Source organism: Taurulus bubalis, assembly GCF_910589615.1.
Source record: "Taurulus bubalis genome assembly, chromosome: 7".
In the NCBI taxonomy this organism is placed as follows: Eukaryota; Metazoa; Chordata; class Actinopteri; order Perciformes; family Cottidae; genus Taurulus; species Taurulus bubalis.
In genome coordinates this window covers 29,389,049-29,451,568 of record NC_136595.1, presented here as the reverse complement: position 1 = coordinate 29,451,568, position 62,520 = coordinate 29,389,049, and the positions used below count along the sequence as shown (strand labels likewise).

The following is a 62,520-nucleotide window of genomic DNA, read 5'->3' as shown; positions in this document are numbered from 1 at the left end:
ACACAGACATATTAACGGTGCTGGATCATCAATATTATATATTAATATATATATATATATATATATATATATATTATATATTCTTATCAGTCTCAGAGCCTCAATGAGCTCAGTTTGTCTTTAATAAAATACTTGTTGTTCTTCTGTGTTTCATTATCAAGCACCAAGGAGCAAATCATGTATAACATAATAATATCATACTCTGTAATTACACTTTTATACACACTTTCAGAATCACACACAAAAACACTTCTTCGACCAATCGGGTCGTACACCAACAAACACACATGCCGAGAATCACTATAGCAACCAAACCATTACAATAGCAACAACAACACTCTGGTAATATACAATATACATATATATTACATAGTAATATACATATAAACATAGAACAAAAAGTTTAGAAGTTAGTGTTTGGTAGATTATTTCTCTAATGTAACAAAGCTTCTTGTCATTAAATGTTATACCGTCACAAGACTGGTGACCAGGTGGGGGAGGAGCCACAGCAGTGTTCACCAGACTGGTGACCAGGAGGGGGAGGAGCCACAACAGTGTTCACCAGACTGGTGACCATGAGGAGGAGGAGCCACAGCAGTGTTCACCAGGCTGGTGACCATGAGGGGGAGGAGCCACAGCAGTGTTCACCAGACTGGTGACCGTGAGGAGGAGGAGCCACAGCAGTGTTCACCAGGCTGGTGACCGTGAGGAGGAGGAGCCACAGCAGTGTTCACCAGGCTGGTGACCATGAGGGGGAGGAGCCACAGCAGTGTTCACCAGACTGGTGACCGTGATGAGGAGGAGCTGGTGACCATGAGGAGGAGGAGCTGGTGACAATGAGCCTAAATAAACAGGCTTTCCAACGGTATAAAAGTTATTGACAAGAAGCTTTGTTACAATAGAGAAATAATCTACCACTAATTTCTGAAATTTTTGTTGGAATTTTATTACTATGTAATATACAATTAGTGTCAGAGCGTCTCACTGCGGGGGGGCTTCAAGTATCGCAGGTCTGCAACGCACACCCCCAAAGCATTATGGGAAGAACGTCTTATTTTAAAAAAACATGATGGCGTCACCGACGCGAGCTAAACTAACAGTTTTGTATTGTATAATAGTATTATATAATAGTAATAGTATTATACCATAGTATAGTATTATATAATAGTAATACACTGTCGAGCAACCTCGAGCAGCATCACACTGAGCACAGGGGGCCCTCAGGGCTGTGTGCTCAGTCCACTGCTCTTCATCTTGCTGACTCACTGCTAAACCCCCCACAGCACCAATATTCCCACAATATTATTGACCCACAATATTGGTGGAGTGACCCACTAAAGGAAGGAGGCCAGCCTTCTGACCTCCTTCCTACAGTAAGTGTTTAAACACCTCCATCCAACAGCAACACCTCCACCCAACAGCATCACCTCCACCCAACAGCATCACCTCCACCCAACAGCATCACCTCCAACCAACAGCAACACCTCCACCCAACAGCATCACCTCCAGCCAACAGTAACACCTCCACCCAACAGCATCACCTCCACCCAACAGCAACACCTCCACCCAACAGCATCACCTCCACCCAACAGCATCCTCATTCATGTCGGTTGACTTGTTTTCTGTTTGTAAAGAGTTCTTGGATTCCGTGAAAGGCATTTAACGTTTTTCAATAATTATTCAGTGAGGGCTGACGCTGAGAAACTCTGTTTTAACACTTTAAATATATGTCTTTTATGTTGAGAAAAACTGTCCTGAAATTTGAGCCAGCGAGCATCGAACCTGACCCTCCTGGATGAAAACCTTCATCTCTTACAGCTCCAACCTTCCATCAGCTCATGAAATGCATAGCAACATGGTCCAAGCTGCTGTCCAGGGTCTGTGCTAATAAGGCTTTTGTTTTGAAAAGATAGGAGACTAGTCCTTGAACCTTCGTCCTTGCAAACTCTTATAATAGTTCTCCTGTTCAGTCTGGTTACGAATCTCTCGATCCAACAGAACTAGTGCTGTCTTGCGTCTCATGGCCATCTCCCTGCGCTGAGCGTCTGCTTGCATCGGATCATGGCCGACTGCGGAGCACGGCGAGGCGGATCGGTTGGGCCGGAAGCTGCTGCCGCGGGCGGCAGAGTCTCCTCGGGTCAGGCTATTGAGGTCGTAGGTGTCTCGAGGGTCGCCCCCATTGGATGCCCCTGTCCACTCCCACGGGGCACCGTTACCTGAAAGGGGTGGGGCTTGAAGAGGGGGTTGGGCTTGGACAACAGGATGGTGAGGAGCATGGGCATCCACAGTGATGATACCCGACCCCTCCCGCTGCTGCTCAGAGGGGGGGCGGTAATGCGGAGCGTCTGCGGTTGAGGAGGTGCCAGAACAGGTGGAGGTGGTCTCAGAGGAGGAGGACGGGAGGAGGCCCTGCTGCTTCGACATGGCAATGACCTGCATGAGTCGTGGCTGATTGGTGGCCCCACGGCCCGAGCCCTCTCCACTTGTCTTCTCTCGGATGGCGAGCCACTTGGCCCGGGTCAGGGCACTTTTTGGGGATACTGGTGGGGGTCCAGCTTCAGGAATCTGTGGTGGTCTGGGTGTTGCCACAGCCTTGGCGCCCCCTGGAGGCGGAGTGGGGCTACGACTAGAGGCTATCCTCCCAGACTGCACTGCAGCCTGGTAAATGGGGACTTGAGACCCCCCCTCGTCTGTCCCCACAGAGCCCACCTCAGATCCGTCCTCGCTGGCCTCATGGTCCGTCTCGTCCCGGACGCTCAGACCTCTCATCTCCATCGACTTTTGCTTCCACTCCGTCACCAGCTGCTGCGAACGCATGGGGTCTATGGGAACCTGCACGGCCTTCAGACGCCGCTGCACCGGCTGGACCGGCTGCACCTGCTGCACCGGTTCCTCTGGACCCAGGTTGGCCCCCAGCACCCCATCCACATTCATGCTAGCCCTCGGCAGCGTGTTACTGAAGGTCAGCATGGTCTCCTTCCCCATGGGGCTGCGAGGAGCCAGCAGCTCCACGTCCACGCTGGCCCTCTTCAAGCTACCCATGGAGGCCTTCTCCGTCTGCAGGGGCCCCAGGCCCTCCAACCGGTCCATGGGGGCCGGAGCCGCCGCTATCTCATCGTGACTCTCCGAGGCAGAGGCGGGGCCCTTGTTGTAGACGGACTCGTGTCCTCGCTCAGTCAGCGCTCGCAGAGGGTCCTCCTTCGGCAGCGGGGCAGAGGGGGTCAAAGTGGTGTCATCAGAGGACTTGAAGTTGGCCACGGCGTGAAACGCCTGAAGAAGAGAAACATCTTTAAAGGTTTGAAGACTGAACATCTGTTAATGCTGCCAGCTGAGTGATGTCACACTGATGAGAAAGAAACCTCAAAATAAACTCATCATGAACTCAAGGTTCGCTGCGTAACTTAAAATCCTTGTTATGAAATACACAGGTGTAATACATATATATATTATATTATATATATTAGTGGTTAGTGTAACCTGGTTAATATTTAAACCTGGTTAGTGTTTAAACATGGTTAGTGTTTAAACATGGTTAGTATAACCTGGTTAGTGTTTGAACCTTGTTAGTGCTTAAACATGGTTAGTATAACCTGGTTAGTGTTTAAACCTTGTTAGTGTTTAAACATGGTTAGTGTTTAAACATGGTTAGTGTAACATGGTTAGTGTTTAAACCTGGTTAGTGTTTAAACCTGGTTAGTGTTTAAACATGGTTAGTGTAACCTGGTTAATATTTAAACCTGGTTAGTGTTTAAACATGTTTAGTGTTTAAACATGGTTAGTATAACCTGGTTAGTGTTTGAACCTTGTTAGTGCTTAAACATGGTTAGTATAACCTGGTTAGTGTTTAAACCTTGTTAGTGTTTAAACATGGTTAGTGTTTAAACATGGTTAGTGTAACCTGGTTAGTGTTTAAACCTGGTTAGTGTTTAAACCTTGTTAGTGTTTAAACATGGTTAGTGTTTAAACATGGTTAGTGTAACCTGGTTAATATTTAAACCTGGTTAGTGTTTAAACATGTTTAGTGTTTAAACATGGTTAGTATAACCTGGTTAGTGTTTGAACCTTGTTAGTGCTTAAACATGGTTAGTATAACCTGGTTAGTGTTTAAACCTTGTTAGTGTTTAAACATGGTTAGTGTTTAAACATGGTTAGTGTAACCTGGTTAGTGTTTAAACCTGGTTAGTGTTTAAACCTTGTTAGTGTTTAAACATGGTTAGTATAACCTGGTAAGTGTTTAAACCTTGTTAGTGTTTAAACATGGTTAGTGTTTAAACATGGTTAGTATAACCTGGTAAGTGTTTAAACCTTATTAGTGTAACCTGGTTAGTGTTTAAACCTGGTTAGTGTTTAAACATGGTTAGTATAACCTTGTTAGTGTTTAAACATGGTTAGTGTAACCTGGTTAGTGTTTAAACCTGGTTAGTGTTAAAACCTGGTTAGTATAACCTTGTTAGTGTTTAAACATGGTTAGTGTAACCTGGTTAGTGTTTAAACCTGGTTAGTCTTTAAACCTTGTTAGTGTTTGAACATGGTTAGTATAACCTGGTTAGTGTTTAAACCTTATTAGTGTTTAAACATGGTTAGTATAACCTGGTTAGTGTTTAAACCTTGTTAGTGTTTAAACATGGTTAGTATAACCTGGTTAGTGTTTAAACCTTGTTAGTGTTTAAACATGGTTAGTGTTTAAACATGGTTAGTATAACCTGGTTAGTGTTTAAACCTTGTTAGTGTTTAAACATGGTTAGTATAACCTGGTTAGTGTTTAAACCTTGTTAGTGTAACCTGGTTAGTGTTTAAACCTGGTTAGTGTTTAAACATGGTTAGTATAACCTTGTTAGTGTTTAAACCTTGTTAGTGTAACCTGGTTGGTGTTTGGGGGTTAGGGTTAGGGTTAGGGGGTTAGGGGTTACCAGGTTTAAACACTTTAAACCTGGTTAGTGTTTAAACATGGTTAGTGTAACCTGGTTAGTGTTTAAACCTGGTTAGTGTTAAAACCTGGTTAGTATAACCTTGTTAGTGTTTAAACATGGTTAGTGTAACCTGGTTAGTGTTTAAACCTGGTTAGTCTTTAAACCTTGTTAGTGTTTGAACATGGTTAGTATAACCTGGTTAGTGTTTAAACCTTATTAGTGTTTAAACATGGTTAGTATAACCTGGTTAGTGTTTAAACCTTGTTAGTGTTTAAACATGGTTAGTGTTTAAACATGGTTAGTATAACCTGGTTAGTGTTTGAACCTTGTTAGTGCTTAAACATGGTTAGTATAACCTGGTTAGTGTTTAAACCTTGTTAGTGTTTAAACATGGTTAGTGTTTAAACATGGTTAGTGTAACATGGTTAGTGTTTAAACCTGGTTAGTGTTTAAACCTGGTTAGTGTTTAAACATGGTTAGTGTAACCTGGTTAATATTTAAACCTGGTTAGTGTTTAAACATGTTTAGTGTTTAAACATGGTTAGTATAACCTGGTTAGTGTTTGAACCTTGTTAGTGCTTAAACATGGTTAGTATAACCTGGTTAGTGTTTAAACCTTGTTAGTGTTTAAACATGGTTAGTGTTTAAACATGGTTAGTGTAACCTGGTTAGTGTTTAAACCTGGTTAGTGTTTAAACCTTGTTAGTGTTTAAACATGGTTAGTGTTTAAACATGGTTAGTGTAACCTGGTTAATATTTAAACCTGGTTAGTGTTTAAACATGTTTAGTGTTTAAACATGGTTAGTATAACCTGGTTAGTGTTTGAACCTTGTTAGTGCTTAAACATGGTTAGTATAACCTGGTTAGTGTTTAAACCTTGTTAGTGTTTAAACATGGTTAGTGTTTAAACATGGTTAGTGTAACCTGGTTAGTGTTTAAACCTGGTTAGTGTTTAAACCTTGTTAGTGTTTAAACATGGTTAGTATAACCTGGTAAGTGTTTAAACCTTGTTAGTGTTTAAACATGGTTAGTGTTTAAACATGGTTAGTATAACCTGGTAAGTGTTTAAACCTTATTAGTGTAACCTGGTTAGTGTTTAAACCTGGTTAGTGTTTAAACATGGTTAGTATAACCTTGTTAGTGTTTAAACATGGTTAGTGTAACCTGGTTAGTGTTTAAACCTGGTTAGTGTTAAAACCTGGTTAGTATAACCTTGTTAGTGTTTAAACATGGTTAGTGTAACCTGGTTAGTGTTTAAACCTGGTTAGTCTTTAAACCTTGTTAGTGTTTGAACATGGTTAGTATAACCTGGTTAGTGTTTAAACCTTATTAGTGTTTAAACATGGTTAGTATAACCTGGTTAGTGTTTAAACCTTGTTAGTGTTTAAACATGGTTAGTATAACCTGGTTAGTGTTTAAACCTTGTTAGTGTTTAAACATGGTTAGTGTTTAAACATGGTTAGTATAACCTGGTTAGTGTTTAAACCTTGTTAGTGTTTAAACATGGTTAGTATAACCTGGTTAGTGTTTAAACCTTGTTAGTGTAACCTGGTTAGTGTTTAAACCTGGTTAGTGTTTAAACATGGTTAGTATAACCTTGTTAGTGTTTAAACCTTGTTAGTGTAACCTGGTTGGTGTTTGGGGGTTAGGGTTAGGGTTAGGGGGTTAGGGGTTACCAGGTTTAAACACTTTAAACCTGGTTAGTGTTTAAACATGGTTAGTGTAACCTGGTTAGTGTTTAAACCTGGTTAGTGTTAAAACCTGGTTAGTATAACCTTGTTAGTGTTTAAACATGGTTAGTGTAACCTGGTTAGTGTTTAAACCTGGTTAGTCTTTAAACCTTGTTAGTGTTTGAACATGGTTAGTATAACCTGGTTAGTGTTTAAACCTTATTAGTGTTTAAACATGGTTAGTATAACCTGGTTAGTGTTTAAACCTTGTTAGTGTTTAAACATGGTTAGTGTTTAAACATGGTTAGTATAACCTGGTTAGTGTTTAAACCTTGTTAGTGTTTAAACATGGTTAGTATAACCTGGTTAGTGTTTAAACCTTGTTAGTGTAACCTGGTTAGTGTTTAAACCTGGTTAGTGTTTAAACATGGTTAGTATAACCTTGTTAGTGTTTAAACCTGGTTAGTGTTTAAACATTGTTAGTGTTTAAACATGATTAGTATAACCTTGTTAGTGTTTAAACATGGTTAGTGTAACCTGCTTAGTGTTTGAAGCTTGTTAGTGTTTAAACATGGTTAGTGTAACCTGGTTAGTGTTTAAACCTGGTTCGTGTTTAAACATGGTTAGTATAACCTTGTTAGTGTTTAAACCTTGTTGGTGTAACCTGGTTGGTGTTTGGGGGTTAGGGTTAGGGTTAGGGGGTTAGGGGTTACCAGGTTTAAACACTTTAAACCTGGTTAGTGTTTAAACATGGTTAGTATAACCTTGTTAGTGTTTAAACCTTGTTAGTGTAACCTGCTTGGTGTTTGGGGGTTAGGGTTAGGGTTAGGGGGTTAGGGGTTACCAGGTTTAAACACTTTAAACCTGGTTAGTGTTTAAACATGGTTAGTGTAACCTGGTTAGTGTTTAAACATGGTTAGTGTTTAAATGTGTCGTCTCACCAGGTAAGCAGCGACGAAGGCTCCGATGAGGAACCCCGCGTGCACGTCGATGGGATGGCTGCGGTGCTGTGTGACCTGAGTCAGACCCGCCAGCGCTGCCGCCATGGAGAACCCGAACACCAGAACTGGCTTCAGCAGCTTGGTGCTGTCGGAGATGGTCGAGTTGAAGTACATCTAGACAGTCAGGAGTAAGGAAGTAGGTCATGTAAAGTCATATTAATACATTTATGATATATACAGTGGCTTGCAAAAGTATTCATACCCCTTGAACATTTCCACATTTTGTTACATTATACGCCACAAACATAAATATATTTTATTGGAATTTTATGTGAAAGACCAACACAGTGTCACACAATTGTGAAGTACAAAGAAAATTATGTGTGAAAAATTATTCAGCCCCCTTTTCTCTGAGTGCAACCAATTGCCTTCAGCAGTTGCCTGATGACTGCTGAATGATTGAATGTTGACCGAATGACTAAATAGATTCCACCTGTGTGTCATCTAATCTCAGTACAAATACAGCTGTTCTGTGACGGCCTCAGAGGTTTGTTAAGAGAATACTGGGGAGCAAACAGGACCATGAAGTCCAAGGAACACACCAGACAGGTCAGAGATAAAGTTGTGGAGAAGTTTAAAGCAGGGTTAGGCTATAAAAAGATTTCCCAAGCTTTGAACATGTCACGGAGCACTGTTCAATCCATTATCCGGAAATGGAAAGAGTACGGCACAACTGCAAACCTACCAAGACACGGCCATCCACCTAAACTTACAGGCCGAACAAGGAGAGCACTGACAAGAGATGCAGCCAAGAGGCCCATGTGACTCTGGATGAACTGCAGAGATCCACAGCTCAGGTGGGGAATCTGTCCACAGGACAACTATTGGGTGTGCACTCCACAAATATGGCCTTTATGGAAGAGTGGCAAGAAGAAAGCCATTGTTAAAAGAAAATCATAAGAAGTCCCGTTTGCAGTTTGCCAGAAACCATGTGGGGGACACAGCAAACATGTGGAAGAAGGTGCTCTGGTCAGATGAGACCAAAATTGAACTTTTTGGCCTAAATGCAAAACGTTTTGTGTGGCGGAAACCTAACACTGCACATCACCCTGAACACACCATGCCCACTGTCAGACATGGTGGTGGCAGCATAATGCTCTGGGTGCTTCTCATCAGCAGGGACAGGGAAGTTGGTCAGAGTTGATGGGACGATGGATGGAGCCAAATACAGGGCAATCTTGGAAGAAAACCTGTTGGAGTCTGCAAAAGACTTGAGACTGGGGCGGAGGTTCACCTTCCAGCAGGACAACGACCCTAAACATGAAGCCAGGGCTACACTGGAATGGTTTAAAACAAAACATATTCATGTGTTAGAACGGCCCCAGTCAAAGTTCAGACCTAAATCCCATCGAGAATCTGTGGCAAGATCTGAAAACCGCCGTTTACAAACGCTCTCCATCTAGTCTGACTGACCTTGAGCTGTTTAGCAAAGAAGAATGGGCAAAAATCTCCGTCTCTAGATGTGCAAAGCTGATAGAGACAAACCCCAAAATACTTGCAGCTGTAATTGCAGCAAAAGGCGGTTCCACAAAGTATTGACTCAGGGGGGCTGAATCATTTTGCACACTGCACTTTTCAGTTTTTTATTTGTGAATTTAAAAAAAAAACATGTATAATTTTCTTTGTACTTCACAATTGTGTGACACTTTGTGTTGGTCTTTCACATAAAATTCCAATAAAATATACTTATGTTTGTGGCGTGTAATGTGACAAAATGTGGAAACGTTCAAGGGGTATGAATACTTTTGCAAGCCATATATATATATATATATATATATATATATATATATATATATATATATATATATATATATATATCTTCTCTGTCTTAATCCCCCATCTCTTGACTCGAACTGAGGGCATCGTTGTAAATAAAGTTTTGTTGGTTTGAACAAAGAGGAGTCGCACTCACAGAAACATAAACAGCAGCGAAGGCAGACAGAGTTGCATGCTGGGAAGGGAACGTTTTCCTGTGAGGACAGAAGAAAGAGTTGAATTAAAATCACGTTAATCACTGAACACGACCTGAACAGGTGACTTACCTGGCGGCCATGATGGCGTGCTGGTCGTGACCCGAGCAGATGTCTTTAGTGATGTAAGCGTTTCTGTCACAGGAGACGCCGGCCTGCGTGTAGTTGGGTTTACAGACGGTGAGGAAGAAGGGGGCATGGTAACCTGTCGACAGCTGGATGATGTCAGTGACCAGAGCCGTCGCACACAGACCGAACACATGCACACCTGCAGAGGCACAGACAGGTGTGAGGACTGTGATGTCAGTGTAGCTACAGGTGTAACTACAGGTTAAATACAGGTGTAGCTACAGGTTCAATACAGGTGTAGCTACAGGTGTAACTACAGGTTAAATACAGGTGTAGCTACAGGTGTAACTACAGGTTAAATACAGGTATAGCTACAGGTGTAACTACAGGTTCAATACAGGTGTAGCTACAGGTGTAACTACAGGTTCAATACAGGTGTAGCTACAGGTGTAACTACAGGTTAAATACAGGTGTAACTACAGGTTTAATACAGGTGTAACTACAGGTGCAACTACAGGTGTACCTACAGGTGCAACTACAGGTGTAACTACAGGTTCAATACAGGTGTAGCTACAGGTGTAACTACAGGTTAAATACAGGTGTAGCTACAGGTGTAACTACAGGTTCAATACAGGTGTAGCTACAGGTGTAACTACAGGTTAAATACAGGTGTAGCTACAGGTGTAACTACAGGTTAAATACAGGTGTAACTACAGGTGTAGTCAATGTCGTACCTACGAAGCGCACCGTCCTCCTCAGGAAGGAGTTGAAGTTGCAGCCTCCTGCGTTGATGCTTCCTTCAGGTCGGCGGAGCTTCAGTCTGGACTGCAGGCAGTAGATCAGACCCTCTACCAGCATGATCTGATACACAAATCAAACACACCCTCAGCACTCTCTACCAGCATGACCTGATACACGAATCAAACACACCCTCAGCACCCTCTACCAGCATGACCTAATACACGAATCAAACACACCCTCAGAATTCTCTATCAGCATGACCTGATCCACAAATCAAACACACCCTCAGGGTTTAGGTTCAGGACACTGAGACCTGAGAGCCGCCAAAACACAACAGAACCATAAAAGAGCTGATCTTGCACCTAGATAACTGTGTGTGTGTGTGTGTGTGTGTGTGTTACCGAGGCCGCCGGTCCGGCGAAGGCGAGGCTCAGCAGCATCAGCAGAGGGATCAGTTCGTCTGCTCCGTCCACGTACGGCATGCTGAGCTCTCGGTCGTGGCAGCGGAACCCAACCTGAGCCGGCTGCACCACATCGGTCAGCTCCAGGAAGTACAGAGACACCATAGAAGAGGCCACGATGGGCAACTGAAGGAGGTACAGAGACACCATAGAAGAAGCCTTTAACCCCGCCCCCCAGAACGTCCATATCCATCATTTCCTTCACTCTCAACCAGCAGTGACACATCATCGTCATCATCATCATCATCATCATCATCATCATCATCATCATCATCCTCACCTCCACAAAGTAGAAACATGGCAGCAGAGTCAAACTGTCCTTTGGAGGTTTCTTCTTCATCTTCTCAGAGTTCATCATCATCCTGTAACACACACACACACACACACACACACACACTAAATAGACATCCCTCTTCGATAAGATAATCCTTTATTAGTCCCGCGGTGGGAAAATTGCAGGATTACAGCAACAGTGCACACAAGAGACAGTAAGGAAGAATATAGTAGCAATATTAAATATACAGACGGAATAAAAAAGTATATAAAGTACTTAATATTGCACCAGATGAATGTAATTAAAGTGGCCAAAGTGATAAACATGTTCTAAGTGTTAGTGGTCTGCTGAGAGCTCAGCTTGTTGTGCAGCCTGGCAGCAGCAGGAAGGAAGGACTTTTGGTACCTCTTCCTCAGACACCACGGGCGAATCAGCCGGTGACTGAAGGAGCTGTGCAGCGCTGCCAGAGCGTCCTGCATGGGGTGGGAGGTGTTGTTCATCAGGGCCAGCTGCCATGGCCCTGCTGATGCCCCTCCTCTCTACCTCCTTCTGCTTAATGGATCATGGCTATCTGGATCATGGACCATGCCTACTACTCATTATATGAATAATTTCTGTCATATTCATGTAATGTGCTGTAACTCTGTTAGGTTGTTCATTCTGGTCACATGACATCTATTGCTTCTGTCCATCCGGGGAGAGTGATCCTCCTCTGTTGCTCTCCCTCAGGTTTCTTCCTGAGGGAAAGGATTTTTACTATCTTTATTGGGGGAGTTGTTCCTGATCCGATGTGAGATCCCGGGACAGGATGTAATGTTACAGATTGTAAAGCCCTCTGAAGCAAACTTGTATTTGTGATGTTATATAAATGGCTGTATGATGGCTATATAAAAAAACTGAATTGAATTGAATTGGTGTCTCACTGATGTCTCACTGGTGTCTCACTGGTGTCTCACTGATGTCTCACTGATGTCTCATTGGTGTCTCATTGGTGTCTCATTGGTGTCTCATTGGTGTCTCACTGATGTCTCACTGGTGTCTCACTGGTGTCTCATTGGTGTCTCACTGATGTCTCACTGGTGTCTCACTGGTGTCTCATTGGTGTTTCACTGGTGTCTCATTGGTGTCTCACTGTTGTCTCATTGGTGTCTCACTGGTGTCTCATTGGTGTCTCACTGGTGTCTCATTGGTGTCTCACTGGTGTCTCACTGATGTCTCACTGGTGTCTCACTGATGTCTCATTGGTGTCTCACTGATGTCTCACTAGTGTCTCACTGGTGTCTCATTGGTGTTTCACTGGTGTCTCATTGGTGTCTCACTGTTGTCTCACTGGTGTCTCACTGATGTCTCATTGGTGTCTCACTGATGTCTCACTGGTGTCTCACTGATGTCTCATTGGTGTCTCACTGTTGTCTCACTGATGTCTCACTGATGTCTCATTGGTGTCTCATTGGTGTCTCACTGATGTCTCACCGGTGTTTCACCGGTGTCTCACTGATGTCTCACTGGTGTCTCATTGATCCAGAGCAGGAAGAGAGGCCAGGCCTGACCATCATAAATCTCAATGTTGAAGGACTGTCTGTACGAGCGCCACCAACAGCTCTATGAATCTGACCATGGGAAAATGGACAATGGGAAACCCACCCCTAAACAGCCAGGACCAAAAGCAGACCGAGTGAAGCACTCCCAAACCGTGGGACTGACCGAGCCATTCTCTCCTGAAGTGCTCAATATCAGCATCAACAACCTTAAAACCGACAAAGCTATTGGACTGGATCACATCTTCATTGAAGAGATCCAGCAGTCTGGACCTCTGGTGAGGAAGTGGATCCTCAGCTGATGAATGAGTGCATGCTAACAAAAAACATCCCAAAGATCTGGAGGAAAACCAGGATTATTGCCCTTCATCCGGAAGAGACCAGCATGCAAAGAGCTTCCGCCCAATGTCTCTGCTATGCCGCCTCTACGGCTGTTTGAGCGGGGCATAGCCCTGTTGCTGAACCTACATCATACCTCTACAGCTGTTTGAGGAGGCCATTGCCCTGTTGCTGAACCTACATCATACCTCTACAGCTGTTTGAGGAGGCCATTGACCTGTTGCTGAACCTACACCATACCTCTACAGCTGTTTGAGAGGGGCATTGCCCTGTTGCTGAACCTACACCATACCTCTACAGCTGTTTGAGAGGGGCATTGCCCTGTTGCTGAACCTACACCATACCTCTACAGCTGTTTGAGGAGGCCATTGCCCTGTTGCTGAACCTACACCATACCTCTACAGCTGTTTGAGAGGGGCATTGCCCTGTTGCTAAACCTGCCACCTCTACAAATCCACAACAAGCAAACTTCTGGACCTCATTCAACACATTGAGGACGAATTCCAAAACGGGCCGGTATACGACCCTGTGAACCATCACCTCCTCCTAAAAAAGATCTTGGAAGTTGACCAAAGACCTGAAGGCCTTCACAGACCTCATTGGAGCCCCGCTGAAAGTCAGGCACCTCTTTGTTGTCCTGAATAATAAGCAGACGGAATTGCCGACCTCAAGTTGCTGGTCCCACTACTTAACATAACATCTACACCACGATCAGTCGACGGACCACAACACTGAGCGGTTGATCTCTGCAGACGATCTCTGTGGAACATCTCAAGAGAACCCGTTGGAAGCAGTAGAACCAAACCTCACCAACCTGAGAGGAGCTACTCCTCTATTACCAGCACAACCAGCTACAGGCAACCCTGCAAAGAGTCGGCTCCTTGCACCTCAGGAACCGTGAAGCCATCCGACCACTGAACACCAGATGGTCTGGAGCACCACTCCGCACCGTACCCACCCTGAAGAGCTCACTGAGATCTACTGGTCTGGTCCTGTTCGGGAGAGGTCCTGAACCCCAGCAACACAAGCAACCTCCACCTCCTCGCGGACGTTGCCCGTAGGTGATATTAGAGAAAACTTTGTGGAGTATCTTCATCCTCTTCCTCATCTTCATGTTGACACATTTATAATAATAACCCAATGAATCAAACCATCTTCATCATCTTCTTCATCAGTTGCAGTCACGTGACACACCTGACCAGCTGCCAGTTAACATCCCATCAATCAGTACAGACAGACAGGCAGACAGGCAGAGAGACAACAGACAGACAGACAGGCAGAGAGACAACAGACAGACAGACAGACAGACAGACAGACAGGCAGAGAGAGAGAGAGAGAGAGAGAGAGAGAGACAGACAGACAGGCAGAGAGACAGAGAGAGACAGAGAGACAACAGACAGACAGGTGGACAGACAGGCAGAGAGAGAGAGAGAGAGACAGACAGACAGACAGACAGAGAGAGAGAGAGAGAGAGAGAGAGAGAGAGAGAGAGAGAGAGAGAGAGAGAGACAGACAGACAGGCAGAGAGACAGAGAGAGAGACAGAGAGACAACAGACAGACAGGTGGACAGACAGGCAGAGAGAGAGAGAGAGAGACAGACAGACAGACAGACAGAGAGAGAGAGAGAGAGAGAGAGAGAGAGAGAGACAGACAGACAGGCAGAGAGACAGAGAGAGACAGAGAGACAACAGACAGACAGGTGGACAGACAGGCAGAGAGAGAGAGAGAGAGAGAGACAACAGACAGACAGGTGGACAGACAGAGAGCGAGACAGAGAGACAACAGACAGACAGGTGGTCAGACAGAGACAACAGACAGACAACAGTCAGACAACAGACAGGTAAACGGCCCTGCAGTCAGAGACGTTTTATTGTCTAACGCTCGATGCAGCTTCAGTTAATCTGCTGCTCCGCAGAACACACACACACACACACACACACACACACACGCACGCACGCACGCAAGAACACACACACACACACGAACATGCACAAACACACGCACACGCGTCCACACGCACGCGCTCAGCAGAGCGTAGAAACGGTCTCACCTCACACCATCGATCCGCGGTGGTTCCTCTCGCGTTCCTCCTTCGGCGGCAGAACCGACAGAACCGACCAGCTAACGAGCCGTGACACCGGACACACCTGGTGGTCTGCTTAAGTTCCGGTTCTGGTTCTGATAGTCCCGATTTAGACCCCCGTTCTCCCCGAAACACCGCGGATCCGCTGCGACCGCTTTCTGTTTGCTGCGATCCGCTGCTCTGTGTGTGTGTGTGTGTGTGTGTGTGTGTGTGTGTGTGTGTGTGTGTGTGTGTGTGTGTGCGTGTGCGTGTAGAGAGAGTGTGTGTGCGTGTAGAGTGTGTGTGTGTGTGTGGAGAGTGTGTGCGTGAGTCGATGTGTGTGTATAGAGTGTGTGTGTCTGTGTGTATAGCGAGTGTGTGTGTGTAGAGAGTGTGTGTGTCTATGTGTGTGTAGAGTGTGTATAGAGTGTGTGCGTGTGTCTATGTGTGTGTATAGAGAGTGAGTGCGTGTCTGTGTGTGTAGAGAGAGTGTGTATAGAGTGTGTGTGTGTGTGTGTGTGTATGTGTGTGTATGTGTGTGTATAGTGTGTGTGTCTATGTGTGTGTATAGAGAGTGTGTGTGTGTATAGAGTGTGTGTAGAGAGTGTGTGTGTGTTTGTCTATGTGTGTTTAGAGAGAGTGTGTGTGTGTTGTTTGTGTGTGTGTGTGCGTGTGTGTATATAGTGTGTGCGTGTAGAGTGTGTGTGTGTGTGTGTGTAGCAGGTGATCAGTGCAGGTTCTTTTTTTCTTTTGGTCATGAAGCTGAACTCTCTTCTTGAATGGAACCAGACCCAGAACCAGACCTAGACCTAGAACCAGACCTAGACCCAGACCTAGAACCAGACCTAGACCCAGTCCTAGAACCAGACCTAGAACCAGACCTAGACCCAGACCTAGAACCAGACCTAGAACTAGAACCAGACCCAGACCTAGAACCAGACCTAGACCCAGTCCTAGAACCAGACCTAGACCTAGAACCAGACCTAGACCCAGTCCTAAAACCAGACCTAGACCCAGTCCTAGAACCAGACCTAGACCTAGACCCAGAACCAGACCTAGACCCAGACCTAGAACCAGACCTAGACCCAGACCCAGACCTAGAACCAGACCTAGACCTAGACCCAGAACCAGACCTAGACCTAGAACCAGACCCAGACCTAGAACCAGACCCAGAACCAGACCTAGACCCAGAACCAGACCCAGAACCAGACCTAGACCCAGAACCAGACCTAGACCCAGAACCAGACCTAGAACCAGACCTAGAACCAGAACCAGACCCAGAACCAGACCTAGACCTAGACCCAGAACCAGACCTAGACCCAGAACCAGACCTAGACCTAGAACCAGACCTAGACCCAGACCCAGACCTAGAACCAGACCTAGACCTAGACCCAGAACCAGACCTAGACCTAGAACCAGACCCAGACCTAGAACCAGACCTAGAACCAGACCTAGACCCAGAACTAGACCCAGACCTAGAACCAGACCCAGAACCAGACCTAGACCCAGACCTAGAACCAGACCTAGACCTAGAACCAGAACCAGACCTAGACCCAGACCTAGACCCAGTCACCTGGTTCTAATCCTTTGTAGTTGGTTCCAGGTCCCCTCCCTGAACTCATATTGTAGTCCTTCTGTCCTCATCAGAAACAAGATGGCGAAACAGAGTTTCACCGTTTTAAAGCTGCAGTTAAACTCAAAACATTTATATTATTATTATTATTATATTATAGTATTTATTTGACTTCAATACTATGATACATTTCTTTATTTTGAACTCCACAAAACATCAGGAAAAACAAGCTTTTTTACAGTTTTATTACAAAGTAAAATACAAAACAAACTTTATTTACAGGTTTATTTCGAGAGGAACATGTGAGGTGATGCGTTCAGGGTTCAGCTGAGAGGAGCAGGGATCCTCCTCCACAGACCAGGTGATGCGTTCAGGGTTCAGCTGAGAGGAGCAGGGATCCTCCTCCACAGACCTCCACACAGACAGTTCTTGATCCAGCGCTGCTCCCACTGCTTCATCGCGTTGGTCTTGTTTGGAGAGCGGAGCATCGTCACACAGCCGCACCTGAACACATCACACACAACATTTAACACGTTTCCCTTTTAAAGGCTGAAGCTGATGAACCAGGCGTGTGCTGTGACATCACTTCCTGTGGACTTACCTGGTGCAGGCCTTGCTCTCCTCAGTGGGACAGACACCCATATGGACACAGCGCAGGTTATCCATCTTCTGAGAGCTGGGACTCCTACCACAAGACTGATGCATGAGACGTGTTCTTGTACATGTGATCATCTCAGAGTGTCGAACCTGCAGCGTGTTACCTGGTGAAGACCTCCAGCGGGGCAGTGGACCCGGCTCCGGGCAGAGACGAGGCTTTTCCAAACTGCAGCCTGAGCGGGTGTTTCCCCTGCAGCTTGACGATGACGCCGTCATTAACTGGGAGCCAGTCCATACTGGGAACCAGCAGCTGACTGGGCAGCAGGCAGCACTCATCTATCAGAGTCTCATCGGGGTCCTGGGGGGGTCCGTCGTCCCGGGCTGAGACAGTCAATCAGTGAGTCAGTGAACATGGTGACTGGACATGTTGTAAAATCAATAACGTGATCTCTATACGATGGTGTGGATCAATAACGTGATCGTAGTAGATCAATAAGGTGAAATGGATCAATAAGCGGGTCAATAAGGTGATCAATAAGCGGATCAATAGGGTGATCAATAGGGTGAAGTGGATCAATAGGATGATCAATAGGGTGAAGTGGATCAATAGGGTGAAGTGGATCAATAGGGTGAAGTGGATCAATAGGGTGAAGGTGATCAATAGGGTGATCAATAGGGTGAAGTGGATCAATAAGCGGATCAATAGGGTGATCAATAGGGTGAAGTGGATCAATAGGATGATCAATAGGGTGAAGTGGATCAATAGGGTGATCAATAGGGTGAAGTGGATCAATAGGGTGAAGTGGATCAATAGGGTGATCAATAGGGTGAAGTGGATCAATAGGGTGAAGGTGATCAATAGGGTGATCAATAGGGTGAAGTGGATCAATAAGCGGATCAATAGGGTGAAGTGGATCATTAGGGTGATCAATAGGGCCTCACAGCAGAGCCACAGCTTGGTGAGCAGCCTGAACAGCAGCTGCATGCTGTCCTGGTTGTCCGAGGTGGCGGTGAAGGTGGGCAGGCAGCCCGGCTTCAGCAGACCCCAGATCCTGATCATCACCAGCATCTCCCTCAGCAGACCCAGAGACGCCCCGTCCCGCATGAAGCCGAACCCGGGCCGGACCACGGAGCCCTGTGGACCAGGACCACAGGATACCAGGTGAGACCAGACGAGACCAGGTGAGACCAGGTGAGACCACACAAGACCTGGTTACCTGGTTGGGCAGGTTGGCCAGCAGGTAGAGGACAAAGTCTCCCACCCATTGGATGAGCTGCTGCAGGGACTGGAGGGGCGGGCCGTCCAACACAAACTCCTCCGTCTTCAGATTGATCATCACCTTATCAATATCTGAGGAGACAGGGACCAATCAGGGTTCTGCCTCACCTGTGTGTTTACCTCACCTGTGTGGTACCTCACCTGTGTGTTTGCCTCACCTGTGTGTTTGCCTCACCTGTGTGGTACCTCACCTGTGTGTTTGCCTCACCTGTGTGTTTGCCTCACCTGTGTGTTTACCTCACCTGTGTGGTACCTCACCTGTGTGTTTGCCTCACCTGTGTTTGCCTCACCTGTGTGTTTACCTCACCTGTGTGTTTACCTCACCTGTGTGTTTGCCTCACCTGTGTGTTTGCCTCACCTGTGTGTTTACCTCACCTGTGTGTTTACCTCACCTGTGTGGTACCTCACCTGTGTGTTTACCTCACCTGTGTGTTTACCTCACCTGTGTGGTACCTCACCTGTGTGTTTGCCTCACCTGTGTGTTTACCTCACCTGTGTGGTGCCTCACCTGTGTGTTTACCTCACCTGTGTGTTTACCTCACCTGTGTGGTGCCTCACCTGTGTGTTTACCTCACCTGTGTGTTTACCTCACCTGTGTGGTGCCTCACCTGTGTGTTTACCTCACCTGTGTGTTTACCTCACCTGTGTGGTGCCTCACCTGTGTGTTTACCTCACCTGTGTGGTGCCTCACCTGTGTGTTTACCTCACCTGTGTGTTTACCTCACCTGTGTGTTTACCTCACCTGTGTGGTGCCTCACCTGTGTGTTTACCTCACCTGTGTGGTGCCTCACCTGTGTGTTTACCTCACCTGTGTGTTTACCTCACCTGTGTGTTTACCTCACCTGTGTGGTGCCTCACCTGTGTGGTGCCTCACCTGTGTGTTTACCTCACCTGTGTGTTTACCTCACCTGTGTGTTTACCTCACCTGTGTGGTGCCTCACCTGTGTGTTTACCTCACCTGTGTGTTTACCTCACCTGTGTGGTGCCTCACCTGTGTGGTGCCTCACCTGTGTGTTTACCTCACCTCTGTGGTGCCTCACCTGTGTGTTTACCTCACCTGTGTGTTTACCTCACCCGTGTGGTGCCTCACCTGTGTGTTTACCTCACCTGTGTGTTTACCTCACCTGTGTGGTGCCTCACCTGTGTGGTGCCTCACCTGTGTGTTTACCTCACCTGTGTGTTTACCTCACCTGTGTGTTTACCTCACCTGTGTGGTGCCTCACCTGTGTGTTTACCTCACCTGTGTGTTTACCTCACCCGTGTGGTGCCTCACCTGTGTGGTGCCTCACCTGTGTGTTTACCTCACCTGTGTGTTTACCTCACCTGTGTGGTGCCTCACCTGTGTGGTGCCTCACCCGTGTGGTGCCTCACCTGGGTCGGTGTTCTTGGCACAGATCTCGGTGAGCCGGTCTCCTGGACTCTTGTCCGGCGTGTGCAGGACGTGAGGCCTCAGCAGCGACTTCAAGGTGGAGCTGATGGCGATCAGCAGCAGCTTGGCGTGGAAGTCGCAGGCTCGAGCCGCCGTTGCCGTGGAGAGTTTACAGAGAGACGCCTTCACCGCCACGATGCGCGTGGCCAGAACCTGAGAGGATCAGACAGCGACACTGAGGCATCATGGGAAGTGGAGTTTACTGCACAATCTCAGTTACAGCAGTTGAATTGTCACGTAGCTCTTCCAGAATCATGGCTGACGGGCGAAAGCCGTTGTTTTTGTCTTTAAATAACTAAATGAGTGAACTAAACGTGGAACCGGTTCTATGTAACAGAACACAGGTCTGATCTGATGCCTGCTGACCTGTTGCAGCGCCTGGTTCTGCCTCATGTACTCCTCGTGCAGCTTCTCCACCAGGTTGTGCACCATGCTGGGCTGCACGTGCAGCAGGACGTCCCACCAGTCGTAGCCCGTCACCATGCAGTACTCCAACAGGAACAGCAGGTGGCGCAGCGTCGTGTTCATCTCCAGAACCTGACCCATAGAGGGCGACACCCGCAGCATGTGGAGCTGAGGAGCAAGCAGAACCAACGTCAGAACATTTATTACTTACTTCTTATTGGTCCCATCTCCATGCGTGGCACCTTATAATAATGGCCCAACTGTTCTCTAGAAGAGTGGTTCTTATTGATCCCATCTCCATACGTGGAACCTTGTAATGGCCCAACTGTTCTCTAGAAGACACGGGTACCTTCATGTCGGATCTTGTGACGACCGGTGTTCAGGTGCGCGTTCTCACCTTCCCGTGGTTGTCGACTCCGGCCAGTGCCAGTGAGGTCCACGAGAACTGCAGGGCCTTGAAGTGGAGGGCGGGGCCTCCGGTTCTTTGGCGCTTGATGGCGGACTCGTCTCCGGGCCTCTGACCGGAGGAGGGTCCGTAGAAGACCCCCATCATGTGGAGGGACAGCCGGTGGAGGATCTGAATGCTGCCGTCATGGAAGGCCAGGGCCAGACCTGGCAGCAGGGGAGAAAAGGGCCTCAGACCGGGTCCCGGTGCCACACACTCACACAGCTGACGGGCCGAGCCTCACCGAGTCCGGGGCAGAACTTGGTGTCTGACGCCACCTTCAGGTCCGTGTTGGAGATGGAGATGGGCAGTTTGGGCAGAGCGACGGCCGACACTCGCTCCAGGTCGTTGGTGGTGGTCAAGATCCTCCACTTCAGGATGGTGGGCTGCTTCTCCCCCACTGGACACAGGAGGGAGGTCAGAGGTCAAACATGAGCACTGAGCCGGGCCCAGTGGAACCAGAGCTCAAACATGAGCACTGAGCCGGGCCCAGTGGAACCAGAGCTCAAACATGAGCACTGAACCGGGCCCAGTGGAACCAGAGCTCAAACATGAGCACTGAGCCGGGCCCAGTGGAACCCGTGTGGTCTCTTACCAACTGGTGATCGGTGCTGGAAGATGTTGTTGACAGGAAGTCCCTCCTTCCTCAGAGACCAGCACTCCACGATGCTGCCGCTCTGATTGGACGCGCACAGCAGAACCTGCAACACACACATTTTCTGTCAGGTTCTTTGGTTCTGATGGTTCTGTGTGACCAACTCCTCTCTGGTCTGTTCTTCATGTTTTACTGGTCTCCGATCTGTCAGAACACAACTCCTGAAATGTGTTGTTCTACTGGTTACCAGTTATATGGGTTCCCCAGGTTCTCCCTGTTACCTGTTCAGAGTTCTCTCTGGTGAGGAACTTGAGGTGGGTGACCGCCGGGTACTTCTCCCTCCTCAGAGAGTCGGTGGTGCAGCGCAGGAACAGCGACGGCAACAGTTCCGTGTCGATGCGACACTTCTCGCTCACGACGCTCACGACCACCTGAACTCAGAACAGGGTTATTGTTCCTTAGTGGCGGTCAGAGAACAGGGTTATTGTTCTTGCTCAGACAACGGGAAGAGAAGGAGGTTCTACCTTGTAGAACTGGACGGGAGACGAGCTGCTGCCGTCGGTCGCCGCCACCACGATGTTCCCTCCCCCGGTGAAGGCGATGTCGGCTAACGCCACGCGGCCCCTCAGCCGGCAGAGGCTCTCGCTGGCCGTCAGCAGAGCGCCGCCCGGCTTTAGCAGCGACACGGTGACCAGACCGCTCACTGTCACCGCCAGCCAGCCCTCCATCGGCTTCCCACCGAACAGGGTCAGGGACGGGGAGAACTTCACCCGGGAGAACTTCTCTCCGAAGTTTGTAGAACCCGACTGAACCCAAAGGAGACAAGGAACATGTGATTTATTGAACCGTGTATATATATATATACACATATATATATATAGAGGGACTACAGTAAAGGCTTCAAGACGTTCTCCTGGTGGTTACGAGGGACTACAGTAAAGGCTTCAAGACGTTCTCCCGGTGGTTCCGTGTTCTACGTTACCATCTCCACGTGCAGAGCCAGCTTCACGCCGTTGTGCAGCCAGCTCAGAGCCACGATGGGGTCTCCGTCCAGAGAGCTGGAGAGGAGGCTCTCCCAGCTGTTCACCAGGTGGTCCGACATCGACCAACACTTGATCTGCCCGTCACCGTCTGCAGACAGCAGTCTGGAGCCTCCACACACAAACACACCAACACACATTAAACAGATCAGTAAAGACTGAACAGATCAATAAACAGGTCAATAAACAGATCAATAACCCTTACCTGATTGATCCCACTCCAGACAGGAGATGACCTCAGTGTGGCCAGAGCTGATGGAGTAAACATCCCAAGGGTGCTCAGTGTCGATGATGTGGATCATGTGACTAACATCTGGATCACACACACACACACACACACACACACACACACACACGTAAGTAGAAAAGGTTGTTAACCCTGTCGGTTTAGGTGTTCCAGGTGTGCCGTAGGTGTGTCTGTGCTGCAGGTGCGTTGTCTGTGCTGCAGCTCACCCTTGTCGTCGTCCTCTCCCTTCAGGTCTGTGCTGAAGGCCACCAGGTTCCTGCAGGACCAGGAGCACACCAGAGGGATGGAGGGGCAGTGAGTGCTCTTAGGACGCTTCTCCCAGTCGCACACGTACGCTAGCTCCATGGCACCACCGAAGAAGAAGCTGGAGACCAACAGGAGGCCTCACCTGAACACACACACACATTGGAAATAATAAGTAAGAAGTATACATTTTAAATACTAAATAAACTTCATGTCTTTATCTAACACAAAGTTCAGGTTTCAGACCATGAACATGAACGATAAAGTGTTTCAGACGTCCAAAGAACAAAAGAAAGAACACAATGCAGATACACACAACTACATGTATACACACAACTACATGTATACACACAACTACATGTATACACACACCTACATGTTTACACACACCTACATGTATACACACACCTACATGTATACACACAACTATATGTTTACACACATGTATACACACACCTACATGTTTACACACATGTATACACACAACTACATGTTTACACACATGTATACACACAACTACATGTTTACACACATGTATACACACAACTACATGTTTACACACATGTATACACACAACTACATGTTTACACACATGTATACACACAACTACATGTTTACACACATGTATACACACAACTACATGTTTACACACATGTATACACACAACTACATGTTTACACACATGTATACACACAACTATATGTTTACACACATGTATACACACAACTATATGTTTACACACATGTATACACACAACTATATGTTTACACACATGTATACACACAACTACATGTATACACACAACTACATGTTTACACACATGTATACACACAACTACATGTTTACACACAACTATATGTTTATACACATGTATACACACAACTATATGTTTATACACATGTATACACACAACTATATGTTTATACACATGTATACACACAACTATATGTTTATACACATGTATACACACAACTATATGTTTACACACAACTACATGTATACACACACCTACATGTTTACACACACCTACATGTATACACACAACTACATGTATACACACAACTACATGTTTACACACATGTATACACACAACTACATGTTTACACACATGTATACACACAACTATATGTTTACACACATGTATACACACAACTACATGTTTACACACAACTACATGTTTACACACACATGTATACACACAACTACATGTATACACACAACTACATGTTTACACACATGTATACACACAACTACATGTTTACACACAACTATATGTTTACACACATGTATACACGCAACTATGTTTACACACATGTATACACACAACTATATGTTTACACACATGTATACACACAACTATATGTTTACACACATGTATACACACAACTATATGTTTACACACATGTATACACACAACTATATGTTTATACACATGTATACACACAACTATATGTTTATACACATGTATACACACAACTATATGTTTACACACATGTTTACACACCACTACATGTTTACACACATGTTTACACACCACTACATGTTTACACACATGTATACACACAACTACATGTATACACACAACTACATGTATACACACACCTACATGTTTACACACAACTACATGTTTACACACAACTACATGTATACACACAACTACATGTATACACACACCTACATGTTTACACACAACTACATGTTTACACACAACTACATGTATACACACAACTACATGTATACACACAACTACATGTTTACACACATATATGTTTACACACAACTACATGTTTACACACATGTATACACACATATATGTTTACACATATGTATACACACAACTACATGTTTACACACATGTATACACACAACTACATGTTTACACACATGTATACACACATATATGTTTACACATATGTATACACACAACTACATGTTTACACACATGTATACACACAACTACATGTTTACACACATGTATACACACATATGTTTACACACATGTATACACACAACTACATGTTTACACACTTGTATACACACAACTATATGTTTACACACATGTATACACACAACTATATGTTTACACACATGTATACACACAACTATATGTTTACACACATGTATACACACAACTACATGTTTACACACAACTACATGTTTACACACACATGTATACACACAACTACATGTATACACACAACTACATGTTTACACACATGTATACACACAACTACATGTATACACACAACTACATGTTTACACACATGTATACACACAACTACATGTTTACACACAACTATATGTTTACACACATGTATACACACAACTACATGTTTATACACATGTATACACACAACTATATGTTTATACACATGTATACACACAACTATATGTTTATACACATGTATACACACAACTACATGTTTATACACATGTATACACACAACTATATGTTTATACACATGTATACACACAACTATATGTTTATACACATGTATACACACAACTATATGTTTATACACATGTATACACACAACTATATGTTTATACACATGTATACACACAACTATATGTTTATACACATGTATACACACAACTATATGTTTATACACATGTATACACACAACTATATGTTTATACACATGTATACACACAACTATATGTTTATACACATGTATACACACACAACTATATGTTTACACACATGTATACACACACAACTATATGTTTACACACATGTATACACACAACTATATGTTTATACACATGTATACACACAACTATATGTTTACACACATGTATACACACAACTATATGTTTACACACATGTTTACACACCACTACATGTTTACACACATGTATACACACAACTACATGTTTACACACATGTATACACACAACTATATGTTTATACACACATGTATACACACAACTACATGTTTACACACACATGTATACACACAACTACATGTTTACACACAACTACATGTTTACACACAACTACATGTATACACACAACTACATGTATACACACAACTACATGTTTACACACATATATGTTTACACACAACTACATGTATACACACAACTACATGTATACACACAACTACATGTATACACACAACTACATGTTTACACACAACTACATGTATACACACAACTACATGTATACACACAACTACATGTTTACACACATATATGTTTACACACAACTACATGTATACACACAACTACATGTATACACACAACTACATGTATACACACAACTACATGTTTACACACATGTATACACACAACTACATGTTTACACACATGTATACACACAACTACATGTTTACACATACATGTATACACACAACTACATGTTTACACACACATGTATACACACAACTACATGTTTACACACACATGTATACACACAACTATATGTTTACACACATGTATACACACAACTATATGTTTACACACATGTATACACACAACTATATGTTTACACACATGTATACACACAACTATATGTTTACACACATGTATACACACAACTATATGTTTACACACATGTATAGACACAACTACATGTTTACACACACAGATCGAACAGATTAGATAGATATGGTTAGTCTTTGAGATACAACAGATTAAAGCGACCACACACATTCATTTGTATGGTGACGGGTCTCATTTAAAACCGGGTCTCGCCCTGTGTCTATGTAGCTAGCAGCTATATGCTAACGTTAGCTTACCTCACTTTGTTTTGGCTCCAAACAAAAAAATGAAAATAAAATAAGTAAATGAAAGAAGAGTCTTTGGTATTAAATATAATATAAACAATAATATTAACTACAATGGTCGCTGTTCTAACAAACAAATCTTCCTCCAGTTACTCACTTCAACAAAGTACCAGGACCCCGCAGTTCATGGGGTGTCTCTACAGAAGCCTGTCTGTAAAATATTATATTATCTATTTATTATAACAATAAAGTAGGAAACTATAACGGTCAATAAAACTCCGAACACGTGTTTGACTAGTTATTGAATACGTTCTTCTCAGTGTTTGTCTCTTTTTTGTTAGATTGTAAATGGTGTTTTTCTAAGATGGCGGCGTCGGGGCAGCCTCCTCTACAGATGACGTGAGCATGTGGACCCTGAGCGGGGTCTGCCAGGCTCCTCAAATAAATAAATACATATATACATATATATATATATATATATATATATATATATACATATATATACGTATATATATATACGTATATACGTATATACGTATATATATATATATATATATATATATATACGTATATATATACACGTATATATATACGTGTATATATATATATATATATATACGTATATATATATATACGTATATATACGTATATATATATATATACGTATATATATATATATATATATATATATATACGTGTATATATATATATATATATATATATATATACGTATATATATATATATATATATACGTATATATACGTATATATATATATACGTATATATACGTATATATATAGATATATATCTATATCTATATATATACGTATATATATATATATATATATATATACGTATATATATATATATGTATATATATATATATATATATACGTATATATATATATATACGTATATATATATATATATGTATATATATATATATATACATATATATATATACGTATATATATATATATATATATATATATATATATATATATATATACGTGTATATATATATACGTATATATACGTATATATATATACACGTATATATATATATATATATATTGATATATATATACGTATATATATATTGAAAAGTTTAAGCATATTTTATTTGTACTGTAGTTTCAAAGCAGAATGTTTATTTATTTGTCTGAATACGAACATTATGGTGGTCAGGAGAGAGAATGCAGCTTTAACACATGAATACTTCTATACAACCAGGGGAGTGGGTCTGAAACATGGACCTAGTGGGTCTATGTGGGTCTGATACATGGACCTAGTGGGTTATGGGTTTTGCACCTGGCAGATCAAGCTCAGGGTTAGGCTCCGCCCCGTAAGACCCGTATTTCCGGTCAGGTGGTTGTCTCGTCAGGCTGCTGAGTCTCTGGTCTCCTGTTAACTCTGTTAGCTCCTGTTAGCTCCTGTTAGCTCACAGGTGAAACCACCGGACGGGTTTAGATTAAACTGAAATGACTCTACAGGGTCCGGGTCCTGGGTCCTGGGTTAGGAGGTTCCGGGTCCTGGTTTAGAGGGTTCCGGGTCCTGCTAGCTCCTTTAGCGTTAGCTTCCTCTGGAGCGCGTTAACGGGACTCTGTTGCGTTCTGAGGAGAACACCGGAGACATGCTCATGTTCCCGGTACCGTTCCTGTTCCCGGTAACGGACTAACCGGTCTCAGGTAAGACCCACGGGCCAGATATACAGAGTTAGGGGCGGGATGTTTACCTGAGGAGGAGCAGGCCTCACAGCTACATGCAGTCTGTACACACACACACACACACACACACACACACACACACACACACCGAGACACACACACCGAGAGACCGAGACACACACACAGAGAGACACACGCACGCACACACACACAGACACAGACACGCACACACACACAGAGACACAGACACGCACACACACACAGAGACACAGACACACACACACACACAGAGAGAAAAGCTGTATCATAAACTAGCTTTCTTTACTACCTTACTCTTCTTTACTACCTTTCTTTACTTCACTACCTTTCTTTACTTCACTACCTTTCTTTACTACCTTTCTTTACTACCTTTCTTTACTTCACTACCTTTCTTCACTACCTTTCTTTACTACCTTTCTTTACTTCACTACCTTTCTTTACTTCACTACCTTTCTTTACTTCACTACCTTTCTTTACTTCACTACCTTTCTTCACTACCTTTCTTCACTACCTTTCTTCACTACCTTTCTTTACTACCTTTCTTTACTTCACTACCTTTCTTTACTTCACTACCTTTCTTCACTACCTTTCTTTACTTCACTACCTTTCTTTACTTCACTACCTTTCTTTACTACCTTTCTTTACTACCTTTCTTTACTTCACTACCTTTCTTTACTTCACTACCTTTCTTTACTACCTTTCTTTACTTCACTACCTTTCTTTACTTCACTACCTTTCTTCACTACCTTTCTTCACTACCTTTCTTTACTTCACTACCTTTCTTTACTACCTTTCTTTACTACCTTTCTTTACTTCACTACCTTTCTTTACTACCTTTCTTCACTACCTTTCTTTACTACCTTTCTTTACTTCACTACCTTTCTTTACTACCTTTCTTTACTACCTTTCTTTACTTCACTACCTTTCTTCACTACCTTTCTTTACTACCTTTCTTTACTACCTTTCTTTACTACCTTTCTTTACTTCACTACCTTTCTTCACTACCTTTCTTCACTACCTTTCTTCACTACCTTTCTTTACTACCTTTCTTTACTTCACTACCTTTCTTTACTACCTTTCTTTACTACCTTTCTTTACTACCTTTCTTTACTTCACTACCTTTCTTCACTACCTTTCTTCACTACCTTTCTTTACTACCTTTCTTTACTTCACTACCTTTCTTTACTACCTTTCTTTACTACCTTTCTTTACTACCTTTCTTTACTTCACTACCTTTCTTTACTTCACTACCTTTCTTTACTACCTTTCTTTACTACCTTTCTTTACTACCTTTCTTTACTTCACTACCTTTCTTTACTTCACTACCTTTCTTTACTTCACTACCTTTCTTTACTACCTTTCTTTACTACCTTTCTTTACTACCTTTCTTTACTTCACTACCTTTCTTTACTTCACTACCTTTCTTTACTTCACTACCTTTCTTTACTTCACTACCTTTCTTCACTACCTTTCTTTACTTCACTACCTTTCTTTACTACCTTTCTTTACTACCTTTCTTTACTTCACTACCTTTCTTTACTACCTTTCTTTACTTCACTACCTTTCTTTACTACCTTTCTTTACTTCACTACCTTTCTTCACTACCTTTCTTCACTACCTTTCTTCACTACCTTTCTTTACTACCTTTCTTTACTACCTTTCTTTACTTCACTACCTTTCTTTACTTCACTACCTTTCTTCACTACCTTTCTTCACTACCTTTCTTCACTACCTTTCTTCACTACCTTTCTTTACTTCACTACCTTTCTTTACTTCACTACCTTTCTTCACTACCTTTCTTTACTTCACTACCTTTCTTTACTTCACTACCTTTCTTTACTTCACTACCTTTCTTTACTACCTTTCTTTACTACCTTTCTTTACTACCTTTCTTTACTACCTTTCTTTACTTCACTACCTTTCTTCACTACCTTTCTTTACTACCTTTCTTTACTACCTTTCTTTACTTCACTACCTTTCTTTACTTCACTACCTTTCTTTACTTCACTACCTTTCTTCACTACCTTTCTTTACTTCACTACCTTTCTTTACTTCACTACCTTTCTTCACTACCTTTCTTTACTACCTTTCTTTACTACCTTTCTTTACTTCACTACCTTTCTTTACTTCACTACCTTTCTTCACTACCTTTCTTTACTACCTTTCTTTACTTCACTACCTTTCTTTACTACCTTTCTTTACTACCTTTCTTTACTTCACTACCTTTCTTCACTACCTTTCTTTACTTCACTACCTTTCTTTACTACCTTTCTTTACTTCACTACCTTTCTTTACTTCACTACCTTTCTTTACTACCTTTCTTTACTTCACTACCTTTCTTTACTACCTTTCTTTACTTCACTACCTTTCTTTACTACCTTTCTTTACTTCACTACCTTTCTTCACTACCTTTCTTTACTACCTTTCTTTACTTCACTACCTTTCTTTACTTCACTACCTTTCTTCACTACCTTTCTTTACTTCACTACCTTTCTTTACTTCACTACCTTTCTTCACTACCTTTCTTTACTTCACTACCTTTCTTTACTACCTTTCTTTACTTCACTACCTTTCTTTACTTCACTACCTTTCTTCACTACCTTTCTTTACTTCACTACCTTTCTTTACTACCTTTCTTTACTCCACTACCTTTCTTTACTTCACTACCTTTCTTCACTACCTTTCTTTACTTCACTACCTTTCTTTACTTCACTACCTTTCTTTACTTCACTACCTTTCTTTACTACCTTTCTTTACTTCACTACCTTTCTTCACTACCTTTCTTCACTACCTTTCTTCACTACCTTTCTTTACTTCACTACCTTTCTTTACTTCACTACCTTTCTTTACTTCACTACCTTTCTTTACTACCTTTCTTCACTACCTTTCTTTACTTCACTACCTTTCTTTACTTCACTACCTTTCTTCACTACCTTTCTTTACTTCACTACCTTTCTTTACTACCTTTCTTTACTTCACTACCTTTCTTTACTTCACTACCTTTCTTTACTTCACTACCTTTCTTTACTTCACTACCTTTCTTCACTACCTTTCTTCACTACCTTTCTTTACTTCACTACCTTTCTTCACTACCTTTCTTTACTTCACTACCTTTCTTTACTTCACTACCTTTCTTTACTTCACTACCTTTCTTTACTTCACTACCTTTCTTCACTACCTTTCTTTACTACCTTTCTTTACTTCACTACCTTTCTTCACTACCTTTCTTTACTTCACTACCTTTCTTTACTTCACTACCTTTCTTTACTTCACTACCTTTCTTCACTACCTTTCTTTACTTCACTACCTTTCTTCACTACCTTTCTTCACTACCTTTCTTTACTACCTTTCTTCACTACCTTTCTTCACTACCTTTCTTCACTACCTTTCTTTACTTTACTACCTTTCTTTACTTCACTACCTTTCTTCACTACCTTTCTTTACTACCTTTCTTTACTACCTTTCTTTACTACCTTTCTTTACTTTACTACCTTTCTTTACTTCACTACCTTACTTTACTTTACTGCCTTTACTTTACTACCTTTCTTTACTAAACTTTATTTTTGTTCATAACTTGGTGAATATCGGAAATTTTCAATTGAGTAATCAAAGTCTTCATTGATTTGTTTTCAGTGACATCTGTTTAAAGAAGTTGAGTTAACAGCTCTCAGCTTGGAGACATTGCCTGAGCTTGGCCTGATCTGAGGTCAGTTTTACCTTCACTCTGAGGACACCGGCCTGCAGCCATGCTGACCTAGAATCAGCTGTTAGCCTGTGCAGTGAGCTGAATCCAGAGATAGAGATCATGTCTGAGAACCAGGCCAACAACAACAACGTCCCTCTGAACAACAACAACATGGGACCCAACAGGATCCGAAACCCCAACATCAACCAGAACCCCCTCATCAATGTCCGCGATCGCCTCTTCCACGCCCTCTTCTTCAAGATGGCCGTCACGTACGCCCGACTGTTCCCTCCGTCCTTCAGGAGGGTCTTTGAGTTCTTCGTCCTGCTCAAGGTGTGTAACGTCTCTTATATAGAGTTAAATATATAACTCGAGGTGTGTAACGTCTCTTTTATTTATATATATATATATATATATATATATATATATATATATATATATATATATATATGAGATACCTTAGCGTTTGGGCTCTGTTAACAGCAGCATGTAATTACATTCATGGTGAATGTACATCAAGGGAGAAAACTTGTTATGTATATGAAATTCTCCTCTACAACATAACAACATAAACAAACGTTTGCCTGATAAACAACGACATAATGTTCCTGTAAATGAGGATTTAAATTATTTTGAATAAAGTATGGGAGGAAATCCAGGGATTGTGTAAATCCACCAGATTAACAGCAGTCAGCCCTGCAGGCTTTCTCCAGTTAACACTCAGTGATGAAGACTGCTGGGTCATGATGAAGACTGCTGGGTCATAATGGATCTTTATTCAATTATTTTGTATAGCCCAAAATCAAAAGTCACAAACTCTCCTCAGGGCTTTACCATCTGTACACATAAACATCCTCTGACCTTTAACCTTCACACCAGAACAAGAACAACTCCCCAAAACCCATTAAGGGGAGTAATGGTGTTGGCAATACTAATAGCAATGCCACTCATAATAATAATAATAATAATAATGATAATAGCAGTGGGTGTAGGTCAGGACCAGGGTCCAGATAAAACCACGGTCCATGGAAACCTGTGAGACGTTGACTCCAAATGCATCGAGCATAGACTTCTATACAACCAGAGGAGTCACCCCCTGGTGGTCAGGAGAGAGAATGCAGCTTTAACACATGAAGCATAGACTGCTATACAACCAGAGGAGTCGCCCCCTGGTGGTCAGTAGAGAAAATGCAGCTTTAACACATGAAGCATAGACTGCTATACAACCAGAGGAGTCGCCCCCTGGTGGTCAGTAGAGAAAATGCAGCTTTAACACATGAAGCATATACCTCTATACAACCAGAGGAGTCGCCCCCTGGTGGTCAGGAGAGAGAATGCAGCTTTAACACATGAAGCATAGACTGCTATACAACCAGAGGAGTCGCCCCCTGGTGGTCAGGAGAGAAAATGCAGCTTTAACACATGAAGCATAGACTGCTATACAACCAGAGAAGTCGCCCCCTGGTGGTCAGTAGAGAAGATGCAGCTTTAACACATGAAGCATATACCTCTATACAACCAGAGGAGTCGCCCCCTGGTGGTCAGGAGAGAGAATGCAGCTTTAACACATGAAGCATAGACTTCTATACAACCAGAGGAGTCACCCCTGGTGGTTAGGAGAGGGGATGCAACTTTAACACATGAAGAAGTGACTTCACTGCCTGCTTAAGTCCGATAATGATCAAACTGACTTCAGCTGACTTGTGTTGTGTGTGCAAATCATATGAATACTTTAAATAGTCAAAAGGAAAGGCATCAATCGCAGTTATGATGACCATGTTTTTGATTTGTAATTTTAGATGTGTGAAAGTTAAGTGAGCCTAACAGCATTAACTCCTCTGTGCTCCTGTTCAGGCGCTCTTTGTCCTCTTCATCCTCGCCTACATTCACATCGCCTTCTCTCGCTCGCCCATCAACTGTCTGGAGGTGGTGAGGGAGCGCTGGCCTCGGGACGGCATCCTGCGGGTGGAGATCCAGAGGAACTCCAGCCGAGCCCCCGTCTTCCTGCAGTACTACGACTCCACGGGCCTCCAGGAGGAGCTGGAGGCAGAGGAGGGCGTGGTGGGACTCAGCCTGGCAGCGCTGCAGGAAGAAGAGGAAGAAGACGAGGATGAGATGAGCCTAGAGATGTTTGACAACAGCTCTGTGCAGGTGAGCGGAGCGTCAGAGGTTCAGTTGCCTCCACAGCCACTAGGGGTCAGCAGGAGCCAGGAGTTGTTCAGAGGGAGGGATCAGAGCGCTCTGGAAACCAAAGGAGTGTAGAGGCTTTTCTTTGTTACAGCAGCTGGTAAAGAACACTCATCATACTGCTTTTTGCCCCAGCTTTGGATTCATTCAAGTTTACATTCAAACGCACCATGATACTTTACCTTCGTCCAATACTCTTTTTTTTTTTTTTACTGAATAGAACATAGATCATCATTCCATTCAGTTTAATATAACTTTATTTGTATAGCCCCGTAGATCTGTACAGCATCCAACATCTTCTGTCCTTATACCTCGCTTTGGACCCTCCATATGTTAGCGGTTAGCTCCAGCGCTGCTAATAATAGCTGCTTATGTGACTAGCTCTCCTTCTGCAGATTTCACAATGAAGTATTACTAAGACTCGGGCAACTAGAAAGCATCAATATTGATCTAATCACACATTTTGACTTGATATTGTCCGATAACACTTTGTCACACTATGATGGTCAAGCGGTGTGAGTGGGCCGTACAGGACATGGATCAACTCTGGGCTCAGATTAGTCGAACTGTGTTTCCTGCTGCAGTTTGAGCTGGACATGGAGCCTCGTCTGAAGCCGTCTCTGATTGGAGGAGGTGTTGGAAGAGGAGGAGCCGGAGGAGGAGCAGGAGGAGTGAACGACAGCCAGGACATCTCCTTCAGCCAGACCACTAAAGGTATGCAGCCGCTGAAGGATTCAGTGTCTGAGCTGGAGATGATGACCAGAGCAGGTAAACCCTCCTTTTCCTCTCTCCTCCTCTTTCCTTCTCCTCCCTTATCCCTCCTTTCCCTCTCCTCCTACCTCCTTCTCTCCTCCTCCACCTGTAAACAGTCAAGATTCTCCTTAACCCCAGTAGGTGTATGTTGGTGTCTGTAGAGTTCATTATAGAAGATAAACCTCCAGATACCGTAGTCCGGTCTGTTGGTGTCTGTTGGTGTCTGTTGGTGACTGTTGTCTGTTGGGGTCTGTTGGTGACTGTTGGGGTCTGTTGGTGACTGTTGGTGACTGTTGGTGACTGTTGGGGTCTGTTGGTGACTGTTGGGGTCTGTTGGTGACTGTTGTCTGTTGGGGTCTGTTGGGGTCTGTTGGGGTCTGTTGGTGACTGTTGTCTGTTGGGGTCTGTTGGTGACTGTTGGTGACTGTTGGTGACTGTTGGGGTCTGTTGGTGACTGTTGGGGTCTGTTGGTGACTGTTGGGGTCTGTTGGTGACTGTTGTCTGTTGGTGACTGTTGTCTGTTGGTGACTGTTGTCTGTTGGGGTCTGTTGGTGACTGTTGTCTGTTGGGGTCTGTTGGTGACTGTTGTCTGTTGGTGACTGTTGGGGTCTGTTGGTGACTGTTGTCTGTTGGTGACTGTTGTCTGTTGGGGTCTGTTGGTGACTGTTGTCTGTTGGTGACTGTTGTCTGTTGGTGACTGTTGGGGTCTGTTGGGGTCTGTTGGTGACTGTTGTCTGTTGGTGACTGTTGTCTGTTGGTGACTGTTGTCTGTTGGGGTCTGTTGGGGTCTGTTGGTGACTGTTGGGGTCTGTTGGTGACTGTTGTCTGTTGGTGACTGTTGTCTGTTGGTGACTGTTGGGGTCTGTTGGTGACTGTTGTCTGTTGGTGACTGTTGTCTGTTGGTGACTGTTGTCTGTTGGTGACTGTTGGGGTCTGTTGGTGACTGTTGGGGTCTGTTGGGGTCTGTTGGTGACTGTTGGGGTCTGTTGGTGACTGTTGTCTGTTGGGGTCTGTTGGGGTCTGTTGGGGTCTGTTGGTGTCTGTTGGGGTCTGTTGGTGACTGTTGTCTGTTGGTGACTGTTGGGGTCTGTTGGTGACTGTTGGTGACTGTTGTCTGTTGGGGTCTGTTGGTGACTGTTGGTGACTGTTGTCTGTTGGTGACTGGGGTCTGTTGGGGTCTGTTGGTGACTGTTGTCTGTTGGTGACTGTTGGTGACTGTTGGTGACTGTTGTCTGTTGGTGACTGTTGTCTGTTGGTGACTGTTGTCTGTTGGTGTCTGTTGGTGACTGTTGGTGACTTGTCTGTTGGGGTCTGTTGGTGACTGTTGGTGTCTGTTGGTGACTGTTGGTGACTGTTGTCTGTTGGTGACTGTTGTCTGTTGGTGACTGTTGGTGTCTGTTGGTGACTGTTGTCTGTTGGGGTCTGTTGGGGTCTGTTGGTGTCTGTTGGTGACTGTTGGTGACTGTTGTCTGTTGGTGACTGTTGTCTATTGGTGACTGTTGTCTGTTGGTGTCTGTTGGTGTCTGTTGGTGTCTGTTGGTGACTGTTGGTGACTGTTGGGGTCTGTTGGTGACTGTTGGTGACTGTTGGTGACTGTTGGTGTCTGTTGGTGACTGTTGGTGACTGTTGGTGACTGTTGGTGTCTGTTGGTGACTGTTGGTGACTGTTGGTGACTGTTGGTGTCTGTTGGTGTCTGTTGGTGTCTGTTGGTGACTGTTGGTGACTGTTGGTGACTGTTGGTGACTGTTGGTGTCTGTTGGTGACTGTTGTCTGTTGGTGACTGTTGGTGACTGTTGGTGACTGTTGTCTGTTGGTGACTGTTGTCTGTTGGTGACTGTTGGTGACTGTTGGTGACTGTTGGTGACTGTTGTCTGTTGGTGACTGTTGTCTGTTGGTGACTGTTGTCTGTTGGTGTCTGTTGGTGACTGTTGGTGACTTGTCTGTTGGGGTCTGTTGGTGACTGTTGGGGTCTGTTGGTGACTGTTGGTGTCTGTTGGTGACTGTTGTCTGTTGGTGACTGTTGGTGTCTGTTGGTGACTGTTGTCTGTTGGGGTCTGTTGGGGTCTGTTGGTGTCTGTTGGTGACTGTTGGTGACTGTTGTCTGTTGGTGACTGTTGTCTATTGGTGACTGTTGTCTGTTGGTGTCTGTTGGTGTCTGTTGGTGACTGTTGGTGACTGTTGGTGTCTGTTGGTGTCTGTTGGTGACTGTTGGTGACTGTTGGTGACTGTTGGTGTCTGTTGGTGTCTGTTGGTGACTGTTGGTGACTGTTGGTGACTGTTGGTGACTGTTGGTGTCTGTTGGTGACTGTTGGTGACTGTTGGTGACTGTTGGTGTCTGTTGGTGTCTGTTGGTGTCTGTTGGTGTCTGTTGGTGACTGTTGGTGACTGTTGGTGACTGTTGGTGACTGTTGGTGACTGTTGGTGTCTGTTGGTGTCTGTTGGTGACTGTTGGTGACTGTTGGGGTCTGTTGGCGTCTGTAAAGGAGTCTGTTCTTGCTGTTCCCTCAGTGTGGCCTCAGGAGGAGTACATCGTGGAGTATTCTCTGGAGTACGGCTTCCTGCGTTTGTCTCAGAGCACCAGACAGAGACTCAACATCCCTGTCATGGTCGTCACTTTGGGTGAGTCACTGAAGGCCTTCATTTCCCAGTTTGTACATCCTTGATTCCTTTCCTCACCTCCTCGCATCTTAGTCCAAGTCACAGGAGACAAGAGAGGAGTCGAGGCAACAGGCATTTAACCAATGAGTCACCATTTCAAAGCTTTCTAGAGATGCATTCTAGAATTTGGACGTCCTTCAAGTTGGAGCACTGAGGCCAAGAAGGGAGGAAACAAGGAGGCACAGAATGGAGCCCGCTGAACACTGTCTGCCTCAGTCACGTGACTCACTCCTTTGATGAAACTTGTACCCGTTTAGATCCCATGAAGGACGAGTGCTTCGGCGACAGCTTCAGTCGCTTCCTGCTCGACGAGTTTTTGGGCTACGACGACATCCTGATGTCCAGTGTGAAGGCGCTCGCAGAGAACGAGGAGAACAAAGGTAGAGCAAGGCCAGAGTTTAATTACAAATATAATGAAATGGTAAAAAGGGGATACCTGTTTGTTCCAAAATATTTTGATCTGGCATCATCCAGTTTGAATACCAATTTTGTTTCTAACTATCCTAACTATAGACCTGAACCAGCCCTAACTATAGACCTGAGCCAGTCCTAACTGTAGACCTGAGCCAGTCCTAACTGTAGACCTGAACCAGTCCTAACTATAGACCTGAACCAGCCCTAACTATAGACCTGAGCCAGTCCTAACTGTAGACCTGAACCAGTCCTAACTATAGACCTGCATTCAGAGAGCAGCTCTCTAGTGCGGTAATATGGTAGGAGAATCTTTCTCTGATGACAGAATAAGTCATAAGTAACTAGAGCAGGGGTGGCCAACCAGTCAGAGACTAAGAGCCACATTTTTTACTGTGTTACCGCAAAGAGTCACATCATACACATGGGCATACATGAACATCACCCCATCCCTTCTCGTCTGTACACATGACATCCTGTCCCAGGACCTCACATCAGATTAGGAACAACTCCCCAAATAAAGATAGTAAAAACCCTTTCACAGGGAAAACAGGAAGAACCTTCAGGAGAGCAACAGAGGAGGATCCCTCTCCAGGATGGACAGAAGAATAGATGTCATGTGACCAGAATGAACAACGAAACAGATACAGCACATTACATGAATATGACTGAAATTGAATAAATTGCACTCTGCCGCATTAAAAAATCCCTTCAAAATAAACGCACAGGATTTTTTTGTTTTGCCCATGCAAAGGCCCGTGACGGACTGAAAACGGGTCCGCGATTTCATGGCTTTCAAGCCGTCGTGCCTTGAGTTTGACACCAGTGGTCTAAAGTATTTGCAAAATCAATAAAAAGATTTAAAAAAATAACCCAAACTTCGATATGAACGTAAGAGCCGCATGAAACCAGGCAAAGAGCCGCATGCGGGTTGGCCAGGCCTGGACTAGTGTGTCGTTTAGTGAGTTAGAAACTGAGTCCTCAGGAGTTGTCACAGTGTGGTTCTCTGCAGGGTTCCTGAGGAACGTGGTGTCTGGAGAACATTACCGCTTCGTCAGCATGTGGATGGCCAGAACATCCTACCTGGCCGCCTTCGTCATCATGGTCATCTTCGTAAGTGAATAATTAATAACGGTTCACGCGGCTGGATGGAAACTGGTGAAATGAATCTTTCAAATGCAGTCATGAGGTTAGACTTTCATGTTCAGATCAAACGTGTCTTAGAATGAAGAGGAAGATTAAACAGAAAGCAAAACTAGATCAAATATCTAAGTCGTTTGAATTGTTTTGATCAGTCTTCATGTTTTGTCTTTTTCAGACTCTGTCAGTGTCCATGCTGCTCAGATATTCTCATCACCAGATCTTCGTCTTTATCGGTCAGTTCACTCTGATACCTCACATCCACACAGCACTCAGTCCAGACCAGTTCATTGTTTAGTCCAGACCAGTTCATTGTTTAGTCCAGACCAGTTCAGACCAGTTCCCACAGGTTTATTGTAGTCCCTTCCAGAAGGGTTTAATGTAGTCTGGTCCAGAGTCAGACCTGTCTAGTCCAGTTCAATGTAGTGCATTATAATCCAGTCTAGTCCAGTTCAATGTAGTTGAGTCTGGTCCAGAGAACTTGAGTAACTGACTGACAGTCCTTGTTAGTACAGAGTGGATGAACCATCAGTGTGTTGATCTGGTCTCTGTCCCCCTCAGTGGATCTGCTTCAGATGTTAGAGATGAACATGACCATCGCCTTCCCAGCTGCCCCTCTGCTCACCGTCATCCTGGCCCTCGTTGGTAAATCTGCTTCCTGACCAGTCCCTAGCCAAGACGGGACCTCAGAGAAAGATGTTAAATCCAAGTCCATGATACAAACACGGTTTATTTCACAGCTTCATGAGACAAACCTTTGGATGGTTGTCATCAGACATGGTCTCTTCTTGTGACTTGTTGGTTTTGTGCGGCTGAAAGAGTAAAATGCTGACCTGCTGGTGTCACTTCCTGTCATCAGGCATGGAGGCGATCATGTCTGAGTTCTTCAACGACACAACAACAGCCTTCTACATCATCCTCATCGTCTGGTTGGCCGATCAGTATGACGCCATCTGCTGTCACACCAATACCAGCAAACGCCACTGGCTGAGGTTAGTCACATGACCAACACCGGCTCACATCATTTATCTATCTATCTATCTACCACCACCCTCCATCAGGCCCCTCCTCCTTCACCAACCTGCTCCACCCTCCATCAGGCCCCTCCTCCTTCACCAACCTGCTCCACCCTCCATCAGGCCCCTCCTCCTTCACCAACCTGCTCCACCCTCCATCAGGCCCCTCCTCCTTCACCAACCTGCTCCACCCTCCATCAGGCCCCTCCTCCTTCACCAACCTGCTCCACCACCCCGTCAGCTCCTCTGGTGCCTCCTGCCCGTCCCCCAGAGGACAGCACCATGTGGTGCCAGTAGCTAACCCCTCCCTCTGGATCTCTCTCCCCAAACTCATCCCAGACTGCACTGACCTCCATATTGCTTTTAATGTGTGACTGTGTGTTCTATGTTCTTATTGTTTTTATTTATTTTATTTGTTCTATTATTTTATTAGTTTTAATGTATAGCTTTTAGGATATTTAAATATGTTGTGTAAAGTGACTGAGTATCATGAAAAGCGCTATATAAATTAAATGCATTATTATTATTATTATTATTATTATTATTATATTGCAATAGGGCTGTGCGGTGTACCGGTTCAACTGGTATACCGGTTTCAAATGTCCACACGGTATGGATGTTTCATATCCCGTACCGCTGCTGTCGCTCTGCAGCAGGAAGCAACATGTAATGCTCACCGGTCCGAGCTACTTGTATTATGTGTATTGAGATGGAGTTTCTAACTTCATAACAACAACTAATAACCCTCAACTAACGACACAACAGTGTGTGACACAAATAATTTATAACACTAATAATTGTACATTTATAAAATTACACTGCCGAACTGCATGCTGGGTAGAGCTCGCCCACTATCACAACAAGAAGAAACTCCGTTGCAGGCTGTTTTACTTTCACCTACATTCCCCTGGGTCCTAAATCCCTCCAAGTTTAGCTTCCTAACAGCCTCTATGTACCAACGTACAAACAGCTGTTCAGTTGGCCGGCGGTCCTTTTCTGCATCGATGAATGAATGTATTTACTCCGGGGGGGAAAATACTGTGATGTACCGTGAAACCGCCAGAATATTACAGAATACCGTGATATGAATTTTTGCCCATACCGCCCAGCCCTACATTATATAGCAGTATCGTGATAATATCGTACCGTGGGACCTCTGGTGATTCCCACTGGACAGGCGTTGGAGTGAAATCAACAAAACATTATTGCAGACCTGACATACACAGACAGACCGACACAGGTTCCTTTCTTTAAAGCTAGATGATGTGGTCTCTCCTGACCACCAGGGGGCGACTCCTCTGGTTGTATAGAAGTCCATAGAGAGGGATAACTGACCTTGAGCCTGTCTTTGTCCTCAGGTTCTTCTACCTTTACCACTTTGCATTCTACGCATATCACTACCGCTTCAACGGGCAGTACAGCAGCCTGGCCCTGGTCACCTCCTGGCTCTTCATCCAGGTGAGACCCCCCCCCCCCCCCCCCCCCCCCTCCAGGTAGATCACCTCCTGGCTCTTCATCCAGGTGAGACCCCCCTCAGTCACTTCCTGTCGTTAACCTCCTCTTCCTCCTCCTCCTCAGCACTCCATGATCTACTTCTTCCACCACTACGAGCTTCCTGCCATCCTGCAGCAGATCCGGATCCAGGAGATGCTGCTCCAGAACCAGCAGGCGGGTCAGAACCAGACGGCCCTGCAGGACAACCTGAACAACAACAACAGTGCTGCAGGACCAGGAGCAGGACTCGGTCCAGGAGCAGGAGCCGTACCAGGAGCAGGTCCAGGACCAGGAGCAGGAGCCGTACCAGGAGCAGGACCAGGAGCAGGAGCCGGACAAGGAGCAGGAGCCGTACCAGGAGCAGGAGCCGTACCAGGAGCAGGTCCAGGACCAGGAGCAGGAGCCGGACCAGGACCCAACAGCACCCAGCAGGAGGCGCAGACTGACCCCCAGACCTCCTCCTCCCCAGCAGCATCAGGAGGCGCAGGGGAGGTGAGGTCAGAGCTGAACTGGGTCACTCAGACGGCGGCCATCATAACCGAAGCTCTGTCCTCCTCTTCCTCCTCCTCGGACCCCGGGGCCCAAGGAGGAGCATCTGGAGGTCAGGGGTCAGCAGGAGGTGAAGATCAGAAAGTTGTTCCTGCTGAAACCCAAACCACAACAGCAGGAGGAACCGGTCCTCCAATCAGACGGCTGCAGGCGGGGCCTCTGGAGGAGACCCCCCTGGAGGAGACCCCCCTGGAGGAGACCCCCTTGGTGGAGACCCCCCTGGAGGAGACCCCCCTAGACTGCCCCCCCCCCTCTGGGTCCAGGTACAGACTGCAGGTCCCCTCAGACCCCGTCCTGAGAGTCCAGGTCCTCCTGTCAGTCTGTCAGTGATCAGGGTGATTGATCGCTGATTGGCTGATCATTTTTATTTCTGGTGGTAAAGAAGCTGAGGCTCGCGGCCCCACAGGGGGTCCCAGGGCTCTGAGGGCCTTGAACTGGTTCACTGAGACCAGATGGATCCAGAATCTAGTCCAGATCAGTTCAAGACCATCTATCAATGTTCAGTTAGACCATAACTAATAAAGATCAGGTCTAGTGATCATCTTCATCTTCATCCGCTGCTCTGTTTATTGATCAAACATATTGATCCGTGGTGATCAGCCCTGATTCTGACAGACTGAAGCACAGACTGAACGGTTTCCTCGTGCTTTTACTTTGAAGAGCAGGAAGTGGTTCTCGTGGTGGGTCAGGACTTCCTGTCAGGTGGGTCAGGACTTCCTGACAGAACGGATGCCTTATCAATAACCCTCTGTGGACGCTACGGTGGAGCCAGCTGATTGGTTGTGCAATATGATGGCCCCGCCTCCTGCTGTCTCTGTGACGCGTTCAGGTGCTCCTGGTTGTTCGTTAATGTTGATTCTCTGGACAGAAAACGCTGAACTCCTTTAAACCATTTATTTAAACTGATCAATTATTAAATCATGTTACACATGTATGTGTGTATATCTCTCAACTGATGTGTGATGTGTATATATATATATATATATATATGTATGTATGTATGTGTGTGTGTACAATAACACATCAGTTGCAAATTCAAAAGTAATTTCCAGAATAAAATGGTCTCCAGAATGTGATGTTTGGACAGAAACTAAATCTATTGATCAGATATCTGTTTGATTACCAATAACTTGATCTAATGCTCGTTTCCATGGCGACTGAGTCAGTCAAACTTGGTTATTCCTGCGTTTCATTGGCTGAAATCAGTCCTGTGATCTGAGCACTTGAACGCACCGTTCACCAGGTGATGGAGGCCAGAGGACTGCGTCTCTTTCAGTGTTTCAGAAAGGGGCGGGGCCTAAAGTGTGACATCAGAGACAGAACCTGGACTCACCTGATGGACTGAAGCTTTAGGTTTATATGTTTGTTCTTCTTCTCTGCTGGAGGACTGTAGCCTCATTATGATCTGAAGCCTGAAACTCCAACTGTATTTAATGTCCAGTAAAAGCACCAACAGCTGTTTGCACACGCACACTGTGAAGAGTGAGTTATTCCAGATGTTTACACTGTGAAGAGTGAGTTATTCCAGCTGTTTACACTGTGAAGAGTGAGTTATTCCAGATGTTTACACTGTGAAGAGTGCGTTATTCCAGCTGTGTACACCGTGAAGAGTGCGTTATTCCAGCTGTGTACACCGTGAAGAGTGCGTTATTCCAGCTGTGTACACCGTGAAGAGTGCGTTATTCCAGCTGTGTACACCGTGAAGAGTGCGTTATTCCAGCTGTGTACACCGTGAAGAGTGCGTTATTCCAGCTGTGTACACCGTGAAGAGTGCGTTATTCCAGCTGTTTACACTGTGAAGAGTGCGTTATTCCAGCTGTTTACACTGTGAAGAGTGCGTTATTCCAGCTGTTTGAAACAGGAAGTTCACCTCAACCTGAACGTAAAGGACACGTAAAACCTGATTGTTGGCCTAAGTATCAGGGCCACTAATCCAGAAGACCTGTAGACCTGGTAACCTATGCAGAGGTCCTGCTCCAGAGAGGGGGGGGACAGGCTCCGCCCCTAACACGGTGGTCTCTCCTCCAGCTGTGACCCCGGAATAAATGATAATACTCACTGATATGGTATAACGACTTCGGCCTTTTATCTCACTCCGCAGTTTGATCGTCAGGATTTTCAGAATTATTGCCTTTCTGAAAGCCCTCGCCGCTCTCAGTATGAGTAACCCTAATACCAGTATGAATAGTTATTTACATTGTTTGTAATTTACTATTGCCTGTGTTATACACTCACATTTTAGACACTGCAAAGTCTTCCACCAAAGTTTTTACCTTAAGGTCCTCTGGAGGCGTCAGTCGTCAGCTCAGGATCACACTGTTCAGGACAGAGAAGTTAGACTGATAAAGAACTAGAGTCTTTAGTTTTTTAGTTCCAGCTTACAAAATGGTAAGGCTGTCGTTTTATTTCAGTTTTATACTTTTTTGTTCTTTTATTCTATAAATCATCAACACGTTCAATTCAATGAAACAGTTACAGTGTCACATGCAAAAAGTGTTCAGGGATTTTCTACATGTGTGGTACCTACGTCAAGCTTGATCCTCTGAAGGTAAAAGAGCTTGTCAAGTCAAGATTGATCCTCTGAAGGTAAAAGAGCTTGTCAAGTCAAGATTGATCCTCTGAAGGTAAAAGAGCTTGTCAAGTCAAGCCTGATCCTTTGACAATCAAAGGAGCTTGTTTGGTCCAGTTTTCTAGAAAACTGGCAGGTTTCCTGTCTCGTCTCCGGGAGGCTAGGGAATCCAAGTCCTCTGATAGCAGAAGTGTCATTTAGTCTCTAAAGCTGGGATCCTTGTCCCAGTCCCTAAGGGTGGGACAAATGGGATTGTTCTCTTCTTTTGGTAAAGAGGTTTATTAAGTCCAGTTTTCCAAATAACTGGTGGATTCCCTATCCAGTGTTTAGCGTCTGAGGAAAAATATGAAAGTAAAAAGGTCTAACTATTATAACCTTATAATCATTTTCTTTTTCTATATAACCATTGAATATATATACATATATATATACATATATATATACATACATACACACACACACACACACACACACATACTGTTTGGTTTTTATTTTCATTATAGTTTGTGATTAGAACACATAAAATTCATAGGACGCTATAAGTTGCTATGTTATATACTCTTATTGAATGACATGTGTTAAATGTTCTCTCCTTTGTTAAGAGCATGCATTGGCAGTATTACCAAATAAGGTAGTGAAACCTCCTCTGTCCAACTCTGGTGACAGGAAGATTTATGTATTCCGGTGTATAAAAGAGGGGGTAGGAATGCATGTTTTTTGGGGGGTGCCTGACAATTCTGTGCAGGAGTCGAGAAGAGAGAAGAGGTGTTTATTCACCAGCTCTAAACTTAACCCTTCCTCTTAGTTACTTAATATGCATCTTTACTAGAAAAGGAGAAAAATCAGATTGGACCTGTCCCAGCCCTTAGGGGTTGGGACAGGTCTCCAGCTTTAGAGTCTGGAAGAAACTTCTGCTATCAGGAGGGGGAGCCTGGCAATTCTGTGCAGGAGTAGACAAGAGAGAAGAGGTGTTCACTCACCAGCTCTAAAAAAACTTAACCCCTTCTCTTAGTTACTTGTGACTTTTAAACTGTTTGATTGAATTGAATTTTTTGTATCTAGGATAAACTTTGAATAAAAACTCAGCCTTACCCTTTGGAAGGGACTGAAACCAAACAAAAGGTTCTGGTTCTAAAAACAATTTAAACCCTCTTTCCCTGTCCATCCACCGTGAGATACAGAAGTGACGACTGAATCTACCAAAGAGACTTAAGGTAAGTGTCTTTGGGTGAAGACTTTTGCAGTGTTTGTCATAATGATGAGATGGTGTCAAAATAGGTAGAGAGAAGGTGTAGACGATATACGTACTCGCTTGATAAGGATTGAGAGAAGTTACAGCCTACCGCAGGGGACCTAGAGCGCAAGCTGTAAAACACCCTCGACAAAACCTATAACTTAATTCGAAAATAACACAAAAACCTAACGATATAGCACGGGGCGAGATAAAAGACCGAAGGCATTATGCCAATATCGGATGAGGATTATCATTTCCTCCGGGATCACTAGGATAATTAGTCGACGGAGTGCCACCGAGTTAGGTGAGGTCTTGCCTTAACTACTCTCCCCCCTACCCTCCTCTTTCCCCTGGCAAGACCACCGTTCACACTACATGGAGCCCAACGTTGTGGGACTTGAGTAACATTACGAACCTTGAGTAAAACTAAAGGACCATGGAAACACGACCTAGAAAAGTCTCGTTAAATGGTAAGGAGTAGAAGCTTACTAAACCGATCCATCTATAAATGAGTACCGGACACGGGGTGACATCTGACCGGTTTTAGGATTAATGGTAGGAGTAAGGGGAACTATGACGCGCTAACTGTTCTATACTGTACGCAACATTATACGAATCCGTAGAATTCAACATAAAACAAGGAGAAGGAAGCGGAGGACGTCCCATTATCTGAGGAACCATTGCCGCGAGAGTTAAACATTAGCAGGGACTATAAAGAACGACCCAGAAATTTTAATGTGGAGATAAAACAAAACACAACAAAAAGAAAAGAAAGAAAAATGATAACCGCACTACCCCGAGGAGATTCGGAAACACCCAGTGAATGGTTTTCAGAAAATGAGTCGGAGGGACCAGACACTACACACTTCAATCTGGCTAAAAGAGCCCACTACCAGTAAATAAGCTGGAAAACCTTTTGGGAAAGACAGAATATGTGTCCGCTCACATTCCTTTGCACAGCAATGCAGCCCCTTGCACACTCTAAAGGGATACTTAAGAGTTAAAGAAGCACCTAAATACTGCCGCTGTCTAATGCAGACAAAGAACAGGCGGAAATATATAGCGATATATCCTTAACCATATTAGAGTTGGTGAGAAGGAAAAGAGAGATCAATATGATATGTTAAAATAAACACTGATGGAAAAGGGGGAGATTAAAACACCCCACAACAAATTTATGATTCCCCCGACCCAAGGTAGTATGCAGAGGACCCTGGTCTGGTATTTACAACCTCACCCCCACACTCTGGCTCCAGCCTTATCAGCGAGAGAGAGTTAAAGAGGAAGAGAAAGAGGGGGGCATACCAGTCGGACACATAAGAAAATTAAGGAACCGCACAAAAAGTGGAAATATTAGTGATCATGCAAGCTTTAGCTTGGATGAACAAAATAAAATAAAAGAGTGCACGATAATTACAGATAGTTACTATTGTAGCAATAACTTTAATGAAGATTTAGAAATGTGGGAACTCAGAGGCTTTAAGGCAACCCATTAGCACACTCAGATTATTGCACAATAATCGCTGAATTTAGGAAAAAGAAAAAAATTGTTATGAGGCACATACATAGTCATACTAAAGACAAAACAGACGATGCACGCTTCAACGAAGAGGTGGACACAATGGCACAAAATCGAGATGATTATCCCCATTCTGTTGGCACAAACACGGAAGTAACTGTGCAAAGCGCGTTGTATAAAGCAATCTGCATTTTCCCTAAAGAATGGGAACGAAATGAACAGATTGTTATACCTAAAAGCGAAGCACAACGAGTTTTGTTGAATCTCCACCAACCTTTGGTTCACATCGGTTTAGAGAGAATGAGACAGTTCCTCAATGATCGAAAAATAACCTTTCATAAATTAAAACAGAATTTTAATATTATGAAAAAACAATGCGAAGATTGCGCACTAAAGGGCAGGATGCCACGCGTAAAATGTGATATGAGACATATTAAAACTCATAAAACTAGAGAACACTATTCAGCTGACGTGGCGGGACCTTTAATCCCATCAACCCTGGTAACAAATATTTTGTAGTTATCACGGATAATAGGGGTGGAGATACGAAAGTGTATCCTGTCCGTGCTGCCACCGCAAGAACCGTTAGCAGATGTATTGCAGACTTCTTTACAGGCAAAACCCCGTTGTCTCTCCGAATGGATAATGGCACACGTTTTAAAAACAAAATCGTCACCCGACTATTAGAACAAATAGGGTGTGAAATAATCTATTCTATTCCATACAAACCTGAGACTAATGGGGTAGCAGAGAGGGCTGTAAGATCTGCAAAAGATTGGATTAGAGCAAATTCCAAGAAAGATTGGGATGTTCCAGTTCAACTACTAAACTTGAACGAACATTTATCTTTGCCTAAACTAGTTGCTTATATCCCTGATAGATCTAACCATGAACCCCCTCTGCTTAAGACAGAGGACCTGGTGTGGGTAGACAGAGGGAATAAACAGCCAGGACAACCAATTCAAACGACTTGTGAAGGCACAGATGAAGTGATTATCAAAAGGGGTAATATTGATGATCTAAAACGACTCGGCCCAGTTCCCCCGATTCAACTTCGGAAGAGATCATGGATGAGGGTTCAGATAATTCAGTTTACCATCCACTCATCAGACGCACTGCATTTGTTTTGTCTCACGGAGGACAGGGAGGGATTCAAATAGGGAAGATATCAGACCCTGAAAATCCCACTCAATATCTCACCTGGAGTGAGTATATACCAGGACAATGTATAATTTGTGAAACTACAAAGGCATCACTAATATGGCAGGGGGTCCGATCCGGAAGGAATCGTTTGCCTAAGAAAACCCCCGCTCACGGAGCCAGAGAAGGCCCAGGGGATTGCCGTGTCACCATGTGTGATGTCTGCTTTGCAGAAGTAGGCATTATGGCTAATTTAGTCAGAAAGGATCATACCTACCCTCCAGGGAAATGCTGCAGGGGTGGTTACATAGGACTCACCACATGTGACAGACAGATGTATACCTGTCTCAAAACAGATGTCCTAACCAGGACAACTTCAATCCTTACCATGATGGAATTAACTGAGATAATTTGCCATCAGTGCACAAGGAAGGATGACAAAGGCAGAATAATCCTAACTGCAGTGAAGCAAGAAAAAGGGATAATGAAACCCTACAAAAACACCCAGTTAGGGGACTTTATTGCTGACACCTGGCAGACGTGGAGACATGTAGATAAGCCCTTTAAGTACTATGCATGCCCCGTTACCTCACATGACTGGGCAACGGACCTTTCATGTGCAGGGGACAAACCAGTGACTTCCCGACAGTATGAGAGGAAGTTAGAAATGAAATGGCAAGAGGAGAAAAAGATATTACAAGTCATTATAAACATGACTTTGACAGAGGCCGGCACTTGCTGTGCAGCTAGCCTTCTGATACTCCAGCTGCAGCCAGGTCAAGAATAAAATCAAAATAAAATAACTCCGGGTGCTCTTGTGTCTTCTCTAGGATCAGAGAGGAGGATGGGAGTCATAAAACCTATAGAGGATCTGGAGAGCCCACAAACCCCATCAAAAGATCCAGACCGACCGGAGTACACATTAAATAAGGAAAAAATAAAATGGAAATGCAGATTAATTAAAACCTTAATAAAGCAATTGTTGCTTTTAGTATGGTAGTCATCGCCTCGGTCTCTTGGGCCTCTATGGGTCAAAGGACTATGTGGAAGTATACAACCCAAACTACTGTGTATAGACAAACCCAGATTATAACATGGGAGAAGGTCAATGTTGATATACCGACTACTGGATGCTTACAAAACTCGGACACATCCGCTGCATGCCATACAGATATGACGTTATGGAGAAGGAACTTCTTTTTAATGTTTCTACATCTGCTGGACATCTCTAAGTTAAATGTCACTAAACCAGACTGCACAAGCTCAAGCTGGATCGGCTTCAAAGCCCAGTGTAAATTGTTGGAGGATCCCCCTCAGTTGGCCTTTTCTAATTGGCAATGGCAATCCTTGATACGCCTGTGGGTCCGCAGTGACACCATGGAGAATACTAAATCATGCGTTACTCACACCTTTGGCTATGAAAAAGGAAAATTAGACCTGATATTAAAATGCACAGATTCGGATGATGCAGAACCGATTCTATCATCCTCTGATATACACGTAGAAGGACAAACAGTGACAGGTTTATCCTTAAATCAGAAACAACACAGAACAGTTTTCAGTAATTGCTCTTGTACCAACAATAATCAATCAACAAACTGGGAATGCCAGAGAGAATCTTGGTTTCCAGGACAGGAAGAGATTAAGCCATGGCCGCAAAAAGCCATAAATCAGTCGGTTACAACTTTCTCATTTCCCCCCAGCTATGTCCATAAAAAACCTTAGATCTGCTCCAACACATCAAACCCGACCTCTCCACACCCCTTTGTAACAGATAAGGACCCCTAATAGAGAGCGTCGATCACTTATCACTGAGATAAAGGAACAAGCATGTAAATACTGTGCATTAAGACCAGAATCTCTCCAATCAGAGGGATTTAACTGGACTTTATTTGTTACATACTCAGACACACCTTTATGGACAGCTCAAGGCCAAACTTTGCACGTACATATGCAGGATAATGCCCATTTTGAACATTTCATGTGGGTCCCTGATTACAAGAATACCAACGTAATCACATGGCATCAGAAACAGTTTTTAATATGGGAGAGAAAATTAGCGTTCTGCCTGAAAGAAAGTAAAGGAGAAGGAACAGGCATGTGGCCAAAGTGGAGAGTTCAGGGGACACAGAAGGGGAGACATGAATGTCACGGTGATGGACAATGTGGACTCTGGGAGAACAGTTCAATCAGGAAAGCAACCGCTATGTTGTTATAATATCAATTGTGGAAAACAAAAAATTAGCCAGAAAAATCTACCTGTCCCACAGCCATGAGATATAAAGTGATGTGTGTAGAGTGATTGTGTTTCTACAATGCTTAGTAAAACTAAAGGAAAGAAATACCTAAGCTATCACATTATGGATGGGACCTGGTAAACCACAGCTGTTGATAAGGGCAGAGGAAGGTGGAAGTTTGTTTGAAGGCGATGAAGAGTATATGCAACAATGTGTAAATAATTATCTCTCCTAAAAAGGATGGAACCAGCACAGCCTCTAGAGGAGGACAGATGACCAAGGAGGAGAAGGGCACGGAGCATTCTCAACCTGTTATTGCAGGTGGCATTAGATCTAGCAAGACCTGCAATAAAACCAAGAGGGAAGGTGTTGAGTTGAGTTTAGGGCCCTGTCAAACCCCAGTTGAGTCTCCTACAGATTGGGAAGAATTAAAGGATGTGCTGAATCTAGTACCAACTTGATTATGAATTTCAGAATGAAGTGGAGATTGTTAAGCTCCTCCAATGAATCGCCACCTTAACGTGGTGGAGGAGTTTGAGTGGCTCAGTGATCCTGGGAGCTATGTTGTCCGGGGCGTCAGGGTCTCCCAAGGCAAACAGGTCTCTGGGGAGAGCCCAGACTAAGAGCGATTCAAAAAACCCTAATGAATTGCAGCCCACGGACTAAAGTTACCTCGCCCGGACAAGGGAAACCGGGGCACCCTCCCGGAGCCAGACCCAGGAGGGGAGCTCGTCGGCGAGCATCTGGTGGCCGGGCTTTCGCCCATGGGGCCCGGTCGGGCTCAGCCCGAAGAAACAACATGGAGCAGCAGTCACCCCGTGGACCCACCACCCGCGGGGAGAATTATCGGGGTCGGGTGCTATGCAGACCGGGCGGCGGGCCAGGCAGGAGACCTGGGCGAGCCGATCGCCGGCAGCATAGACTAGCTCTAGGGACGTGGAACGTCACCTCGCTAGCGGGGAAAGAGCCGGAGCTGGTGCAGGAGGTGGAGCGGTACCAGCTAGATTTAGTTGGGCTCACCTCCACGCACAGCATGGGCTCTGGAACCAAGCTCCTGGAGAAGGGTTGGACTTTGTCCTTTTCTGGAGTTGCCCAGGGTGAGAGGCGCCGGGCGGGAGTGGGGATACTCACGAGCCCCCGGCTGAGCGCCGCTATGTTGGAGTTTTCCCCGGAGAACGAGAGGGTCGCCTCCCTGCGCCTACGGGTTGCAGGGAGTAAAGCTCTGACTGTTGTTTGTGCTTATGCACCGAACAGCAGTTCGGAGTATCGGCCTTCTTGGAGTCGGTGGGAGGGGTCCTGGAAAGGGCGCCGCCTGCCGACTCCATAGTTCTCCTGGGAGACTTCAACGCTCACGTGGGCAATGACAGAGAAACCTGGCAGGGCGTGATTGGGAGGAACGGCTTGCCCGATCTGAACCCGAATGGTGTTTTGTTGTTGGACTTCTGTGCTAGCCACAGTTTGTCCATAACGAACACCATGTTCGAGCATAAGGTGGCTCATAAGTGTACCTGGTACCAGAACACCTTAGGCCGGAGATCAATGATCGACTTTGTAGTCGTATCATCTGATCTGCGGCCATATGTCTTGGACACTCGGGTGAAGAGAGGAGCAGAGCTGTCAACTGATCACCACCTGGTGGTGAGTTGGATCAGATGGCGGGGGAGTCGGCTAGAAAGACCTGGCAAGCCCAAACGTGTAGTGAGGGTGAACTGGGAACGTCTGGCGGAGGACCCTGTCCGGGAGGTCTTCAACTCCCACCTCCGGAAGAACTTCTCACAAATCCCGAGGGAGGCTGGGGACATGGAACCCGAGTGGACCATGTTCAAAGCCTCTATTGTGGACGCGGCTGCTCGGAGCTGTGGCCAGAAGGTCATCGGTGCCTGTCGTGGCGGCAACCCGAGAACCCGGTGGTGGACACCGGGGGTGAGGGAAGCCGCCAAACTGAAGAAGGAGGCCTTTCGGGCCTGGCTGGCCCAGGGGTCTCCTGAAGCAGCTGACGGGTACCGGCAGGCCAGAAGGGCTGCAGCTGCGATGGTCGCGGATGCTAAAACTCGGGCATGGGAGGAGTTCGGGGAGGCCATGGAGAAGGACTTTCGGTTGGCCTCAAGGAAGTTCTGGCAAACCATCCGACGGCTCAGGAAGGGAAAGCAGGGCCTACCCCAGGCTGTTCTCAGCAGGGGGGGGGAACTGCTGACCCGGACTGGGGACATCGTCGGGCGGTGGAAAGAGCACTTTGAGGAACTCCTAAACCCGGCTAACATGTCCCCCGGAGAGGGGGCAGCGCCGGAAGACTTTGGGGTGGTTTCTCCCATATCCCTGGCAGAGGTCGCTAAGGTAGTCAAAAAGCTCCTTGGTGGCAAGGCGCCAGGGGTGGATGAGATCCGCCCTGAGATGCTGAAAGCGCTGGACATTGTTGGGCTGTCTTGGTTGACACGCCTTTTCAGTGTCGCATGGGGGTCGGGAACAGTGCCCATGGACTGGCAGACTAGGGTGGTGGTTCCCATCTACAAGAAGGGGGACCGGAGAGTGTGCTCAAACTATCGTGGCATCACACTGCTCAGCCTCCCGGGAAAAGCTTATGCCAGGGTGCTGGAAGGGAGGCTCCGACCGCTTGTCGAACCTCAGATTCAAGACGAGCAGTGCGGATTCCGTCCCGGTCGTGGAACAGTGGACCAGCTCTTTACCCTTGCAAGACTACTGGAGGGGTCCTGGGAGTTTGCCCAACCAGTCTACATGTGCTTTGTGGACTTGGAGAAGGCTTTCGACCGGATCCCTCGGGGGTTTTTGTGGGGGGTGCTGCGGGAGTATGGGGTGCCGGACCCGTTGGCACGGGCTATCCGGTCTTTGTACGCCTGCAGTAGGAGCTGTGTTCGTATCCTCGGTAGTAAGTCAGACACGTTCCCGGTGGGTGTTGGCCTCCGCCAGGGCTGCCCTTTATCACCGGTCCTGTTCGTGACTTTCATGGACAGGATATCTAGGCGCAGCCAGGGGGCAGAGAGGATCCGGTTCGGGAGTCTCGGGATCGCCTCTCTGCTGTTCGCGGATGATGTGGTCCTGTTTGCCTCCTCGGATTGTGACCTCCAGCATTCACTGGGGCGTTTTGCAGCCGAGTGTGAAGCGGCAGGGATGAGAGTTAGCGCCTCCAAATCTGAGGCCATGGTGCTCTGCCGGAAACCGGTGGATTGCTCCCTCCAGGTGGGGACAAACTGCCTACCCCAAGCGAAGGAGTTCAAGTATCTCGGGGTCTTGTTCACGAGTGAGGGTAAGGTGGAGCGGGAGATCAACAGACGGATCGGTGCGGCTGCAGCAATAAAACAGGCGCTGTACCGGTCCGTCCTGGTGAAGAGGGAGCTGAGCCGGAAGGCGAAGCTCTCCATTTACTGGTCGGTCTATGTTCCAACCCTCACCTATGGTCACGAACTCTGGGTCGTGACCGAAAGAACGAGATCTCGAATACAAGCGGCCGAAATGAGCTTCCTCCGCAGGGTGGCCGGGCTCACCCTTAGAGATAGGGTAAGGAGCTCGGACATCAGGAGGGAGCTTGGAGTCGAGTCGCTGCTCCTTCGTGTCGAAAGGAGTCAGCTGAGGTGGTTCGGGCATCTAGTCAGGATGCCTCCTGGACGTCTCCCATTAGAGGTTTTCCAGGCACGTCCAACTGGTAGGAGACCCCGGGGAAGACCGAGGACACGCTGGAGGGATTATATCTCCCGGCTGGCCTTGGAACGCCTCGGGATCCCCCAGAATGAGCTGGAAAGTGTTGCGGGTGAGAGGGAAGCCTGGGTCGGCCTGCTGAACCTGCTGCCACCGCGACCCGACCCCGGATAAGCGGCTGATAATGGATGGATGGATGGATGGATTGTTAAGTTAGTGAATGATTTAGACCTAGTCGCTAGAGAGTCTGGCTTAGGTCCACAGATAACCTCCTACGCTGAGGCGGTTAACCCCCCAGAACCTGCACCGGAACCAGAGGCAGTGAACCCACCGGAACCTGAACCAGAGGCTGAACCGATGGATCAGGCCCCAGAGAGACCAGCTCCAGCCGAGATGACATCCATCGCACCGGGACAGAATCAACAGGTCACGGACGCAGGACCCGCTGCTGCAGGTCTATTTTCTACAGTACTGACGCCAAGGTGTTAATGCGTGCTAATTATTGGATGCCTGGTGTAGCCTCCAGAAGAACTCAGTTCAACAACTTCTCTCGTTCTCTATATTTATTTACTAAATGATCACAAGCAAAGTACTCAGCGCTGCAATTGAAAAAGCAGTGAGTGGTACAGCAACACGCAGGTTGGGTCCAGAACAACTGCCCCCCAAACGGAAGTGGGGCCTTTCATACACAGGTTATCGTCACAGGTTGGTCTCGCCTCGTCCTCACATCTGATTGGCTCTATCCTGTCAAGAGGAGGAGAATCCCATGTTCTCATCTTTTCTCACAAGACTGGAACACAACGACCCGTCTGCTTCACTAATGTCAACATACTGATAAACAGTTGTGAGTGTTGAAGTGCGCAGGCGTGTGACTGACTTCCCTTGAGAACTGGACCTTTCATAGACACAACCAACTCCAGCTGCATAGCTGTGTTATACTGACCTCGCTGACCTGAACTTTAATAGGCATGAAGAGTAATGGAGAATATCTGCAGAATATAAGGATTTATATTATCAAAGGCTCGCACCAACACGCCGCAAGATGCCACCTGGAGAGCGGTATCGTCAGTTCTTCAGCATGTGCACAGGTCGTATGAATTGGCGCCACATGTCTAAGCCTCTTTTCTGGCCGGAAGTGAGATACATGCAACCTGGAAGAGATTCCAGAGCCTGTGTGGAGAAAGGATGGAGTATTGCAAAATACAAGGAGATGAGAAGGTGTTCCACCTTGAGCAAAGAAAACCAGTTTGATCGGTTCTTGCGACCTTTGCCACCTCCGAGACTGGGGAAACTTTCCCTGAGACTCCGGATGTGGGATCACTGCTGTGGGTTGAAATGGTGTGAGATGTTTGTGGTCAATGAAGAAAGGAAACATGTGGAAACCATGTTCCTGGTTCAACCCAAAAGCCTAATGGACCGTAGGCAATCTGGGGTGCGAGATAACAGAGACAATTGAAAAATGTGACTTTAGGGTCTAAAGACTTTGTTACTTTCATGAGGAGGATGTTGAGTGTCCGAGGAAAAATATGAAAGTAAAAAGGTCTAACTATTATAACCATATAATCATTTTCTTTTTCTATATAACCATTTGAATATATATATATATATACTGTTTGGTTTTTATTTTCATTATAGTTTGTGATTAGACCACATAAAATTCATAGGACGCTATAAGTTGCTATGTTATATACTCTTTTTGAATGAGATGTGTTAAATGTTCTCTCCTTTGTTAAAGAGCATGCATTGGCAGTATTACCAAATAAGGTAGTGAAACCTCCTCTGTCCAACTCTGGTGACAGGAAGACTTATGTATTCTGGTGTATAAAAGAGTGGGTAAGAATGCATGTTTTTGGGGGGTGCCTGACAATTCTGTGCAGGAGTAGAGAAGAGAGAAGAGGTGTTTATTCACCAGCTCTAAACTTAACCCTTCCTCTTAGTTACTTAATATGCATCTTTACTAGAAAAGGAGAAAAATCAGATTGGACCTGTCCCAGCCCTTAGGGGTTGGGACAGGTCTCCAGCTTTAGAGTCTGGAAGAAACTTCTGCTATCAGGAGGGGGGAGCCTGGCAATTCTGTGCAGGAGTAGACAAGAGAGAAGAGGTGTTCACTCACCTGCTCTAAAAAACTTAACCCCTTCTCTTAGTTACTTGTGACTTTTAAACTGTTTGATTGAATTTAATTTTTTGTATCTAGGATAAACTTTGAATAAAAACTCAGCCTTACCCTTTGGAAGGGACTGAAACCAAACAAAAGGTTCTGGTTCTAAAAACAATTTAAACCCTCTTTCCCTGTCCATCCACTGTGAGATACAGAAGTGACGACTGAATCTACCAAAGAGACTTAAGGTAAGTGTCTTTGGGTGAAGACTTTTGCAGTGTTTGTCATAGTGATGAGATGGTGTCAAAATAGGTAGAGAGAAGGTGTAGACGATATACGTACTCGCTTGATAAGGGTTGAGAGAAGTTACAGCCTACCGCAGGGGACCTAGAGCGCAAGCTGTAAAACACCCTCGACAAAACCTATAACTTAATTCGAAAATAACACAAAAACCTAACGATTTAGCACGGGGTGAGATAAAAGACCGAAGGCGTTATGCCAATATCGGATGAGGATTATCATTTCCTCCGGGATCACTAGGATAATTAGCCGACGGAGTGCCACCGAGTTAGGTGCGAGGTCTTGCCTTTCCTACTCTCCCCCCTACCCTCCTCTTTCCCCTGGCAAGACCACCGTTCACGCTACACCAGACACAGAGATCTGGAGAAATCCGCAGACTCAGCAGCGGTCCACTCCTCTTCTTCACATGTCAGGATTACCTCATGCATCCTGCAGCCATACAGACTACAGGAAGTGTGTTGCCGTATTTGGTAGTTATAAAAAACACATCCTTTTACACAGGATCGGTTACATAAAACCCCTTAAACAGGAAAGATGATACATTATAGCATTTTATGCAGGTTATGTGTACACAAGTATACTTTTCATATTTGTCCTACGATCATTCAACAACCTGTAGGGCTCAGCCTTAGAGATAGGGTAAGGAGATGAGTTTCCTCTGTAGGACTCAGCCTTAGAGATAGGGTAAGGAGATGAGTTTCCTCTGTAGGGCTCAGCCTTAGAGATAGGGTAAGGAGATGAGTTTCCTCTGTAGGACTCAGCCTTAGAGATGGAGTAAGGAGATGAGTTTCCTCTGTAGGGCTCAGCCTTAGAGATGGAGTAAGGAGATGAGTTTCCTCTGTAGGGCTCAGCCTTAGAGATGGAGTAAGGAGATGAGTTTCCTCTGTAGGGCTCAGCCTTAGAGATGGAGTAAGGAGATGAGTTTCCTCTGTAGGGCTCAGCCTTAGAGATGGAGTAAGGAGAAGAGTTTCCTCTGTAGGGCTCAGCCTTAGAGATGGAGTAAGGAGATGCGTTTCCTCTGTAGGACTCAGCCTTAGAGATAGGGTAAGGAGCTCGGACATCAGGAGGAGCTTGGAGTCGAGCCGCTGCTCCTTCGTGTTAAAGGAGTCAGCTGAGGTGTTCAGCATCTAGTCAGGATGCCTCCTGGACGTCTCCATTAGAGGTTTTCCAGGCACGTCCAACTGGTAGAGACCCAGAGGAAGACCGAGGACACGCTGGAGGGATTATATCTCCTGGCTGACTGGAACGCCTTGGGATCCCAGAATGATCTGGAAAGGGTTGCTGGTGGGAAGCCTGCTGGACCTGCTGCCACGAGACCCGACCCGGATAAGGGGATGATAATGGATGGATGGATGGATCTATCGACCAACTACATCTATTGATCAACTATATCTATTGATCAAGCCAGACATGTAGACCTGTAGACCTGTTGTGCTGTGGACCTGAGGACTTGTAGACCTGAGGACCTGTTGAGCTGTAGACCTGAGGACCTGTTGTGCTGAGGACCTGTGGACCTGAGGACCTGTTGAGCTGTAGACCTGAGGACCTGAGGACCTGTTGAGCTGTAGACCTGAGGACCTGTTGTGCTGAGGACCTGTTGAGCTGTAGACCTGTGGACCTGAGGACCTGTTGAGCTGTAGACCTGTGGACCTGAGGACCTGTTGTGCTGTGGACCTGTGGACCTGAGGACCTGTTGAGCTGTAGACCTGAGGACCTGTTGTGCTGAGGACCTGTTGAGCTGTAGACCTGTGGACCCGAAGACCAAATTCATATCAATATCCTTATTATTATTATTATTACGTATTGCTCTCGAGGTCACGTGTGTAAAAACATTGTTTATTTATGACAATAAAACATTAACATGTTCAACATGTTTTTTTAATACAACTATAAGAACAAGATTGATCAACATGAACATTACAAACCGCTCAGTGGTCCTGTTTAACATGGACATCCTCACGTGTCAGTGAACGCCTCACAGCCCATTAGTGGAACTGAAAGGTCAGTGAATGCCTCACAGAAACAAACAGATGTGGAAGAAGACGTGGATCTCACTCGGTCTCACCCTGGTCTCACCCTGGTCTCACCTTGTCTCACCCTCTCTCACCCGGTCTCACTCTGGTCTTACCTGGTCTCCCCTTGTCTCCCCTGTTCTCACCCTGGTCTCACCCTGATCTCACCTTGTCTCACCCTCTCTCACCTGGTCTCACCCGGTCTCAACCTCTCTCACCTGGTCTCCCCTGGTTTCACCCTGGTCTCCCCAGGTCTCACCCTCTCTCTCCTGGTCTCACTCTGGTCTCACCTGGTCTCCCCTTGTCTCCCCTGGTCTCACCCTGGTCTCCCCTTGTCTCACCCTGGCCTCCCCTTGTCTCCCCTTGCCTCCCCTTGTCTCCCCTGGTCTCCCCTGGTCTCACCCTCTCTCACCTGGTCTCAACCTTTTCTCACCTGGTCTCACCCGGTCTCACCTGGTCTCAACTTCTCTCACCTGGTCTCACCCTCTCTCACCTAGTCTCAACCTCTCTCCCCTGGTCTCACCTGGTCTCAACCTCTCTCCCCTGGTCTCAACTTGTCTCACCTGGTCTCAACCTCTCTCACCTGGTCTCACCCTCTCTCAGCTGGTCTCACCCTCTCTCAGCTGGTCTCACCTGGTCTCACCTGGTCTCAACCTCTCTCACCTGGTCTCACCTGGTCTCAACCTCTCTCACCTGGTCTCACCCTCTCTCAGCTGGTCTCACCCTCTCTCACCTGGTCTCACCCTCTCTTACCTGGTCTCACCTGGTCTCACCCTGGTCTCCACCTCTCTCAACCGATCTCACCCGGCCTCACCTGGTCTCACCTGGTCTCCCCTGGTCTCAACCTCTCTCCCCTGGTCTCACCTGGTCTCAACCTCTCTCCCCTGGTCTCACCTGGTCTCACCCTCTCTCACCTGGTCTCACCCTCTTTCACCCTCTCACCTGGTCTCACCTTCTCTCACCTGGTCTCACCCTGGTCTCACCCTCTCTCACCTGGTCTCACCCTGCTCTCAACCGATCTCACCCGGCCTCAACCTCTCTCACCTGGTCTCCCCTGGTCTCCCCAGGTCTCCCCAGGTCTCACCCTCTCTCACCCGGTCTCCCCTGGTCTCACCTGGTCTCACCCTGGTCTCACCTTGTCTCCCCTTGTCTCCCCTTGTCTCACCTTGTCTCACCCTGATCTCCCATGGACTCACCTGGTCTCCCCTGGTCTCACCCTTGTCTCCCCTGGTCTCACCCTGGTCTCACCTGGTCTCCCCTGGTCTCACCCTGGTCTCACCTGATCTCACCCTGGTCTCACCTGGTCTCACCCTGATCTCAACTTGTCTCACCCTCTCTCACCCGGTCTCACCCTCTCTCATCTGGTCTCAACCTCTCTCACCCGGTCTCACCCTCTCTCACCTGGTCTCACCTTGTCTCACCCGGTCTCACCTGGTCTCAACCTCTCTCCCCTGGTTTCACCCTCTCTCACCTGGTCTCAACCTCTCTCCCCTGGTCTCACCCTTTCTCACCTGGTCTCACCTGGTCTTAACCTCTCTCCCCTGGTCTCACCTGGTCTCAACCTCTCTCCCCTGGTCTCACCCTCTCTCACCTGGTCTCAACCTCTCTCCCCTGGTCTCAACCTCTCTCCCCTGGTCTCACCTGGTATCACCCTCTCTCACCTGGTATCACCCTCTCTCACCTGGTCTCAACCTCTCTCACCTGGTCTCACATGGTCTCAACCTCTCCCCCCTGGTCTCACCTGGTCTCACCCTCTCTCACCTGGTCTCACCCTCTTTCACCTGGTCTCACCCTGGGCTCACCTGGTCTCACTCTGGGCTCACCTGGTCTCACTCTGGGCTCACCCGGTCTCACCCTCTCTCACCCGGTCTCACCTGTTCTTACCCTGGTCTCAACCTCTCTCAACCGATCTCACCCGGTCTCAACCGGTCTCACCCGGTCTCAACTGATCTCACCCGGTCTCAGTTTTAATAGAAACAAAGAGGAGAATCCCTTCAAGTAAAGACAGAGTAGAACGCTCCTGGTCATTTTGAACTGCAGATAATAATAAAAATAATACGTTTGCTCAAGTTAGATTTGCACCTTAACTGAGAGCTGTAGCGTCCTGTTTGTAAACTTGAATCTGTCCCATGTGACAGGAAGTGGAGTCACTTTTCCCTCTATGGCGTCGAGTCGTGAACAGAACTTCTGCTCTGATGGTTGTCTGATCGCTAAAGCTGATTTTGTTTGGTGGTATGTTCACTGGCTGTAGTTCGTTCTGCTACTTGGTGAGCAGCGCTGCCTTTCTGCTGCCTTCAGGCTCACAGGAAGTCTGTTTTCTTCAAAGGTTCCTGAAAGGGTCCTCGTTAGAGTCACGGCGGCCATTTTAAACTCATCGATGGAAAAACATGCTTCATCTGAACTGAAGTCATACACCGGATCCACCGACTGCTTTATCAAGCAGAAACATATTAAAATGTATCAGTTAACTCATCACATATATAAATACATGTCAGGGTTATTTAAAGCATGTTCTATTCTTTCTATTGTAAAGAAAAGAATCATGAATAAGAGTGTATTTGTGTGGTTTGTTGGTGTACACCAGGGCTCAATTTAGAGTCCTCTCTGGTTCCTGATATAGATAGTGTCTCCAAATGTTTATAAAGTGAGCTTATATTATATTTTACTTTCTAACGCCCCTCACCGGCCGTGACCATGTGAATCCAACTTACTATGAATTATTATTTAGCCCTTAAAACAACGCTGAATATCCAGCAGTTAAAACTAAGACTCAATACTTTTCCCAAAAAATGTAGGATAAATTAGTATTCTCAAATATTTTCAGCAGCTTATTGTCGAGATTTTAGTTTTATAATTATGCATTCAGCTATTTAACAAGTTTACAGGATTCATGGATTCACAGATTAATGGATCAGAATATATGAAGTTAAGAACCTTGTGCTTTTTTTTAACAATTGGAATATTAATATTATCGAGACACTTTAATTTACCAGGGACTTTATGTTTTTAATCATGCTTCCTGCCATGGCCCTGATGATGCCCCTCCTCTCTACCTCCTGTCTCCTGCCTCCTACCTCCTGCCATGGCCCTGCTGATGCCCCTCCTCTCTACCCCCTGTCTCCTGCCTCCTATCTCCTACCAGGGACTTTATGTTTTCAATCATGCTTCCTGCCATGGCCCTGCTGATGCCCCTCCTCTCTACCTCCTGTCTCCTACCTCCTGTCTCCTACCTCCTGTCTCCTGCCTCCTACCTCCTGACTCCTGTCTCCCACCTCCTGTCATGGCCCTGCTGATGGAACTGGCCTGGAACCGGTCCTGTCTCCTACCTCCTGTCTCCTACCTCCTCTTACCTGCCTCCTGCCATGGCTCTGCTGATGCCCCTCCTCTCTCCCTCCTTCTGCTTAATGGATCGTGGTTATCTGGATCATACACCATGCGTATACTACTCATTGTATGAATAATTTCTGTCATATTCATGTAATGTGCTGTAACTCCGTAACGTTATTAATTCTGGCCACATGACATCTATTGCTTCTGTCC

General features: G+C 45.5%; 3 protein-coding genes across 3 annotated transcripts; 1 reads left to right on the top strand and 2 right to left on the bottom strand.

Annotated features, from left to right (window-relative positions):
* Positions 1–1,917: 1,917 nt before the first annotated feature.
* plppr3b (phospholipid phosphatase related 3b) lies at positions 1,918–11,183 on the bottom strand (the record flags this gene model as incomplete). The annotated part of the gene is made up of 7 exons (XM_079221300.1): positions 1,918–3,270; positions 7,522–7,695; positions 9,494–9,551; positions 9,624–9,819; positions 10,355–10,481; positions 10,763–10,948; positions 11,103–11,183. The coding sequence occupies 7 exons, from the start codon at positions 11,181–11,183 to the stop codon at positions 1,918–1,920; spliced, it is 2,175 nt and encodes a 724-aa protein (XP_079077426.1).
* A 5,714-nt stretch (positions 11,184–16,897) lies between these two features.
* Positions 16,898–26,673, bottom strand: med16 (mediator complex subunit 16). Its single transcript, XM_079221349.1, has 16 exons — positions 26,633–26,673; positions 22,853–23,034; positions 22,605–22,712; positions 22,342–22,511; positions 21,884–22,165; positions 21,641–21,790; positions 21,360–21,465; positions 21,009–21,164; positions 20,717–20,931; positions 20,281–20,487; positions 19,857–20,067; positions 18,424–18,557; positions 18,149–18,341; positions 17,371–17,587; positions 17,211–17,294; positions 16,898–17,113 (listed from the first exon to the last, which is right to left on the bottom strand). The coding sequence occupies exons 2-16, from the start codon at positions 22,989–22,991 to the stop codon at positions 16,987–16,989; spliced, it is 2,499 nt and encodes an 832-aa protein (XP_079077475.1). The 5' UTR covers positions 22,992–23,034; positions 26,633–26,673; the 3' UTR covers positions 16,898–16,986.
* A 5,459-nt stretch (positions 26,674–32,132) lies between these two features.
* tmem259 (transmembrane protein 259) lies at positions 32,133–43,784 on the top strand (the record flags this gene model as incomplete). Its single annotated transcript, XM_079221096.1, has 11 exons — positions 32,133–32,345; positions 33,867–34,163; positions 34,784–34,967; positions 37,461–37,571; positions 37,868–37,990; positions 39,034–39,134; positions 39,340–39,397; positions 39,723–39,806; positions 40,021–40,153; positions 41,536–41,635; positions 41,756–43,784. 11 exons carry the CDS (start codon positions 32,133–32,135, stop codon positions 42,548–42,550), a joined length of 2,199 nt encoding a protein of 732 aa, XP_079077222.1. The 3' UTR covers positions 42,551–43,784.
* Positions 43,785–62,520: the final 18,736 nt, after the last annotated feature.

Coding starts and splice junctions, on each gene's coding strand:
- med16 (XM_079221349.1), bottom strand. CDS start 22,991: ATGGAGCTAGCGTACGTGTGCGACTGGGAGAAGCGTCCTAAGAGCACT. Junction 22,166..22,341: donor TGGCTCTGCACGTGGAGATG/GTAACGTAGAAC, acceptor CTTTGGGTTCAG/TCGGGTTCTACAAACTTCGG. Junction 18,558..19,856: donor TGCCAAGAACACCGACCCAG/GTGAGGCACCAC, acceptor CTGTCTCCTCAG/ATATTGATAAGGTGATGATC.